This window comes from Cupressus sempervirens, chromosome 4 (assembly GCF_028749045.1).
Source record: "Cupressus sempervirens isolate cs-2001-9-10 chromosome 4, ASM2874904v1, whole genome shotgun sequence".
Classification (NCBI taxonomy): domain Eukaryota; kingdom Viridiplantae; phylum Streptophyta; class Pinopsida; order Cupressales; family Cupressaceae; genus Cupressus; species Cupressus sempervirens.
Window position 1 is genome coordinate 242,411,300 of NC_143121.1, and position 72,089 is coordinate 242,483,388.

The window sequence follows — 72,089 nt, forward strand, 5'->3', positions numbered from 1 at the left end:
ATAGTGTCGACCAAGTTCAAGCTACTTGGAAGTGATTACACTTGTAAATTTGGACCCAAATTTTGACCAATGTTGGTTGAAATTTTGACCCAAATTTCTTTCTATTTTTCTCATCAAAATTTTGACCAAATTGCAAGTTGGTCAACATTTTGACGAATACATTCATCAAAATGTTTTTGTTTTGTCTGAAAAAAAACATTTTGATGAATGTATTCATCAAAATTTTGACCAACCTACAATTTAGTTAAAATTTCAATGAGAAAAATAGTGACAAACCTAGGTCAAAATTTTGACCAACATTGATAAAAAAAATTGGGTCCAAATTTCCTAGTGTTAGTATAGACCTAGCTTCAAGTTCAACCAAGTAGCAAAGATTTCTCAGCATTGATAGTGTTCCCCATGTATTAGAACATCACTGAGTTTTTCTTCAAAACCCAAGTTATAGTAGTTGGGCCAACATTGTGGATTATAATGTAACTGTTATTATAGTCGAGTCTAGTAAGTTGTAATTTGGATTGGTATATATGTAATATATCATATCATATCTAAATATGTATGTGAAGAATATATGATAATCAAAAGTCTCGAATTGAATAAGGCTACAAGTATTATAAGGGAAAAAATAATATTATCTATCATAGTCAAGTGATCATTGTAATAAAAAGAATCTCAACCAACAAATCAAAGTTGCAAATCAAATATCAACCACTTGTTCATCCTAATAGGTGCATCAGTCAAATCCTTTGACAAGGTAGACTTAGCAATCTTTGCTAAATCTCTTAACCAAGTGTATACTTCATTGTATGTTTGCAAATCCTTTTACAAGGTGGAACTCACAATCCTTATTGCTCCTAATAGGGAAGATCACTAGAAGTGGTGAATTGTAAGTCTTAATAGGTTAACTTTATACTACAGTACTAAATCTTGTGGGTATCATCTTAACAAAGGGCCACACAACCCTTACATATTTATAACCAAAAACATAGAAACATGGAGACAAAGAGATGACAAAATTCTTCACAAAGAATGCTTTTATTATGCTTGAAAACTCTTACAACATCAAAAAGATCATATCATAGATATGAATTCTTCCAAAATAAGTTTAGAAATGCTTCAACATAAGAGAACTCCTAAATAAGAGCTTCCACAAAAAGACTCTTCACACCAAGAGCTTCACCAAAAGCTTCTACCAAGAGAACTTTCACAAAGAAGAACTTCACCAAGAAGAAACTTCCTCTCAAGATCATACACAATAAGATATTTCACCTCCAAGCTTTCTCTACAAGAGATTACACCATGACAACTTCACTACAAGAGCTTACACTTGAAGAGCTTATACTTGAAGACCTTGATTACAAATGGTCATAAGCCTTTCTTAAATAGGCACTTACCATCAAAGATGTTAAAAACACAACAAATGTAGGATAAAAGGTAAATACAACTACCTTAAAACAAATATTAAGTTCCCACCCAAATACAACTAAGCACCACAATGTGGTTCGAGTAGAAAATTACATTTCTTTTGTGGATCACAACAAATATTAAATGCACGATTTAAGGAACTTTCCACAATCTTCTAAGATGCCAGTTACACACCTCGATAAATGGAATGACAACTATTTTCCTTATTTTTCTATTTATACCTCCTATGCACCTTGAAAATTGAAATTCCTCTTTTTCTCCCTTTTTCCTATTTTTTATTTTAAATATTTTTCCTCTAATTTTCATCACTTTCTAACTCCTTTTTTTTTTTTTTTTTTTTTGTAATAAATTTTGATCAAAACCCCCTTTTTCGTGATGCAAGATTCTCCTGCATCAAACACCTATGGTAGGAAACATTTTGTGGATCTAAATTCACAAAATGAAGTAGCCACTGCTAACATTTTTTTTTTCTCTTCTAAGACCTAGCTAGAACAAGTATCTGCTGCTAAAAATATTCCTCCATAATGAACTTTGTCCAAGTATAACTTGTTGGAAATATATATGATAGTTTAAGTTAATGAGAGAGGAGGGGTGAATCAGTAACCTATAACACTTAATATTTATTCTCCAATTAATCCTTTATGTGTATTCTGATCTAATTGTATACTGGAGAAACTAAAAGCATTAAAATATTCATAACACTTTGACACACAATATGGTGACACAGAAACCTTCCAAATAGAAAGTAGAAATGTAAAGTTTGACTGTTAAGGATTACAATGATCACTTCTAATTATCTTTCCTATTAGGAGCAATAAGGACTACTAGGTCCACCTTATAAATGGATTTACAAACATACAATAAAGTAAACATGCTTGGTAAAGAGATTTACATAAGACTGTTAAGTCTACCTTACTAAATGATTTAACTAATCCAACTGTTAAGATGAAATAGTGGTTGATCTCTTATCTACAACTTCATTTGTTGAATAAGATACCTTCATGTATAATAATCACCTTGTTTTGATAGATAAATTTGTGTTGCTTCTTATACTGTTGTAGCCTTTTACTTCACACTTCTGCTCTTTTCTACTTGAAACATATATCATTGGATGTAGTACAATGCATTACATATATATATATCAATCCAATTTACAAACCATAAAAATTTGGCTATAATCCAAGTTTGCAAAAAATACACAAAGTTAGCCCAAGTGTAGGACCTTGGGTTCTAAAGACAAACTTAGTGATGTTCTAATACTCTACATCCACTGTCAATGTTTGGTATCATCATGCACTTGATAGACATAGATGCTTAGTCCATATTGATCACTTCCAAGTAGTCTAAACTCAATCTACATTGGTGACTTGGTGAATATTGCAAAACTTGGCATATAAACTAAATCACTTGATTCGCATTGCATAGCTCGATTAATGCTATCACTATGAGCTTGTTATAAACTAAATCACTTGGTTGCCACTATGTGGCTTAGTCAAAACTAGATTGACATCACTAAAATTGAAAACTTGGTAACCACTATAGAACTATGTTTGCACTAAAAAACATGGTGAACACTAAGAGGCTCAGTTTACATTGATAATCAACAACCTGGGAGAAACTAATCCTCACAAACTAAATACTTTTCAATGAACTCAGTAGAAATTGTAAAACTTGATAGAGTCTGAATTACTTGGTTAACATTGTTAACTATGTAATACACTCGATAGCTACTAGCTTCTTGAATAAGTGTGTGTCACTAATAATCAAACTTGACTATAATGTCAAAATAGCTCTCATCCTCCTCTAATCTTGTCAAAATAATCGCATCTATCATAAACTCAAAAACACCATACCAATCTTCCTTTGCATACAAAACATCACTAGCAAGATCCTCATGCAAACCATCATCATCATCTTTCTAATTCATCTCAAAGACAACATCCCATGATTCATAAGAATTTACCTCTTTGACATATTGATCTTTAGTTTCTTCTTCCATGTCTTCAACAAGGCAAGTAACTGCTTCAATAGTTTGACTTCCAACCAAGGAATCGTATGCATCATCTACTATTGTAGTCTTCAAATAATCTTCATTTTCTTCTGGCTCACAAATCTTTTCATCTTCATGCTCTTCATCTTCTTCAACTCAGGTTCACAAATATATATAACTATATCATCTTTCTCTTATTTTGTACCATGTGTGAGATACTCCACTGGATCTTCTTTCTTTTCCACATCCAAACAATTGTCAATATCTCTTTTATGGCAACATGCACTTCTCTTTCACAAATTAGCATCTAAATCATTCACTTTCTTTTGTAAATCAAAGAATGCAACTCACAATGCCTCTAGGAATCTTGATAATCCATCCAATCTCAAAGGTCATTTTCTTCTTTCTCTTCTCCATGCTCAAGTCTTCTTGCAACAAAAGAACCTTGTGCAAACTATCTCATAATTGGTGATTTATCTACAGACTTAGCTTGAATCATGATACTCGTGCAAACTACCTCACAATTGGCAATTTGTCAACACATTCAAGAATTTCTTCTTGAAAAACTTCACCTAACACAACGTTGTAGTGCAAACTACCTCATGTTTGGTGATTTGTCCACACCCATAGGAACTCCCACTCTGATACCATTTGACAAAGGTCCACACCACCATTACACATTCTTAATTAAAAACATAGAAACATGGAGACAAAGAGATGATAAAATGCTTCACAAAGCATTATTTTATTATACTTTAAAAGGCTTACAACATCAACCAAATGATATCATAGATATGACTTCTTCCAAAAGAATTTTAAAAATGCTTCAACATAAGAGAACTCCCAAATAAGAGCTTCCAAAAGAAGAGTCTTTACACCAAGAGCATCACCAAGAGCTTCCACCCAAAAGAAAATTCCTCTCAATTTCTTACACACTAAGATTTTTCACCTCCAAGCTTGCTTTACAACAGACTACAGCATGAGAGCTTTACTACAAGAGTTTACACTTGAAGAGCTTGATTACAAATGGTCATAAGCTTTTCTTAAATAGGCACTTACCAAGAAAGATGTTACAAGCACGACAAATGTAGGATAAAAGGTAAATACAACTACATTAAAACAAATATTAAATTCCCATGCAAATACAACTAAGCACCACCATGTGGTCCAATTAGAAAATTAAATTTCTTTTGTGGATCACAACAAATATTAAATACATGATTTATGAAACATTGAACAAACTTCTAAGATGCCACTTATACACCTCAATAAATTGAATGGAAACTATTTTTCTTATTTTTCTATTTACACCACCTATGCACCTTCAAAATAGAAATTCTTGTTTTTCTCCTTTTTTCCTATTTTTTTATTTTAAATATTTTACCTCTAATTTTAGTCACTTTCTCTCTCCTACATTTTTTTAAATTTTTATTTTGTAATAAATTTTGATCACACCCCTTTTTTGTGATGCAAGATTCTCCTGCATCAGACACCTATGGTAGGAATCATTTGTGGATATGAATTCACAAAATGAAGTAGCCATTGTTGACATTTTTTTTCTTCTCTTCTAAGATCTACCTAGAACTAGTATTTGTTGCTGAAAATATTCCTTCGCAATGAACTTTGTCCAAGTATAACTTATTGGAAATATATATGATAGGCTATGTTAATGAGAGGGAAGGGGTGAGTCAGTAACCTATAAAACTCAATCTTTATTCTCCAATTAATCCTTTGTGTGTATTGTGATCTAATTGTATACATCAAAAACTAAAAGCATTAAAACATTAATACCACTTTGACACACAATAGGGTGACCCAGAAACATTCCAATTAGAAAGTAGAATTGATGTGGGGATGATACACACAAGATTTGGTACTGCAATATAAAGTTAGATTGTTAAGGATTACAATGATCACTTTTGATGATCTACATGATTTACAAACATACAATGAATTATACATGGTCAATAAAGAGATTTACAAAAGACTATTAAGTCTACCTTGTGAAATGATTTAACTGATGCACCTATTAGGATGAAATAGTGGTTGATATTTGATCTACAACTTGGTTTGTTGAATGAGATACTTTTGTGTGTAATAATCACCTTGTTGTGATAGATAAATTTGTATTGCTCCTTAGATAAATTTTTATTGCTCCTCCGCAATGACCTTTGTCCAAGTATAACTTGTTGGAAATATATATGATAGGTAAGTTAATGAGAGGGGAAAGGTGAATCAATAACCTATAACACTTAATATTTATTCTCCAATTAATCCTTTATGTGTATTATGATCTAATTGTATAAAGGAGAAACTAAAAGCATTAAAATATTCATAACACTTTGACACACAATATGGTGACACAGAAACCTTCCAAATAGAAAGTAGAAATGTAAAGTTGGATTTTTAAGGATTACAATGATCACTTCTAATGATCTACCCTATTAAGAGCAATAAGGACTCCTAGGTCCACCTTGCAAATGGATTTACAAACATACAATGAAGTAAACATGCTTGGTAAAGAGATTTACAATAGACTGTTAAGTCTACCTTGCCAAATGATTTAAATAATCCAACCATTAGGATGAAACAGTGGTTGATCTCTTATCTACAACTTGGTTTGTTGAATAAGATACCTTCATGTGTAATAATCACCTTGTTGTGATAGATAAATTTGTGTTGCTCCTTATACTATCGTAGCCGTTTACTTCACACTTCTTCTCTTTTCTACTTGATACATATATCATTGGATGTAGTATAATGCATTACGTATATATCAGTCCAATTTATAAATCATTAAAATTTGGCTATAATCCAAGTTTATAGAGAATACACAAATTCAGCCCAAGTGCAAGAACTTGGGTTCTGAAGACAAACTCAGTGAGGTTCTAATACTCAGTATCCACTATTAATGCTTGGCATCATCATGCACTTGGTAGACATAGATGCTCGGTCCATACTAATCACTTCCAAGTAGTCTAAACACAATCTACACTAGTGACTTGGTGAATATTGCAAAACTTGGCATATAAACTGAATCACTTGATTCACATTGCATAGCTCAGTTAATGCTATCACTATGAGCTTGGTATAAATTGAATCACTTGGTTGAAACTGTATGGCTCGGTCAACATTGGATTCACATCACTAAAATTGAAAACTTGGTAACCACTATAGAACTATATTTTCACTAAAAAAGACTCAATAAACACTAAGAGGCTTAGTTTACATTGATAATCACCAACCTAGGAGAAATGAATCCTCACAAACTAAATATTGTTGCTTTAACTTAGTAGAAACTATAGAACTTGGTAGAGTATGAATTACTTTCTTAACGTTGTTAACTGTGCAATATGCTTGGTAGCTACTAACTATCTTAATAAGTGTGTGTGTGTCACTAATAATTAGACATGACTGTAATGTCAACATAGCTCTCATTCTCCTCCAATCTTGTTGAATTAATCATACCTATCATAAACTCAGAAACACCATACCAATCTTCCTTTACATACCAAACATCACTAACAAGATCCTCAAGAAAACCATCAATATCATCTTTCTAATTCATCTCAAAGACAACATGCCATGATTCATAAAAATTTACCTCTTTGACATATTCATCTTTAATTTATTCTTCTATGTCGTCAACAAGCCAAGTAACTACTTCACTTGTTTGACTTCCAACAAAGGAATTTTATGCATCATCTACTATTGTAGTCTTCAAATCATCTTCATCTACTTCTAGCTCACAAATCTTTTCATCTTCATGCTCTTCATCTTCTTCAATTTTAGGTTCACAAATATATGTAACTATATCATCTTTCTCCTCTTTTGTACCATGTGTATGATACTCCACTTGATCTTCTTTCTTTTCCACATCCAAAGAATTGTCAATATCTCTTTTCTGGCAACACGCTCTTCTCTTTCACAACTAAGCTTCTAAATCATTCACTTTCTTCTATAAATCAAAGAATGCAACTCACAAACTTGCCTCTTGATTTCCTGCTCTAATTTTATAAAGTCTAGGAATCCTCATAATGCATCCAATCTTAAAGGTCATTTTCTTCATTCTCTTCTCCATGCTCAAGTCTTCATGCAAGACTTGAACCTTGTGAAAACTACCCCATAGTTGGTTATCTATCTACACACTTAGCTAAAATCACAATCCTCATCCAAAATACCTCACAGTTAGTGATCTATCTACACATTCAAGAATTTCTCCTTGAAAAACTTCACCTAACACAAGGTCATAGTGAAAACTGCCTCATGTTAGGTGATTTTTCCACACCCTTAGGAACTCCCACTTTGATACCATTTGACAAAGGGCCACACCACCCTTACACATTCATAATTAAAAACATAGTGACATGGAGACAATGAGATGACAAAATGCTTCAGAAAGCATGCTTTTATTATACTTTAAAATGCTTAAAACATCAATTAGATGATATCATAGATATGACTTCTTCCAAAAAAATTTTACAAATGCTTCAACATAAGAGATCTCCCAAACAAGAGCTTCCAAAAGAAGAGTCTTCACACCAAGAGCTTCACCAAGAGCTTCCACCAAGAGAAATTTCATAAAGAAGAGCTTAACCAAGAAGAAAATTCCTCTCAATTTCTCACACACTAAGATCTTTCACCTCCAAGCTTGCTTTACAAGAGATTACACCATGAGAGCTTCACTAAAAGAGCTTACACTTGAAGAGGTTGATTACAAATGGTCATAAGCCTTTCTTAAATAGGCACTTACCATCAAAAATGTTACAAACACAACAAATGTAGGATAAAAGGTAAATACTGTTGGAAATATTCAAGATATAACAGGTTACTGAGAGGGGAGGGGTGAATTAGTAACAATACACCTTTTAATCAATTCAAAACCAGTAAAGTATTCATTCACCTAATCTGCAACATGTAAGAGATAAATAAACATCCAAAACATATATACACAAAGATTTTGGTGACCCAGAAACCTTCCAAAATAGAAAGTAAAACTGGGGTGGGGATGAAACCCACAAATCTTCTTTACTGTAGTAGGAAGTTAGCCGATTAAGGCATACACTGATCACTTCTGGTGATCTGCCCTGTTAAGAGCATGAAGGATTGCTAGATCCACCTTGTTAAAGGATTTGAAACACACTTTATAAGTATGCACTCTGTTAGGAGATTTTATACAAAGACTGTTAAGTCTTCCTAGTTAGAGGATTTACAAGGTGATTCACCTGTTAGGATGAACCAATCAGATCTATATATGACTTGATTAGATCTTTTACAATTGATCACCTCTTGTGATTGATGAAGTCTTTGCTACACCTTGTAGACCTTGCTAATATACTATTCTGCTGCTATATTCGCATCACACATCCTTTCATTGTTATTATTATTATTGTTGTCTCTTTTTTTTACAAAATGTAAAGCATTATTTATACCATTCCAGTAATAATAGATGCAAGGTCAGTTGAACACAAGTAAAAAAAATACAACTGAGTCGGCCAAATTGTAAAATAAACTCAGGTTCTTCAGATAGACATGATGACCTTCTGATACACGGTGACCACTACGTTACACAACATCTTCATGCACTAGGTAGAGGTAGGGGCGCGGTTCATACTAGTCATACAATGTTGCCTGGAACTCGGTAACCATTGGTGACTCGGTAGATATAGTGTCACTTGGCAGAAACTAACTTCTTTGCTTATCGACTAAGCTCGGTTAACGTTGAGTCCTTCTTTACTCAGTTAATACTTCTTTCGTCTTCACTCGGTTAATACTACACTAGGTTAACACTGCTTTCATCTTCACTCGGTTAATACAAATTTCTATGTTAACCAATTGAACTCGGTTAATACTGAGTCCATCTGCTCAGTTTGAACTATTGTCACTGACACTCAGTTTGAATTGAGTCTTCAACACTCAGTTTGAACTGTGTCTTCGATGCTCGATTTGGACTGTGAGAAAAGTGTTGTTACTAATGGCAAATAAGTTTATGCCAACAATCTCCCCCTTTGGCATTAGTGATAAAAACAATTATGAATCAAAGTTTATGTACAGAAATTGCCATATAGTTCAAAAGTTTTCAAAAATGCAAATCTTATTAGATGTGTCTACATATATGTCTCCCCCATACAATATGCACAATATTTACAAGTCAATACATATGTCTTTGCACAGTTAGCTCTTGAAGTTCTATCTCCCCCTTTTTGACAATAATGCCAAAAAATTTACACAGAGATTCCAAAATGAGAGATGAATCCTGAATGTACCTTGAGAATAAGAGCCAAAGTCTTATCCCAATTTTCTTGCAAAATTTTGTTGGTGGAGAGTGCTATTTGAATTTCTACAGAAAGTTCAATCATATGATTTGCAATTGAGAAGTTGTTGTCATGGATCAATGTTTTGGAATGGGCAATATGCTTCTGCATTGTATCCATGATAGGAAGAATCATATTCTGGATATCAATCAGAGTAGACCTAATTCTTGCTTCGTCTCTCAGCAATTCTGCTTGTTTCTCTGACAAAAATCTTATTTTATGATGATGGGATGAACTTGCAATGTGATCAGATTGCAGCATTTGGGCACTGACCTTCATGTCCTCATCAATTTTATTCAACTTTTCTTTGATTTCTTTGGTATACTCGGTAACATCACAAAGTTTGCCAAAAAGTGAAGTTACATTATTAAAAGAATTCTCAAAATTACTCAGAATTGTAGACAATTCTACTTGTTTTAATGCAATATGCTGAGCAATGTGCTCAAGCACCTTATTGTCAAATTTCTTCTCTGCCTTTTCAATCAATTTTTCTTGGCCGGAGGTATCCTCATTGAATTTATATACAGCCTCTTCCAACTGAATCAAAATGTGTTGAGTAGAATCTACTTCAACACCTATAGCCTCTGTTATTATATTTTTAGCACTTTCAATAATGCTATATTCCTGGTCTCTTTCATGCCTGAGCTATTTTTGCCTAGCCTTCTGCTCTAATAGCTGACTGAGCATTCTCATTTCATCAATAGATGTTGTATCTAGATCTATTTTAGGAATGACAATGTCCTTATCCAAGTCAATTTCCTCATCCATTGTCTTGCTGGAAAACATGTATCTTTTTTCTTTTCCTGCAAAGACTTCACCTTGACCCTTGGAAACTAAGATTATAGTTGATGAGGCAGGGCTGGCTGAAAAAAATAGAATAGGACTAAGTAGAGGAAGACTGAGAGATGTGCTAATAGTATCAAAAATTGATGTTACTCCCAAAATTGTTGTACAGGATGGAGTGGGAGAACTAACAGTTGCCAAAATTGGAGCAGGAGAAGTCAAAATTGTAGTACCTATAGGTACACTTACTATACACTCTGTAGTAGAAGTTGGTGTGCTTGATGATCTTACTGTTGTGACTGAGGAAGACTCAGTTAATGAAGGTGGCTGCAACTCGGTTGATGAAGTGGTTGACACTTGCATAGATGGTACCCAGAGCTGAGAGGAGACAGGAGAAGATTGATCAATTGATGAGGTCAATGAGCTCACAATCTCACTAGTAGAAGCTGTAACTGTTTTAGGTGGAGAGTGTGGAAGAGATTCAATGACTTTAGCTGCAATTTTTACTAGATCTTCTTCCTCTTTGTCTTGTTCATCTTCTTCTTCCTCCATTTCTTTTTCAGCTTCTTCTTCCTCAATTTCTTTTCTAGCTTCTTCTTCAACTTCTAACATTATTGAATGGAGATCCCCTGGAATATCTTCAATATCATCATCATCATCATCATCAATATTGTCAATGTCCTTGATTTCAACAGTATCATCACTGGATTTTTCTAGATGATAGATGTTTTTCCACATGTTTGTTGCATCATTTACCACATGCTCAATATCTTTGACAAGTATCAAACAGGTGTGGAATCTAATCATCATGTTACCTTCGTGGTCTTTCAGTGATGTCTGCACTTCAGCATCAGTGAGACTTGGCAGGAGATTCCTCAGGGTCTGCTCATAGATGTCTTTGACAGTCTTGGTTGCAGCTTCCCATCTTGATTGCAACCTCTCCAATAGTTCTTTGGAGATCTGAGAGGCTATCTGATCTAGTGAGTATTTCCATTTACCCATCTTGTTTAGTACCAATTCCTCAATCTGCATCTTTTCCTGTTCTATTCTAGTTTCAAACTTCAATGGTTTGAAGTTTGTGAAGCTAGCACCTGCTTCTAATTGCTTCAATCTTGCCTCAAATGTGAGTTGAGGCTTAACGAGTATAGGTTCCTTCTTCCCCTATCTTGTTCTCCTGAAGAAAACTATAGAAGTTTCCCTTTTAGGTTTGGTGATGATCACCTTACCTTTCTTTCGTTAAGGCTCTTTTTCTTTTTCTGACTTGGTTTCCTCTTTTTCTTCATCATCTTCTCCTTTGCCTTCTGTTATCATAAGAGAACCAACTTTTTTTTTTAGTTGGGCTACCCTTCTCTTTCCTTTGCTAATGGCTTGAGGGATTTTAATTTGAAGCTCAATTCTGGCCTTAGCTTGATCATATGTTCCGAAAATTGGTTGCCTTGGGTCTACTGGTTCATTCACTAGTGCTTCTATAATGTTCCTGGTTTCATCAATATTTACCTCATAGGGAAGAGGTTTCAGCCATGCTACCCAAGGCCTGACTGCCTGTATGTATACCTTGTCACAGTCTTCCATGAAGCATACTTCTTCCTTGTATTCTTCAACAAGTCTGCGTGGAATTCAGAACCTATGGTTCATTCTTTCCTTAAAATCTTCAAAATAGTTATCCAAAACACTATCAAATTTTTTGCCTAATTCTTCAATAAACTCATTTATTTGATAAAGAATTGGAATATCTTTACTCCATACTACTGACCCCTTTGATGGAAAAGACTTTTGAATATAGAAAAATAAACAAATCAAAAGCAAACCAAATTTGTAGGGATTGTTTTTGGAGGTTCTTATGCTTTCCATATTCTTATTGAATTGGTACAAAAGCAATTTCGATAAATCAAATTCTACATTCTTCTTTACTATTTTGTATGCCAAATCCACAGTTTCACAGGATACACTATTTGGATGGCTTGAACTATAGATTTTGTTAGCAACGACATGAATACCAAATCTCAATTCAACGTCAGCTACTGTACTGAGGTTAAGTCCCCTACCATCCCATTCTGCTTGGGTTAGTCTCTGCAATTCTTCCCGAGGTAGGGTGTTGGTAGTCTTGGCTTTGCTCAACATAGGGAGTCCAGTAATTTTGCTAATCATTTTCTTTATGATGGGCACTAGTTGCTCTAACCACAATTGGCCATTGTGAACCCGACTGAGTACATACCTAACCCATTTTACATGAAATTTCCTTGGCAAGTGTGAAATGTGGGTTAACCCTTTTGTTTCAAGATGTTTATGTTCGGGTTTCAGGTTTCCATTTATGCTCATTTCACCTAGGGCATTATCAATTTCTAGGTTTCCAAGTTCTTGAATGGAGCATTTTAAATGAGAGCGGATATCATTAATAATAAGTACCTTTGTAGGGATTTGAGATTGAGCACCGTTAGGATCCAGTGATTCTACAATAGTTGGTGCCAATTTGAAGTTCGATGCCTTCCATTCTTCTCCTTTAACCAGCATTTTTGAACCTTTCTTGGTCTTGGAGCTGCCACTTCCGGATGCCATTCCTACTCGGTAGGTGTAGAAGAATTCTGAACTGATTCTTTCTCCCTTTTGAAAAATTTGCTCAAGAATGTTTTAAGCTCGCTCTAAAATTGCAAAAGATAACTTAGCTCTTTGTTCGCATTAAAAATTAAGATCAAATTTTGCCCCTTTTGATAACAAATTTTCCATAAATGTTTTGGTACGATGCTAGATGAAATGACAGGTTGTCATCCACTAGCTCGGTAGATATTATCAACTCGGTGATCGAATGAAAATATTGAAGTACCAACCTAACTCGGTTAGGTCACGAACCGACCTCGCTCGGTTGACACAACTTGGTTAATGAAAATATTTTGCGTCCGACTGAACTCGGTAAAGTCTCTTACCGACTTAACTCGGTAACTGCTACTCGGTTAATGAAGCTTTGTTACAACCGACTGAACTCGGTAAAGTGTTGAATAGACCTGGAATCAAAGTGTATCTGAAATACTGATTTGATCATTCTTCTTCTTTTGGAGCTGCTTGGGATAAATCTTGAAGGATGCAGTTCCAATATTTCTTATATGAATATTAATTGGAAATGGTGGAGTCACCCATTTCTTGAGTGACATTTCTATCTGACTTATCTTGCTCAGTAGATTTTGGAATCCATTGCTATTTCATTTGCTTTTGAATGTTGTCTGATTTGATTTTCTTCTCATCTTCAATTCTTTTGATGATCATGCAATTTTTAGCTATATGACAAATTTCTGTACATGTATAGCACCTTACAGTAGTGTCCTTCTTCCTTAGGTGATGTCTAGCACAATTTATGCCAGTATGTCCATATTCTCCACAATAGTGACATCTGCACTAGGTGTTGTAGTCCCATCCAAATATAGCTTTGACAAGTTGTTCAGCTGGATTGAATGATTTGGATTTACACCAGAATGCCTTATGACCATGCTTTTTGCATTTGTGACAATTGCCCTCAAATTTTGGTTTTTCTTTACACTCATTTGCCTTGTGACCATGCTGATTGCAGTTGAAACATTTACCATTGAATTTTGCTTTCCCATTGCTCCAGAATTTGTTTGATGTATGACCTAACTTGCCACAGTGATTACAAGTGAGTCTTTTATTCCTTTGTTCACCTTGTTTGGAGGATTCACCAGCTTCCTTGTATCCAAGACCAGCTTTGCCTATTTGTCTGTGAAGATTCTGCTCATTTAATTGATTCACATCTGCCTGAGATTTGATCATCCTTTCATTGACTTGCCTTTTAGAGATTAGGTCATTTTCCAAGCTTTCATTGATTTGTCTCTCAGATCTTAAGTCACTCTATAGACTTTCATTGATTTGCTTTTCAGTGTTTAAATCATTCCTTATTCTTTCATTTTGTGCTCTGAGAATCCTAATTTCTTCATTTGCATTGGCAAGTTGGTCTATAAGATCATCATGCTGATGAGATTGATTGTAGATTTCATGACTTCTATCTTCCAGTTCTTCTTGTGCTTTTTTTCTTTGATCCAAAACTTCACATGGCCTGATTGACTGTATTTCTTGTTCTCTCTTAAGCTTTCTTACCTCTTCTTGCAGAGATCCATTCTTTCCTAGAAGTTCTTTGATTGCTTTTTCAGCTTCTTCTGAATTGCTTGATGGTAATAGATCTTCAATTCTTTCTTCAACATAAAGATGGTCATTCATTTGTTTTGCAAGTTCCCTTCTTATTTTTAGGGATTGAGAAAGATGTTCCTTTGCTTCTTTGAGTTGAACCATGGCCATTTCTAGATCTAACTTTTCATTTTCTATAACTTTCTCCAGTCTGAATATCTCCATTGACTTTGATCTTTGCTCAAGCTGTCAAGCTTTGTCTTGAGAACCAAAAAAGCTCTAATACCAATTGTTGGAAACATTCAAGATATAACAGGTTACTGAGAGGGGAGGGGTGAGTCAGTAAAAATACACTTTTTAATCAATTCAAAACCAGTAAAGTATTCATTCACCTAATTTGCAACATGTAAGAGATAAATAAACATCCAAAACATATATACACAAAGATTTTGGTGACCCAGAAACCTTCCAAAATAGAAAGTAAAACTGGGGTGGGGATGAAACCCACAAATCTTCTTTACTACAGTAGGAAGTTAGTAGGTTAAGGCATACAATGCTCACTTCTGGTGATCTGCCTTGTTAAGAGCATGCATGATTGCTAGATCCACCTTGTTAAAAGATTTGAAACACACTTTATAAGTATGCACTCTGTTAGGAGATTTTATACAAAGACTGTTAAGTCTACCTGGTTAGAGGATTTACAAGATGATTCACCTGTTAGGATGAACTAATCAAATCTATATATGACTTGATTAGATCTTTTACAATTGATCACCTCTTGTGATTGATGAAGTCTTTGCTGCACCTTGTAGACCTTGCTAATATACTGTTCTGCTGCTATACTCGCATCACACATCCTTTCATTGTTATTATTATTATTGTTGTCTCTTTTTTTTACAAACTGTATAGCATTATTTATACCATTCCATTAATAATAGATGCAAGGTCAGTTGAACACAAGTAAACAAAATACAACTGAGTTGGCCAAATGGTAAAATAAACTCGGGTTCTTTAGACAGACATGATGACCTTCTGATACATGGCGACCACTACGTTACACAGCATCATCATGCACTAGGTAGAGGTAGGGGCATAGTTCATACTAGTCATACAACGTTACTTGGAACTCTGTAACCATTGGTGACTCAGTAGATATAGTGTCACTCGGCAGAAACTAACTTCTTTGCTTACCGACTGAGCTCGGTTAACGTTGAGTCCTTCTTTACTCGGTTAATACTGCTTTCATCTTCACTTGGTTAATACTACACTAGGTTAACATTGCTTCCATCTTCACTCAGTTAATACTAAGTTCTATGTTAGCCGACTGAACTCAGTTAATACTGAGTCCATCTGCTTGGTTTGAACTGAGTCTTCAACACTCAGTTTGAACTATGTCTTCGATGCTCGGTTTGGACTGTGAGAAAAGTGTTGTCACTAATAGCAAATAACTTTATGCCAACAAATATAACTACCTTAAAAAAAATATTAAATTCCCACCCAAATACAACTAAGCACCACCATGTGGTCCAATTAGAAAATTACATTTCTTTTGTGGATCATAACAAATATCAAATCCATGATTTAAGGAACATTCAACAAACTTCTAAGATGCCACGTACACACCTCGATAAATAGAATGGCAACTATTTTTCTTATTTTTCTATTTATGACACCTATGCACCTTGAAAATAGAAATTCTTCTTTTTCTCCTTCTTCCCTATTTTTTTATTTTTAATATTTTACCTCTAATTCTAGTCACTTTCTCTCTCTACTTTAAAAAAAAAAAAAAAAAAAAAAAATTCTTTTGCATTTTATCCCCACCTAGTTTTACTTTCTCATTGGAAGGTTTCTAGGTCACCATATCTTGTGTCAAATTATTATTAGTATTTATTTTCTTTCATTCTTTTATGCATGTAATTAGATTAGAATATTATATGATGGATTAATTATTGAAGAAAGATAAAAATTTATCGGCTCTTTATTCACCCCTCCCCTCTCAGTGACCTTGCCTACCTCATATAAATCTAACATTTCAATCTTGTGCATGCAGTGTAGCTAGTTGACCTTGAGTAGATAATAACCTTTGAAATTTAATTTGACTATGACTAGGAGACAACTTAAGAATATTGCCTATCATCTTTAAGCCTCCCTATAGCTTATCAATAGCCCTTTGTCCTTGTTTTGTGGACAAGTTCAAAACATAAAGCTTTGTGAATTGAGAAAATATGTTCTCTAACAGCTTTTTCATATCTTCCATTTTGGTTACTAAGTCAACTTGTCTGAGTGCAATGGCACTAGAATTATTTTCATCAACTTTTGTTAAAAAACTCTTCTCAAACCATTCTAAGAGTTTAGTGTTTGTATCTAGGTCTCCATTACTAATTTTGTCAACCATATTCACTAGTTGCTCAAGAATATGTTTATCTATATTAGGCTCTGGGAGGCTAAATGCATCAAGAAATATGTCTTTGATGTCATTTAGAAATTTTCCTTTCTTTTTCTCCCTTCTGAGTAACTCTCGATTCCTTTTCCTTGTTAAAGAAAGTCTTACAATATGCTCATTTGTTCTATGGTGATTGTTCCTAAATCAAACTTTGGAAGTTCAATCGCCTCATTTAAGTTGACATCTTCATAAGATGCATGTTCTCCAAGCTTAGATGTATCAGGACTAGGCTTTGATGACTACAATGGTATATCATCTACACTTGGCATTTGAAGAGTTTCAATAAGAATAGGGGATGCAGAGCTTCATAGAGTAACCAATGTATGCATTGCAATATGTTGATCTGGCTTCATACTCAATACTAACTCTTTAGTCCTATCCTTCTACTTCTTTGTGGTTTCTTCACCTTAAATCTTTGACTTAGGTGCAAGACTACCTTCTTAACCTATTTGGACGTGTCTTCCAATCTTCTCAATTACTAATAATGCTTTTACTGAAGCATTTGACACCAATGTGCTAAAATTTGATGTTAGTGGGTCCTTCCTTTGATATACCACAATGGGCATTGGAACATGAGTTTCAAAGGTGACACTAAGTTTTTCTTTTGGACCTCTTGTCTCTATTGATTCAAGGGGCACACTATATGTATTAATTTATATTTCTCCCCTACTGATGCCTTGTCAATTTCATATGTACTTACTAATACAAGATTAGTGCAAAGTTTGGTAGCTAAATTTGAATCCTATAGAATCCTCTTCAAATCATCCTTTGTCAAAGGATTGATTTTCTACATGGTATTATCAGAAAAATCCTTTATCATTATAGTTTCTTGTTGACTTGTTAGGTCCATATGAGGGGGATTGGCACTTAGCATATGTACCTCAGATATATTCTAATCTTGTTGTTGCTCTTCTTCAATTGTTACCTTTGCTTCTATTTATTTTTCTATGCCTCCCTCATGACCATCCTTGACGGATCCATCCTTTGCAACCTCAACTACTTCTTGCTCATCTTTGTCCTCACCTACCTCCTCAGGTGCCCTCTCTATATTTTTTTTTTCTCTATAGCCGATAAATAACTTTCCATATTTGGATGCTTTGTTTGAAAACTTCCTCAATATTATTTGGCAAGATGTTGAAGACTCTATATTTGAGATAAAATTTCCACTTGTATTTATTAATGCCCTTAGTTATAGATGACTTATCCAATTCTAGCATTACTCTTACGAGAGTAGTCTCCCTAATATTCCTTCCAGTAGTTAAATTGAATTGCCACCTTTGCTCAACTCTGTCATATAGAATTTTGGGTAAAGAGTTGGCAATCTCAACAGGAGTGGTCTTGAATGTGGCCATCATCTTATATATAGATTCCTCAACCTTATTCATTTCTACCTTTCCTAGTTTTTCAAAATCAACATGTGTGAAAATTATCAAATCTACATTTTTCTTAATCTTATCACACAAGTTGTACACATTAGAAGAGGAATTGTGGCTTACCACTTGGAATTAATTCTTGTCATCTAACTCGGTCCTCTCCTCATCTGATTAATCAAGAGCTATGTACTCTCTCCACTTTGGTTGTTCTTATTGACACTGCTTTGCAGTAGCAGTTGATCTTTTACCTTTAGGTTTGTCAACTTGTGTTTTCTTTGCAGTAGCCCTTGTGCTGGCCCTAGTGACAAGTACTACTAGCTTTTTTTGTTTTGGCTTCACAACCTTCTTTAGTTTCTTTTATGTTGGCTCCTTGGCTTTTTTCATCTTTGTCTCTATATGCTTAGGTACTTCACTTGCTTCTTCTCCCTTGGTACCTTCATCATGTTCCACTTCCTCTTCTTCTTGCTCCTCTCCTTGACCTTGTGATAGTGCAGGAGTGGATTGAGAAGGTTTCTCATCTTCTTCTTCCTCCTCCACTTCACCAAATCTTTTTTTAAGCTTCTTTACAATTTTATTCTTCTTTCTCACCATAGAAAAAATCTTCAAATCTATTGTGATACTAGATTTAGCTTCCTCATAGTTACCAAATGAGGTTACACCTTTATCTACTTCCTCTTCTAATAAATTTTTGATGGCTATTGATGCCTCATCAACATTGATTTCATAGGGAAATGTCCTAAACCATCTAACCTTAGGAACAACTTCTTGAACATAATTATGATCAACATCAACTAGAGAAAAAACAACATCATAATATGTCTCTACTAGTGACACTGGTATTCTCAATCTTTGTTTCATAGTCTTCTTAAAATATTCAAAGTAAGTTGTCATTACTGAATCAAAATTGTCTCCAAGTTGCTCTATGAGCTCTCCAATTTGAACTAAAATTTACCTATTGGTCATCCAAGAAACATTTCTAAATGAAGGAAATGTGTTCTACACATAAAAATATATACAAACTAGTAATAAACCAAATTTTCATCATGCACACTTTGTCTTTCTTATGGATCCCAATTTTTTTTGATAACTATTGGAGTTCTAACTTGGCAAGGTCATAAGATTGATCCTACTTGACTATGCTATAGCCCAAGTCCATAGCCATACAAGACACATTTTTCAACCTAGTATATTGAAAGAATTTATGTTCAATAATTCCCATTTCAAATGCAATTAGGGGATCTAAAATTGTGTCAATTGTCATCCCTATTTTGTTCCATACAACCCCCATATTCTTCTCAATTAATTCCTCTGCTTCACTTTGCATGGTCTTGTGTCTATCTAAGGTAGGCTGCACTATTACACATTGAAAAATCCTCTTAGTGATTTTGGTAGGGTCATTTTCAAACCATACTAAGTCATCATGTATTCTACTCAACACTATCTTAATCCATTCTGTTTTGAATACATTTGGAAAGTTTAGGGCACTAGTTAAGCCTTTTCTCTATACAATATTTTTTCCTCCTTTAGCACTCCATCAACACATAGTTTTCCATATAAATCTTTGATTTCCATGTCTCCAATAATTCCAACCTTAAAAGTGTGGCAACATCTTACATCTTGTATCATCAAAACTTATCCTGGTATCATCGATAATGCACCAGTTAGATCTCCCTTGTATCTAATCTCAAGAATAGCTTAGAAGGGTAGTTGTTTAATCTCATTGCTTATCAATTGAATATTTAAAACTTATTTTCCTTTCTTCCTAACTATAGTAGAAGAACTAGACACTATAAAAAATAACTAGGGTTTGTGATAATTCAAACAATGTAACTTGACACATGAAAAATACCTTATGAATATGATGATTGGTAATGAGTAGTAGCTGAATTAGTTCAAAAATGCTTGAATCCTTCACCTAGATTTGTCTTTTTCTATTCATGCTCTCTTCAATCTTGAATGAATGGAAATGAGTCAAAAATTGACCATATAGTCCTTAAAACATGGCAATAAATGCTCAATGCTTACACAACTATAAGCTCAACTATCATAGCAATTTCAACTCACTTGGCTTACACATGATTTATTTTACACTCGACAACCACCACAAACTTAGCCAATACTATTACCTTTAATATCTTGGCACCAGTTGAAATTTCTCATGCTTGACAATAACATGAAAACTAAAAAAGCTTATAGATTTCTTCTAGGTTCTAACCAATACATTATATCTTAATTCATGTATATATAATATGTTCAAAACTTAGATTCTTGGAACTAATTTAGAATATATCAATGCAATATAGTCCCACAAAACTTTTGATTGCCTAGTTGGGGGTGATATGATCACCTAATCCATTGGATGAAGTGACCTCATCTAAACTTGATGTGTTGAAATCTTCCTTTTTCTTCCATGTCTTGTTCATTTTCACTTTGGCATTCTAAACATCAATCTTCCCTTTGCCTTTGTTGAATTCACTGCTAGGTTCTTTTGACCTTATTAGACAATTTGCACTTATGTGACCAGTCTTCAAACAATTAAAACATGTGATTTGACTCAACCATCTATTGTAGTCACTTCTAAAATTTTTTCTAATGCAATTCTTAGCAACATGTCCATACTCTTGACAATAGTGAAAAATATACCTTGTATTGTAATCCCGATTATAGGGTTTTCCATTGTGTTGCTACTTATTCTACTTGTTTTATGTCCACCTGGCATTAGATCTACATTAATATGCTCTGTATCCATACTTTTGATGGTTATATAAGTAACCTTCAAATCATTATGTACTTGTAGTCTTGGTCCTGCACTCATGTGTTTGATGTCTTTAATTGTTGCAATTATGAATTTCTTCTTAGGGTTCTAATTTTCATTACTTCTCCTACAAAAATTTGAATTATGACCTAAATTTCCACAATTATGACAAGTGGGTTTGGAGTTCTTACCTTTGTTTCTTCTTTGTTCACCACTTTTAGATGATTCTCCTTCCTAAGTAGTAGTTTAGCTTAATCTAGTAGTATCATTTTTAGATCTAGGAGATCTCATCAATTTCTCAAAGTACTTGATGACTTCATAAGGTCTATTGAAACTTTTAGAAAATCATTTTTCTCTTTTCAAATAATTTCTTTGTTGTTCATTTTGTAACTTCAGAGTTGTGATCTCAATGTTCTTACTATTCAACTCATGATTGCCAATCATTACTTGATTCATTATTTCCAATTTCATGCCAGCAATCCTATGTACCTTTGATATGTTATTTACTAGTCTTTTGGTTAGTATCTTTTTGTCATCTTCAATCATGAATTTGTCTTCCTCAACTTTCTTTTTCAACTTGGTCACTTCACATGGCAATACTGATTGTACTTCTTGTTCTATCTTAAGATTTCTGACCTCATCAGTTAGGGCACCATTCTTTTCCATTAGATCTACAACTACTACATCAAATTCACTTGAGTTTCTATCTACACATGGTTTAGTAGTATCTTACTCTTGGTAATGTGTGTCATTATCCTAAATATCTTTCTTTTTCCTTCTCTTTAATGAGCACTTCAAATCTTCTCTTACTTCATACAATTGATGTAGGGAAAGTTGGATTTCAATTTTTTGGTTCTCAATGACTTTTCCCGAATTGTAGACTTCCATCTTCAAGATCTTTTCTCAAAGATGTAAAGCTTTACTTTTTAGTGAAAAAGGTTTTGATACCAATTTTTAAAAATAGAATAGAGAAAGTAAACTTTAGGAGAGGGGTGAATCAGTCCTTCAAAACTTTATCCACTAAAACATTGACCACACATCTGTATCATCTTAAAATGGAAGCACTTCCATGTCAAGAGTGTGTAGCCCTATGAGTAGGTGTTCTAAAGTCATATCTCACTCCTTGAATGGTTCTTTGCATGGATCTAACTATTTTTCCCATGTTCTCCTTTTCTCTGTCTATTTCCATCATACTTTTAATAAACTGATCTATGAAATTGAGGACTTTGGCCTCTAGGTCAAGGATGACCTTTTGGGTCAAGGTTTACCTTGACCCTAACTTAGGTCATAGAGGACCTAAACCTTGACCTAGGATAGGGTCAACCTCATCCCTAACCCCAGGTCCTATTTTCAATTTCTAAGAGTTTTGGGATATTGGGCTTCGAAAAGTTTCTTTTCCTGCATCTGCATGGATTATTTTAGTTTTTGGAATGGTAGACTCTTAAATTACATCTAACCTAGGTCTATTCCTAGGGGTTAAGGTTGAATGGGATTTAATTCTCCTATGTTGGCCTTCTCAAGGACTTATTTCCCTAGATCTCTATATAAGGAAACCTTCTTTCCTCATTCTGACATCCATAATTGATGAGCACATCCATTGTCTATAAACTACTTTTGATCCACCTATTATGAAAAAAAGTTCTATCAATCATTCAAGTGTTAAAGATCCAATTCATCATGAAGATCCATTGTTAGCTATTTAAGGATTCAATCTCTATGGAGCCCTCTTGTTGAAGATTTCATCCACATTCATCTAAGCCTTCTTCTATGCAAAGATACATTCAAGATTGGCATTGAAGATCTAATGACATTAATTTCAGACATCCTACAAACATTTTACACACATTTTGAGCATTTGTACTTGTGGATTCAAGGATTCGAATCCCTCGCAAGGATTTCCACATAAGCAAGGTGAATATTTCCATTTACTTTTTTTATGCATATATATTGTTTCAATTGTATTTCAAGGTTAATTCTAAACTGGGGTTTGACTAAGGAAAACACCCCATCAAACAAACAAACCATTTTTCTTAGAGATACAAGTGTGGAACAATGAAGTAGAGAGCAAATTCAGATACCTTTTTCATTAAACTTGTGAGATCCATGAACATAAATATGAATTTTTTGGGTATAATTATACCCCACCAATAAGGTCAAGGTTGACCTCCCTTCAAAAAGACAAAATATTTTTGGGTTTTCTCTGTCTCAATATTTACAATCTAGAACAGGTTGCAGATATTCAAGAAATTTCATATAAAAATTAGAAAACAATATTTTCTAGATTCAAGGCGAGTATTTATTCTTTATCCATTTTAGGTTTTTGGTACATACTCTACCATAATAGAAACATCTCACACATAACCCTCCTTTTTCACCCTATTTTTCATCACTTGATCCATTTCTGCATTGAACATCTTCTTGTGTTTAATCAATCTGGATCATTCCTTTTGAAAATTTGGGTGAGGAAGAGGGTTTCCATTTCTTTCTATTCACTTTCATGAACTTGACATGCTTACCCTCTTTTCTCTTATGGAATTAGATTCCCTATTGTTCTTTATGGTGTTATATTTCCTCTCATTTCATTAGGCCTTTTCTTACATTAAGATTAGATTTAGTATATGCTCTTGCATTTTAAATTCCAAAATATAAACCAATTGCAAAATCTCTTTCAAAATACAAAAATAATGCTTTTTTATAGTTTAGTTCATTTTATTTACATTGGTTTATGAACTTTATTACTTCTAGTCCTACTTCTAATCTTATGCTTAGATGCAGTCATAGACTTTTGGCTACCTTTTAGCTTGAGTCTTCTTCTCCTTTCCTAAGGATTTTGAATGAGACTTTGATTTCCTAATTCTAATCCTCTTATGGAGTAAAAGCCTTCTCACTCATCTCATGATGAGGATGGTTCTTTAAGAGTTCCTCCTAAACAAGTCCAAAAAATTTCAAATGATATTTGATAAAATGGGTAATTGGCTTCTTCAAGAAAACCATAATCAAAATTTTATCCAATCTATAGAAGCTCTTAAGAAAGTTCTTTGTGATAGTGACCAAGGTGTTAATCTCTTGCATGATATTAATCACCTTGTGCATTCTAGTGTTAAACATTTACCTCAAGAAACTTAAGATTTAGGGTTGTTTTCTCCTATCACTACTATCAAACCTTCTTCTATTCCTCTTCCTAGTGTTCCTACTTACACACCTTCCTTGGTGACTATGGAAATTCCCTCTATTCCTATTAGTGTTCCTCCTATGTCCTTTCTTATCATAATGTTCCTTTTACTTATTCTACTCCTATGCCAACCATAGTTCCTAGTATTTCTCTAGTTGTGTCTTTTATTCCTATAGCTTCCTACACTTTACCTAGTGTATCTAATGGGTTCTATTCCTCCTATTTCTTCTCATGATTCTTCAATTATTATTTTGGCTCAAACTATGTCATCTTTATAACCACAACTTGCATCCTAGACTCAAAACAAGTTTAGTATCCCTACCTATGACATGGAAAGTCCTTTGTCTCAAGATATTTTTCATATTTTCATTCCTCTATAAGTTGATATGCCTCATCTTGAGAATTATAATGGTAAGGGAGACCTTGTTCATCATGTTAAAGCCTTTCAAATCCTTTGTAGTGATTATCCTCATGATCATAGGATTTTAGCAAAGTTGTTTTCTCGAACATTTTGTGACAAGGCCTTAAAATGGTTTTGTTCTTTGACTCTTTATTCTATTCATTCATTTCCTAAACTTGATAATATTTTTATTCAATAATATTAAAACAAAATTGGCTTGAAATTGTCTTTGACTGATTTGATGCATTGTAAACAAAACTCGAAAGAAAATTTGGCTGAATTTATTAGTAAATTTAAGCATTTTCATGCTCAAATTTCCTATCATGTTCTTCATATTGATATTCAATGTATGTATATTTCAAATTTGTAAAGGGATATTAGAGATAAGATTTTGTTTACTGAATTTACTTCTTTTCAACAACTTCATACAATGCTTCATCATTATCAATTATAAGTGAGTCAATTTGAGAGCACCACTCCAATGGCTCCTATTACTATTGATAAAAGTGATGCTAATCCAAATCCAAATAAAGTTCAAAAATTTAACAAATATTTCAAGACAAATAAACAAGAAAATGCAGTTGTTGATCAAGTTAATGTTGCATCTCAGAATGCCACTTTTTCATCCACTACTTTTTTATTCAATCATACATTTGCTCCTCTCTATGAATCTTTACATTCTGTTATGAATAGGTTGTTAAATGCTAATATGATTACTTCACCTCTTATTCATCCTCTTTTACTTGCTACAATGGTAGCTAAATCTTTTGATCCTAAATCTTTTTGTCAATATCATCGCCAAAATGGTCATGATATAGAGAAATGTTATTTTTTAAAACATAAGGTTCAAGACTTAATTGATTCTAATGCTTTTTCCATTGATAATTTTGATGGTAGTGGGAATAATTTTGTTTCTCCTCGTAATATAAAATTGCAAATCTATGCAAATCCTTTACCTACACATTATACTAATACTATTGCTCAACCATCTTCTATGGATATTAAGTATAATTCGAGGATGGATGATCTTAATCATGTGGTTAATCAAGTGGAACATGTGGATCAATTTATATCTCCACCTCAATCTCAACCTCCACTTCAATCTCAAGTTTCAGTTCTACCTCAACTAAAACCTAATCCTAAATTGAAGCCTCAACCTAAGATTTGACAAGAACCTAAGAAAAAATAACATTGGGAACTTTTGATTGCCTTTGATGATTCTGAGACTATTAAAGGTCTTGATGGTCCCCTTTATATTTATGCTAAGATTTTTGAGATACCCACTTGTGGTTCTCTTGTTTATCCTACCTCATTCATCAATGTTATTACAAAAGATAATTTTTTATAAAAAGTTTGTAACATGATTTTTATGATACATCAAATATATGGATTCAAACTTGTAATGGTTTTCTCTATCCATCATTTGGTTCTATTCATAAATTTCTTAAGTTTGTTTCTAACAATGAAGTGAAAATGGTTAATCATAGGTTATATCATACTTCTAGGCCCAGGGATGCTACTATCATTGACTTCTTTTGGCCTTCTTTAGCTAATTCATGTCCTATTTGACTTGATCATCTTTTTCGTTCATATCATGTCTATAAGGAGTGGAAAATTTTTGACTTAAGCTTTCCTCCTAAGGTTCTTAACCATGGTCTTTTTCCTACACCTTCTATCCCTCCGTTATCTATGGCTTCTACAACTGTTAATCAACCTTCTCCTATTACTTGTCTATCTGCTAGTAATCATGTTAATCCTCCTATAAAACCTAAGAAGGATCTTGTAGTTATTCATCCTCGTTCTCAAAAAATTTCAAGTAAATAAAAATATAATTGCTCTGCTAATGAACATCATAAAATGTGTCATGCTCAAGATAAATATTGTAATTATACTATTGAAAAATCTTTACCTTTTTTGTATACAACTATGCATGATGTGTTAGAAGAATATGTTGTTAATAATGATGTTAAGGTACATAGTTCTTATGATTCTATTTGTATCGTATATCCTATTTTGATTAATCTAGATGATGAAGATACTCTTGATGATATTGATGATGTTAATAATGAATAAGAAACTATTGACATTGATGTTAATTTACCTAATATGTTTTCCTCAAAATAAACACTTACACCTAGTATTGAACATTGTGATTCTCATCAGGATCTTTGTTTGGAATTGGCTATCATTCCTAGTGTGTTGGATATACTCCCTCTAGTGAGTTACACACCTTCCCTAAATGGTAAAACATGATATGGGGAGGGTAGGCTGCATGTTTGATTGGCTAGTTTTTCATGGTAGCCTTTGTTGTGTGTTTGTCTATTGTACTATGTTTCTCCTGTGATGTGTTTAAATGTTGTTAGATTCTTTTATATGATGTTTTTTGCTTCATTGGTGCAAGGTGATAAAATAATTTCACATTTTGTATTATTCCTTTATATGTATATCTATTCTTCTATATGGTGTTTCTTTTACATTGTACTTGTGCTATTGTTTATACATTTTTCCTTGTGTAATCTGCTTGGATTTGCAACTTGGTAGCACTAATTATTTTTTGTCTCTAGGTCATGGTCCGAAAAGATTCTTCTTAGTATCTCTTATGTGATCTTTCCTCCTTTGTGATCGTAAATATACTTTCTTTGGGGAATGATGTTGATTCATTTGCAACAATATGATATATATATACACACACACACACACACACACACACACACACACACACACACATATATATACATACATACATATATATATATATATATATATATATATATATATATATATAATCTTATGATCGTACTAACCCCACAATACGTATATCGCTTTTGTATTTTTTGTTTGTTTATGTGATATTAGCCTTGATTTGCCTTCATCTAGGGGAATCTTGTAGTGGAAATGTAATCAGTGGAATTGTTTATGTTTTATGTCAAAGTCATTGCTCCTATTAAAGTGTTAGCAATGACTTTAACATGGCAGCATACACTTTTCTTACTTACTACAAACACACACTTTTCAATACATATATATTATTTTTCAAGATACTTTTTATCCCTTTTTCAATTAGTGATTAATCTTTAAAGCATGGATTTATATTTTAGGATCTCTTGATCTCTCTAGTTTTAAATATTGTTGATCCCTTAAGGTCGAAGGCATCCTTAAGATTGAATCTCTTTTGGTTTTACTATTATGGAGTAGAAAATTCTTGAGGGTGAATCCTTCATGGGTTGACTAGTGAGTAGCCACATTCAGTAGGTGGTTCAATTCCATCTTTTTAGTTGCACAATTTCCTTGTGTGATTCATAGTTGGAAATAAGTTCTCATTGGGCAAGATAATCACACTCTTTTTCTTTTTCTCTTTTACTAGAGATGTCTATCTTATTGTGATCTTTGAGTTGAAAAATAATTGTTTGTGGGAGCTTGAGGATCTCTTTGTCTCTTTCATTTTAATAAGTTTATCTTTTCAATGTGATCTACTTTACCAAGAGTTTCAATCAATTCCGTACTCTTTCTAAAGTGGGGCCTTAATGTATAGCCCTCTAAGAAAGAGGTATGGGTTCATGTCAAGCACCTTGAATGGGTCTTTGCATGGATCTGACTATTTCCCCCCTATTCTTCTTTTCAATCTATATTTCTAGCCTATTTTTGATAAACTAATTTGTGAAACTAAGGACTTTGGCCATTCGGTCAAGGAATACCATCTAAGTCAACATCAATCTTGACCCTAACCTAGGTCAAGCATGACCTTGACCTTAACCTAGCACAAGGTCAACCTCATCCTTGACCCTAGGTCCTATTTTCAATTTTTGGGAGTTTTAATATCTCAGTCTTCGAAAAGTTTCTTTTCCTACTACCAAGTCTGTTGTTTTGGGTTTCTGAATGGTAGACTCTTAAATTACATAAATTGGGTAAAAGTACAAAGTTGTGTCACCTTTTATGCTGGCTTATCAAAATGACTAAATTTGAGTATTTCTATCAAAACATCAATTTTGTTCAAACATATGATCTTGATAAATTTATTCTACCTAAGTCATCTATGGTCTCACACTTTTCCAATTAGAAATGTCTATTAAATGCATACATTTTATACCAGTTAGTATCCAATTACTAAATAAATATAATTATTTCAAAAAAATGACATTTCAATAACTCTTACTATTTTTATGATATTCTTTTAATAAAATATAAACACCATTTTATAGAGCTCAAAGTCATGAATATTTTCATATAGAGTTGATAGTGTTTTATTTAGATATAGTATATCGTAATTTTAAAAAAATTACAAGCACATATTTTACACTCGAGAAGATGTCAATTTTGAGAAAGAAAAAAATATTAAATCATACCAAAAAAAATAAAATAATATGATGTTCTAGAGGAGAGAGTCCTCTTCCAAAATCTATAATTTTTATTTTGGTTGGAATAAATTTATTTTGAAAAATGTGGTTTGAGATGAAAACCATTGATTTGAATAAGTTGAAATTTGAATCATTACAAAAGAGAAAATATAGGTCCAAAACCAATTTTTATTTTTCATTTTTCTAGCTACATATTTCATCTATAACATAATATAAGATCATAGGCAAATAAGTTTATTTCAATGTCATTTTGTGGTGGGAACTAGATCCCTAATTTCTAGCTTTTTTAGCAACTAAAATGTTGTCTTTAAAAAGTAGAAAATATATCATTTTTTATTCCAAATAATTATTAAAAATTATAATCCTAAACTTCATCCATTTCTACACATTTCATTGGTTTACTTCATCTTATAATTCTAAATAATAATACCAATTTTATGTCATTGAATGTGAACAACTATACTTTTGTTAGCCTTTTCCTTTTTAAAAGGGTGACACATGTTTGTGGTTTTACCAAGTTAATCTAGGTTTATCCCTAAGGGTTAAGGTTAAATGGGATTTAATGCTCCGATTTCAACCTTCTCTAGGAGTTAGTGCCCTAGATCTCTATGTAAGGAATCTTTCTTCCCTCATTTTGACATCCATAATTGATGAGTGCATCCATTATCTACAAATTACTTTCAATCCACCTATTATGAAGTGAATTTCTATCAAGAATTCAAGTGTTGAAGCATCTAATTCATCAAAGAGATCCATTGTTACCCATTGAAGGATTCAATCTCTATGGAGACATCTTGTTGAAGATTTCATCCACATTCATCTAAGCCATCTTCTATGCAAAGATACATTTAAGGTTAGTGTTGAAGATCTAATGACATTGATTTGAGACATCCTACATACATTTTACATACATTTGGAGCATCTGTACTTGTGGATTCAAGGATCTAAATCCTCCACAAGGATTTTGACATAAGCAAGGTGAATGGTTCCATTTACTTGGTTTATGCATCTATATTATTTCAATTGTATATCAAGGTTAATACCAAACTAGACTTTGACTAAGGAAAACCCTCCATCCAACAAAAAAATCATTTTTCTTATAGATAAAAGTGTGGAACAACAAATCAAAGAGTAGATTTAGATACCCTATTTGTCAAACTTGTGAGATCCATGAACATAAATTTTGTCAAAGTAGTGAAGGTCAAGGTCAACTTTTCAAGGTACAATTGTGTCCTAGGGTAAGATTGTGCCCCACCAATAGGGTCAAGGTCAACCTCCCATCAGAAAGACAAAATATTTATGGGTTTTCTCAGTCATGACATTTCCAGTCTAAAATGGACTATAGATTTTCCAAAAATTTCATATAGACATAAGAAAACAACATTTTCTAGATTCAAGGTGAGTATTTATTCTTTATCTATTTTAGGATTTGGGCACATACTCTCCGATAATAGAAAGATCACACATAACCCCCCTCTTTCCCCCTATTTTTCATCACTTGATCCATTTTTGCATTGAACACCTTGTGTTTAATCAATTTGGATCATTTCTTTTGAAAATTAGTGTTAGGAAGAGGGTTTCCATTCTCTTTCTATTCAACATCCTTCTAAAAATTTGCATATAGACTAAAATACCCAACTAAGAATCTTCATCCCTAGTATGAAAACAATAAACATTGAACACATATATGAAACAAGATATTTGGTTACTCAAAAACCATCCAATTAGAAGGTAAAACTTGGGTGGGGATGACACCCACAAATCTTCACTACTACAGTTGTAAAGTGTATCCAATGAAGGTTACAATGTTTGATCATAAACTATGATCTACCCTGTGAAAGGTCTTCCCAATTAAAGGCTTACAAATATTGTTAGACATTACCCTATAAAAGGATTTCAACACCTTATTAGAAGTGATCCTAGTTAAACAACTTCATCTTACAATGAAGTAAGAACTTGATTAAGAGACTTACAAAAAGGTCTTCTAGAATTTGAAACCTATAAAGTCTACCATGTTAAGAGATTTTACTTATTTACTTGTTAGAATGTTTCATCCTTGATCCTTTGCTTAGAACTCCTTTGCTAGAAATAAAATCACCTCTTTCCTAGTGTATACTTGATCCTCACTGATTAGATGTATCACTTTTGTCCTCTTTGTTTTCCTTTGTTCTCTCTAACTGATTCTGCAATGCATATCTCAATTCACAACTCCTTAATCACCATGAATTCTTTGTATGCACATGCAAACTTCTCTCTTCCCTCCATAGCATCTCGAGGGTTTTCCTTAAGAAGACCTAGGTGACTCAGGGTTAGGTAAGAATCAGTGATTGTGATTCACCCAATTTTTTTTTGAGAACATCCCTTAATGTGATTAGTTGCAAGTACTACATAGTGATTCTCAATATAGATTTATTCTCATATTCTATAATTGCACAAAAATCCTTAAGTTGGCCCGAAAATAGTTTACATAGAATTTTGTGCCATTACAAACAACTATGTCCAAAAAAATTTACTCAACATTTGAAGCCTCTAATGCTCAACATGCATTATATCTTCAATGCTAAAACTCATCTTCTAAATGAGTTGTCATCTACTATTCACTTGGCATGTGAATCACTTAGCATAAACTGACTTTCTCACCATTAGAGTGACTTGAAACTAACCATCTACTTGGCACATACTGGTGCTCAACACATACTATATATTTCACTTGGCATGCACTGTCTGACAACTTATGGTGGGCATACACTACTCATTCAGCATGAAATTTATGAATATGACTAAGTATGTAGTCACTCATATGTCAAAACCAGTTTGAGATTAATACAAACTTCTAAGAAATAAAGTGAAATAGTTGATTGGGAATGGAAATACCATTACATTTTGGGAGGATAATTGGATGAGTGGTAATCCTCTATGCTAAAGATAGTATAATGTTGTGAGGAATGAGTGTATAAATCATTGTGGAATATGGCTAGGTAACTATGTTGATAACAATGACAATGGAAAAAACATGACTAGAATATCTAGAACCATATTTTAATCAAAGAGATTCAAGCTATTATAGAAGGATCCTAGGGTCTAGCCTTCCAAACTAAGGACTCAATAGTTTGGGGATTAAATTCCTCTGGCATGTTCAACATAAAATATTCATACAATTCTATTATTTACCATATGGAGTTTATGGATTGGAGACAAATGTGGAGTCTAGGAATATTCCCTAAGACTAATTTCTTTTGGTGGGTGGAACTTGATGGGATCATCCTAAAGATGGAAAATCTCAAAAGGAGAAGATTCCAATTAGTTAAGTAGTATGTTTTGTGTGATAAATAGGAGAAATCTATTTCTTATCTCCTAATATACTATACCTATTCTAGAAAAGATATGGTAGGGGATCTTGAATAGATTTGGGACTCAATGGTTGTTCAATGATGATCTCCAACAATATATCTTGGACTGGAAGGCTATGTCTTCTCATCCCTTTATTAAGAAGTTATGGAAGGTTTTACCCCCATATTTGTGTTGGCATTCAAGGAAGAAAATGAATAACTAGGTCTTTAGAGATAGGTCCTTTGATCCCTCATTTATGTTCTAAATCACTATTAATCTATTAATGGAATTCATCTCATTCTGGATATGGAAGACTAAACTCCATCCTCCTACTATTAGTGATCATAATATTGCTAACAATTGGGGACAACTTGATTTGATTTCAAAATTTAAAAACTCAAAAGTTATGGAAAGCAAGAAAGTAAAATTGAAGTTGCCCCACACCTCCTAGTTTAAACTCAATATTGATGGACCATCTTAGAATGCTTCTACTACTATGGGAGGAATAATTAGGGATGATAAATGTAATATGGTGATAGCTCACACTAGCAGTTACAATTATAATACTAGAACCTTAGTGGAAGTTATGAGGCTGATGCTAAGGGATTTTAAAAGGTCCTTTGGAAAATAAATAAACAACTTTATGCTATGCATGTATACATGAAGGTTTCATAAATTTTGCCAAACAAAGGGTCAACACATGAGCATGTTTTTCATTCAATCAACATTATAGTTGGGTTTTCCTGGAACATGATATGAGACAAAAAGACAAAAAAAATAAATCAATGAAACTAAAGAGCATCCTACAATGGCTGATAGAGACCATTGGAGGAACTTTAGAAAACCTCCATGCAAAGGCCACTCTAAAGTTAACAAAGAGTTACAACTAATAGGAAATGAAAAAATAAGAAAATGCTAAACTATTGAGATTTGATTTTCAGATTTCTTCCAAAAGAAAGATCTAAATATAAATATAAATATGCATGTAGAATACTACATGTTGGATTTAATTAAGTAATTGTGTATTGTCTTTGATGTTACACAAATGCCACATCAGTTATCAGACAGAGTCTACAGAGTTCTGTCGATCAGGAAAACAGTTTACAGAGTCTACCGAGCTCAGTCGGTCAGTAAAGCCTTTTGCAGTGTATACCGAGCGTTCCTGTATGTCACACAGTGAGTTAACCGAGTTTGCATGGTAAGCTAAGGAAAGTTTAGTTCTTACCGAGATCACTCGGGTATCAAAGGATTTTGTAGCAGACGGTTAGTGTTAACCGAGTTCGCACGGTAAGCTAAGGAAAGCTTAGTTTTCACCGAACTCACTTGGTAGTCGAAGACAGCTTTTACCGAGTCTAGTCGGTTTTAAAAGGAAGTGGCAGGTTTACTGAATTCCCCAGTAACTGTAGTTTTTATCGAGTTCTACCGATTAACACAGGAAGCAATTTTTTAGAGCAGCGTCGGCCAGTGAAGAATTTTGTTTTGATTGTTAGTTCAAGCCGACTTTGGAATATGTTTTGTCAAGTTGGTTGGACCGACCTGGTATCATGTATAGTATATAAAGAGGTGTTCAAGATGCGGAAAAGTGTGGAATTGAGAGTGTATATGGATAGTGCAAGGAAATGCAAGGAAGAGACTTGTGTGTGCCTAAGCAGAGTTGAGCAGAGGAAAATCTTGGAGCTGCAAAGATATATTTAATCAGTAAGGATCTTGTGAAGCTAAACTGATATCTGTATTCAGCAAGATAAGTTGCATGTATTTTTAGATCATTCATTGTTGCTTTCTAACCATTGTAACAATGATTCCAAAATCTCCTAACAGAGTTGGTTTAACAGCCATTCCATAAATCCTTTAGCAGGGTGGCAATTCAGTTGAATTTTTCTAAAGACCTCTTACAAGGCCACTCCTAATAGGGTGATTAAATCCTCTAACAGGGTCACACCTAACAGTGTGTTTTGTAACCTTTAACAGGGTTGGCTCCTAACAGGGCTCACTTCAGAAGAGTGAAAATTGGTGACTAGTTGCTGGTGGTTTTTCCCATATTGGGTTTCTACGTAAATCTGGTGTCTACTGTGTTCATGATTACTTTCTTTTGCATGGTCGCTTATTTTAGTAAATGCTTAATAAATTAACTAAACATCTATCAAGTTTTAAGCAGTAATTTATGTGTTTACCGAGTAGCAGCAGCAACTAAGTTTAAGGCATCTTTGGGACTGTTGAATTTGTTTTTGTGGTAACTGATTCACCCCTCCCCTCTCAGTTACCCCATCTTCATTTTCCAACAATTGGTATCAGAGCTTTTGGTGCTTGCAGGAGGAGATTTCAAAGATCTAAGCCAATGATCAAGATGTCTTACAAGAGGGAAATCCCAAGGCTTAACCGAAACAACTTCTCAGCATGGCAAGGATTAATGAGACTTCATCTAGCTTCCATTGGTGACACTAGTCTGAAATATCTTGATGAAAAATATGTAGAACCATCAGGTACATTATCAGTCAATGACATTGCTATAAAGAAGACTCATAACATTATGATGATTGATATTGCATCTGCCTTGAGTTATGAAGAGTTTGATGATGTCAAGGACTACACTACTACCTATGAAATGTGGGAAATACTGAAAGAGATCTATGGTGGAGATGACAATGTCAGAAGAGCCAAAGTTGAAAGTCTGAGAGGACAGTTCGATCAGATGAAAATGAAAGAAGATGAAAACATTGCCAAATATGTTGAAAGAATTAAAGCATGTGTCAGTGCTATCAAAGCTTCTGGAGGAAGTATCAGTGAAGAGACAATCATAAGTAAAGTTCTTAGAACTCTACTTCCAGTTTATGCCATTAGGCTATCAGCCATTCAAGAAATAAGGTGTGAGGCCAATCACAAGATAAACCTAGAGGCCATAGTTAGAAGATTGACAACATTTGAACTAGATAATTTTGATAATTATGTTCCAGCTGCAAAGAACATTGAGTCTGCATTTGAAGCCAAGCTTTCACTCAAGGACAAAGGCAAGAAGAAGAAGGAATCTCAGTCAGAGAGTGAAGATCAATCAGATCAGAGTTCTGACAGCGACCTTGAAGTAATTGAAGCTCTACTTGCAAGGAAATATTCAAGAGGAAGAGGTAAGTACAAAGGTAAAGTACCCCTAATCTGCTTTTCATGTGAAGAAGTCGTTCATATTGCTGTAAGGTGTCCAAACAAGAAAGATAAAGATGAAAAGAAAGATAATAAATGGAACAGTAAGAAAGATCTCAAATCATTTAAGGATAAAAGTAAGAAATCATGTTTTATGGCTAAAGATTCTAATGATTCTAATGATGAAGAAGAGGATGAGATTGTTTATATTGCTGTAAAAGATGAATCTGACAATGAAGAAATGGCACTCATCTCTCACATAAGTAAGAATGATACATGGATCATTGATAGTGGCTGCTCACATCATATGACTGGAGATAAAACAAAGGTTGATCAATTTGAAGAGTATGATGGTGGCAGTGTAAGATTTGGAAACAATGAACCTTGTTGCATCAAAGGAAAAGGAAGAATCACTCTAACCCAGGAACTTGTATGTGATAATGCTTATTGGGTAGAAGGCCTAAAGCAAAATTTGTTGAGTGTGGCACAGTTACTCAACAATGGACTCAAAGTAGAATTCATCCAAAGAAAAGCAAGACTGCTGAATGGTAAAGGAAAGCTGATTGGATCTGGTACTCAAACTAAAGGTAACTTGTTCTATCTTGAACTTGATGAACATTCATGTTTTATTGCTCAAGTAGAAGAGAGTTGGTTATGGCATAAAAGGTTATGTCATGTGAATTTTGACAATTTGGTAAAGATAAGAAAATTCAAGAAAGTGAGAGGCATTCCTGATTTAAAGAAACCAGAGGTCGGTTTATGCAAGAATTGTCAAATTGGAAAGATGGGTAAGTCTAGTTTCAAAAGCAAAAATTATCAGTCTGAAGATTTATTAGAAATTGTGCATACTGACTTATGTGGACCTATTGGAACTGAAAGCTATACTGGTAAAAAATATTTTATTCTTTTTGTTGATGATTATTCAAGAATGATGACCGTCATGTACCTAAGGAACAAATCAGAAGCATTTGAAAAGTTCAAATGGTATTTGGCAAGAGTAGAAAAAGAAACAGGGAAAAGATTGAAATGCTTAAGGTCAAACAGAGGTGGTGAATTTATTTCACATAAATTCAATAACTTTTGTATTGAAAGAGGAATCAAAAGACAAGTTTCAGCACCAGGTACTCCTGAACAAAATGGCATAGCTGAAAGAAGGAACAGATCCATCATGGATTGTGCAAGAACCTTGATGATAGAAAAGAATTTTGCTATCAAATACTGGAAGGAGGCTATCAGTACAGCAGTTCATACCTTAAACCGAGTACAGTTAAAAAAGGACTCATTCAAAACTCCCTATGAATTATGGTATGGCTATAAACCCAATGTAAGTTATCTGAAAGTATTTGGAAGCAAATTTTATATCTTGAAAGAATGTAGAAAAGGTAAATTTGATGTAAAAGGTGATGAAGGTATATTTCTTGGATACTCATGCAAGAGTAAAGCATATAGATGCTTGAACTTATCTACTCACAAAGTCATAGAAAGTATACATGTGAAAGTTGATGAGTTTGTAGAAAAGATTGAAGAAGAAAGCAGAAGAGAACCAGAAGATTACAAAAGATTCGTCTTCAGTGAACTAGATATAATATCAACTGCATATGAGAATCAGAAACCTTCTTCTACCAAGTCATCACTAACCGAGTTGCAGGAAACATCTACCAAGCCAAAATCTACCGAGCCAACGTCTACCGAGTCAGAGAATACCGAGTTAGAGATTACCGAGCCAGAGGTAACCGAACATGTGCATACCGAGCCAGTTGATACCGAGCCAGACCAAACCAAGCATGAAGGAGAAATGCAAGAAGATAACGACAAGATTCATCCAAAAGGAAAAAGAACCTGTTCTAGCCAAGTATGTCAGGAGACATCATTCAGCAAATCAAATCATTGGAAATAAATTTGAAGGAACCATCACAAGAAGTAAGTTGAAAGGTACTTGTTTACTTGCTAATTTTGAACCTAGAACTATCAAAGATGCATTAGAAAATGATAATTGGATTGAAGCAATGAATGAAGAAATAGAGCAGATAGAGAAAAACAAGACATGGACTCTTGTACCCAGGCCTAAAGACAAAAATGTAATCGGTACAAAGTGGGTTTTCAGAAATAAGTTGGATGAAAATGGTAAAGTATCAAGAAACAAAGCTAGATTAGTGTGCAAAGGATATTCTCAAGAGGAAGGCATATATTATGGAGAAAATTTTGCTCCCATTGCTAGATTGGAAGGTGTTAGAACCTTATTAGCATATGCTGCTTACAAAGGATTTAAAGTTTATCAGATGGATGTCAAGTCAGCATTTCTAAATGGTATACTGGATGAAGAGGTCTACATTGAACAACCTGAAGGTTTTATAGATCCAGATAAAAAGAACATGGTTTGCAAATTGCATAAGGCACTGTATGGTCTAAAACAAGCCCCTAGAGCATGGTATGAAAGATTGCATAGCTATCTTATTCAAATTGGATTTCAAAGAAATAATGATAACAATTGTTTGTATATCAAGGAAGGACCAGAAAATAAGATTGTCTTGGCAGAAATATTTGTAGATGATACTGTTTTCATAGGGAATGATGATCTTTGCAAAGAATTTTCAGAACAAATGAGCAAGGAATTTGAAATGTCAATGTTTAGTGAAATCAAATTCAGTAGAACAAGAATGGCATCTACATCACTCAAGCAAAATACATCAAAGAGTTATTGAAAAAGTTTGGTATGGAAGACTGTAAACCAGTTGGAACTCCCATGTGTACTGGACTAAAACTTACCAAAGAAGATGATTCAAAGGAAATAGATCAAACATTGTACATATCTATGATTGGAAAGTTGCAATATGTAGTTCATACTAGGCCAGATATTGCTCTTGCAGTTGGAATTGTGGCAAGATTTTCAGCCAAACCAAGAGAAAATCACATGATGGCAATCAAGAGGATAATGAGATATCTAAAAGGAACTGAAGATTATGGATTATGGTATAAATTTGGAGGAAACCTAGACTTAAAAGTGTTTACTGATGCTGATTGGGCAGGAAACCTTGACAACAGAAAAAGCACAAGTGGAGGTGCATTCTTTCTTGGAAAGAGGTTGGCTTCTTGGACAAGCAAAAAGCAAAATTGTACATCTCAATCAACAGCAGAGACAGAGTATGTTGTTGCAGTAGTAAACTGTTCTAATATTGTTTGGTTCAAACAATTGCTACAAGGCATGAAGATGGAAATCAAGGAACCAGTTGTCATGTTTTGTGATAATACAAGTGCAATCAACATATCTAAGAATCCAGTAATGCATTCTAAGACTAAGCACATTGCAATCAAGTATCACTTTGTCAAAGAATTGGTGCAGGACAAGGAAATCAGATTGGAATATGTCCATACAAAGGAACAGATTGCTGACATATTCACAAAGCCTTTACCTAAGGATGCATTTTTGTATCTCAGAGGTAAGTTAGAGGTCATTCCCCTATCTAAAGTTCACTAAAAATAAGTTTTAGTGATGCATCAGCTCTTACAAAATTGAACAATCATCAGTTGATGCAGAAAATCAAGGAAATATTGCATATCAGTACTAAAGGTACAATGAAATTCATTGAAATTGGATTGTCTTTGGCATGTGTTGTCAAAGAGGGAGAGTTTTACTGTCATATCTTTCCGAAATTTGATTATGTAATTCCTTCACAGAGGGAGATTACTGTAAGAGGGAGAGTTCTCTATCTTAGAGGGAGAATTGTTAATTGTGTTGTGTTGATGTAGACTTGCTTTCAAATTTCATTTCTTCTATGACATGTTGTGTTGCCATCAATGTCAAAGAGGGAGATTGTTGGATACAATTAAGTAATTGTGTATTGTCTTTGATGTTACACAAATGCCATATCAGTTATCAGACAGAGTCTATAGAGTTCTGTCGGTCAGGAAAACAGTTTACAGAGTCTACCGAGCTCAGTCGGTCAGTAAAGCCTTTTGCAGTGTATACCGAGCGTTCCTGTATGTCACACGGTGAGTTAATCAAGTTCGCACGGTAAGCTAAGGAAATTTTAGTTCTTACCGAGATCACTCGGGTATCAAAGGATTTTGTAGCAGACGGGTAGTGTTAACCGAGTTCGCACGGTAAGCTAAGGAAAGCTTAGTTTTCACCGAACTCACTCAGTAGTCAAAGACAGCTTTTACCGAGTCTAGTTAGTTTCCAAAGGAAGTGGCAGGTTTACCGAATTCCTTGGTAACTGTAATTTTTACCGAGTTCTGCCGGTTAACATAGGAAGCAGTTTTTTAGAGCAGCGTCGGCCAGTGAAGAATTTTGTTTTGATTGTTAGTTCAAGCCGACTTTGGAATATGTTTTGTCAAGTTGGTTGGGCCGACCTGGTATCATGTATAGTATATAAAGAGGTGTTCAAGATGCAAAAAAGTGTGGAATTGAGAGTGTATAGGGATAGTGCAAGGAAATGCAAGGAAGAGACTTGTGTGTGCCTAAGCAGAGTTGAGCAAAGGGAAATCTTGGAGCTGCAAAGATATATTTAATCAGTAAGGATCTTGTGGAGCTAAACTGAGATCTATATTCAACAAGATAAGTTGCATGTATTTTTAGATCATTCATTGTTGCTTTCTAACCATTGTAACAGTGATTCCAAAATCTCCTAACAGATTTGGTTTAATAGCCATTCCATAAATCCTTTAACAAGGTGGCAATTCAGTTGAATTGTTCTAAAGACCTCTTACAAGGCCACTCCTAATAGGGTGATTAAATCCTCTAACAGGGTCACACCTAACAGTGTGTTTTGTAACCTTTAACAGGGTTGGCTCCTAACAGGGCTCACTTAAGAAGAGTGAAAATTGGTGACTAGTTGCTGGTGGTTTTTCCCATATTGGGTTTCCACGTAAATCTGGTGTCTACTGTGTTCATGATTACTTTCTTTTGCATGGTTGCTTATTTCAGTAAATGCTTAATAAATTAACTAAACATCTATCAAGTTTTAAGCAGTAATTTATGTGTTTACCGAGTAGCAACAGCAACTAAGTTTAAGGCATCTTTGGGACTGTTGAATTTGTTTTTGTGGTAACTGATTCACCCCTCCCCTCTCAGTTACCCCATCTTCATTTTCCAATACTACACAATTACAACCATATAATGCTATAAACTCAAGAAAATTACACTAAACTCAAGGACTTCATTCTATTCACTTTCTTCTAAAAATCTCTCAAAAAAAAATTTCTCCTTACAGTATGATCTGCTTTCTCCTTTTGAAAAATCCTTTTAATGTAACTCCCAAGAAGCCATAAAACCTTTCTTGTGGTAGATATATTTTGAATTCCAACATATGATGCTTAAGGAATATTCATCATTTTCTTCATTTTGATTTTTCCCATAAAACCTTTTCGAAAACTAGTGCGGGGCATCACGACCATCTCCTATGGAATATTGAGTCTTATTTAGTATGTTTCGAGTCTTGATAGATTACGGAATTAATTGTTTTAAATCATGTTTTTTGGTGTTCAAATTAAGGTCATGTTGACCAAATTCTTGTTTTATGCAATATAGGTCAAAGTGAGTAGAAAAAGTGGAAAATTCCATGCAAGGACATAAATTGAATATAATGTAGTGTTAAGATGTCATGACATAGTGTTAAGACCTATTTAGTGTACCTAGAAAAGTTATTAAATCATAAAATGCAAAATATGCAAAATAATGTAAAATTGGCAACAACTTGCAATCAACAATTTTTGCATAATGACAAATTTGTGGAAGGTGAATAGTCCTCCACCTTGGTCAAGCCATTAGTGAAGGTAAAAGGTCATGTAATTATATAAACATGAAATTCTCATGAAAATAGATAGAGAGGGATATATGAAGAAGATAAATGAAAGGTTTTGTGTATGGATTTTGAAGAAGAAATCAATGTTTTATGAAATATTGCTGAAATATTGGTGTTTGAATGACATTCATCGTTTCTTCTTTTATATCTCATGGATGTGGTATTCATTAAAATTCCTATATAAATGACAATGAAGGTTGCTATTAAATTTTTTTTCTAGTATCTCTGGGTTATCACCAAGATCTTCTGAATTCATTATTTAGACAATGAATGATGTATGGTTATAGAGTGCAATGCCACATATGTCAATAAGTTTCATTGTATGGAATTAGGAAGGATGAAAGGGTTTCCTATGATATTTTAGCCTACCATTTTAATGGTCCCTAACATACCGTAATCCATACCATAGGGTTGACCTCAAATGAACAGTTTATCTGTTGTTACATGCAATAATAGTGGATCAACATTTGGCAAAACCATGATAGAGGATTTGGTTAGGATTACGACTGAGTTGGAAGGTTAATAGATGTTCTTGGGATGTTGAGAAACCTTTGGAAAGAGTAGATAAATTGAATATTGGAGTTTGAAGGCCAGTTACATATTCAGCACTAAAATCGTTATTGAAGGCAAGGGTTTGAAAATTTGGTTATCTACTCAATAGCTAGGAGCCTAAAACTCAGCAATTGGGAATATTTTGGTAAGGTAATGATGTCTTAAAGTTTATTTGTTATTGTAATTTGGAGAGTTAATGAGTTGGGAGTTAATAGGTGTGTCTTAGGCCTATTTAGCTAGACTCGAGCTGATAGGTTATATGCATTATGAAATAGTTGGGAATCTACAACTTTGAATATATTTGTTAAGTCCAATAATGGGTGTCTAAATTACTCTTTAGTTTTGATAATTTTTTGTAAGGATTGTTAGTTTCTACTATAAAACCCCAAGGGGGGCTACAAGGAAGAGTTTTAGTTTATAAGTATTGATGTTTGAAGCCCACCAAGGAGTAAAAGCTTGTGAATGTTTGAAATCATTTAGTTGGAAATGAGTTAATTCTTTTTGAAGCTTATTGGGAATGTTGTTGATAAAGGTCCTGGAGGGTGTAAGGCAGTGGAGTTGTTGGGTATTGTGAGAGTTATTTTTTGGGTATTGTGAAGGGTAAGGTAGAGAAATGGAATAAGTGATAGTGGCACAAGGAATAGGTCATTCACCTTGTCTCTAACCTTGGAGAATTCAAACGGATAGCATATGATATGCTTGATTGTCTTGGAAGAAGCCTAGTTAAAGAATTAGTAAGTGAGGAACATTGTTATCACCTCCATACTTGCATAAAAAAATAAAGATTTTTAACACACCTGAAAGAAATTAAAATAATCTCATACTAAGTCTTAAGTGGATAAGCCTGGATAGGCTTATAAGAATGAATGCCACCTAAACATTTCCACCATGTGTAAAAAGAATTTTATTTTAAAACATAAAACTCTAAACTCTCTCTCTCTCTCTCTCTCTCTCTCTCTCTCTCTCTCTCTCTCTCTCTCTCTCTCTCACACACACACACACACACACACACACACACACACACACACACACACACACACACAAATATTTCAAATTTATGATTTTAAACTCAAATATGCTTGTTAATTGATTTCTACCTATGTACCATACTCCAAAATTTCAAAATTTTCCAAGTCCCTTTGAAACACCTATAAAAAATGGATTAAAAAAAATATGGATCCCTTCAACTTGACTTTGGTTTTTACTTGTCCTCCTTAAAAAAATTTGGCCTCCCTTAAACTTGTATCTTTTGAATTTTCTCTTTTTCCTTTATCTTTAACTTGTTTTTGTCTCCTATTGGTAAATAAAAATAATTTTCTGCTCACTATGCATCCACTTCATCATATTCTAAATTTGTATGGCTACAACATACACTTGTAACTTCATCAGATTCTGAATTTTTATTATTGCTGCATACACTTGAATTTGTATTTTGAATTTTATATCCCAAAAAAAATTGGTACCTTGTCATAAGCATATTCAACCTCCTCTTCTTTGTCCATAACATCATCTAGTATCTCTTCTTTAGAAACTTCTTCATGACGAGTCACCATACTACCACCATGCCTTTTCCATTCGCCCATGATGGCTTCAAACTCTTCCCATCGATTACATTCTTCTTCTTGGATTGCTGCTACACATTCATTTTCTTCATCCTCATACCATTCCTCTTGGCATTTCACTACACCAAGCAATTTTAAGGCTTCATTATTTGTCTCTAAATTCTCTTTCGTAGGAGTAACTTTCAAAATTGTACTCATCTTTATTTTCAAAGGATGCATTATTGGTCCAACCACAACTTTATCACACTCAAATCTCATAGGAATTTCCTCTTTACTCTTCCTGTTAGCATTTACTTGTTTCACTTCTTCTTGCTGCAATTTATGTTCGTTCTGCAATTTTTGTTCTTGCCCTTCCAAAGGATAGCTTACATCTATCATTGTTCATATTGGTGTCCCAAATTCACATACATATTTATGGTTTATGGCTGCATTCTCAATAGTTTCATTAGCTTCCAACATAACTTCTTTCACTTCCTCTTTAACTTCATAATGTATCAGAAATGATATCCTATTAATTAGGCCTATACTTCTTGATTCCTTCCATGTTGTGTCATCCTTGAATGGAAACAAAACCATCTTATTTTTATCCTTTTTGGTGTTATATGTGTTCTCTCTACAATCATACATGGTTGACCTATCATATTGCCATGCTCTTCCCAAAATCAAGTGAGAATCATCTAAAGGAATAATATCACATTCAATGGTATCAAAATATGGTCCAATATTAAAAGAAACATATGACTTTTCAAAGACATCAATCCACTATTCTTATCCTAGCACATATGCTTTGTAAGGTAAATCATGAGGTACTCTTGCAAGATTCATTTTCTCAACCATTTCTACTGAGATTATATTTTTAGAGGAACCACTGTCAATTATAAGTTTGCATACCCTGTTCTTGCAATTGCACTTTATCTAGAATATAGAATGTCTTTGGCTGTAGCTTTTTCTTTCTTCTTCTTCCACTGTAATGATGTAGAGCTACACTCTGGAAATCTTTCATGGATATACTCAACTTGAAGGGTTGATTCAAAGGCTCACACTCATCAATATAAAAAACTTCACAATCTACACATCGTATTATATTATAGGAACATAATGTGCTATAGGAATATATGACATAAACATACTCTATTATAAATTTCACTCCAAACTTTTCTACAGGAGGATAAAATGCTTCAGGAACATAAAAACAATCTTCTTCTCACAAACTGCAATCTTCTCAATCTTTCATTTTCTATCAACAATCAAACCAATGTTCATTTACTTCCCATTCTACTGCTGAAATATGACACACCGTAAACAAAGAAAAATCTATTCTCTTATTTATGTAGTCAAAATACTATAAACTTATGTCTTCTTTTTGCTACAAGACCATAGAATGCTTCAGGAATGTAGCACATTAAAAATAGGATAAATTTTTTTCCACAAAAATCTGCAATTTTGTTCTTTCACTTATTTCCTTCAAGTAGTAGAAATTTTGTCATATTTTATTAGTATGCATGCAAGTCATTTTAGTATCTTTTCCATTACTTCTACATTTCTTTCAAAATGGTAAACTTGAATGTCTTTCAACCACATTCCTTCCTAGTTCCATGTGTCTCAAGGATGAAAAGGCTTTCAAAATTGATATTAAAAAGAAAATTGATGTTAAAAAAGGAAATGTCTTTCCTCCATGCTAAAATCCAAATAAGTTTGTTGATAATGAAAATGTTTACATAAAACTTGAAACCAAGCTAATGCCAAATAGGCATACTTCCCCACAACCTACAAAATATGAAACCTTGAGGAAATTTTTTAAAGACAAATGAGACATTCCCAAACCATGAATGGTCACAAAAGCTCACAAATACACATATGACAATGTTCTAGTACCTTCATGTAGAAACAATGATAGGAAATCATGTAAACATGGTAGTTTTTGGAAATGGGCTTGTTTGACCCATCAAATCACAAGATAACTTTTTATAGAAAGAATAAAAGTTGTTAAAAACATAACAAACTATCCACCCACTAGTTTCTAGGTCCTTATGCAACCATATGTGATAGTCACAATTTTTTCTTTGGACTGTAAATCTGGGAATCTAAAATCTGAGTAGATCAGTTTTACAAAACTATGCATAAATTGCTCATTTCTAAATGAAAATGACTCAAACTTGACCAAAATGAAAGTATATTCTATAATCTTTCCAAAATTATTTCATATATAATAAGGAAAGACTTCATGCAAAAACAAGGAAATACTTTCCAATACACTACTCAAAATCAGGAAGCTTCAAATTTAAGGAATGTTGGGATGCACAGAATGCTTTCAACTTTAGATATTTCTCTTTCAAACAATGGTGATTCACTTCATTTGAATCATCCAAGTTATTTAGTAAAATATCAATCCAAAACTCATTTTCAGCCCTTCTCCTTAATAATTCACAAACAAATACTTGACTTGATTCTTTAATGCATGGAATCCCATACAACTTCAAAATCAAATAGTAAATCACCTTTCTCTACCCAGATCTTCTTCAGGGCTCTGATACCAAAAATTATGCAGTGGGTTTTAAAACCTTCAGAAAATCAATACAAAAATTCAATTTGGACATTCATGCACACAAATTTCATAAATTTTGATGAACAAAGGGTCAAAACATAAGGGTGTTTCCCATTCCAAAAAAAATTACAACTGGGTTTTCCTGTAACATGATATGAGACAACAATACAAAAATAGAGAAATGCAAGAAACTAAAGAGGATCCTCTAATAGATGATAGAGACCATTGTAGGATCTTTAGGAAAGTTCCATGAAAAGGCCACTCTTAAATAAATAGAGAGTACTGACTGATAGGAAATGAAAGAAGAGAACAAAAAATGCCTAGCTATTGAGATCTAATTTTCAGATTTCTTCCAAAAGAAAGATCTAAATTTACAAACAAAAAAATGCATGTAGAATACTATACATTCACACCCATATAACTCTAGAAACTCAAGAAAATTATAGTAAAATTCAAGGACTTCATTATATCCACTTTCTCCCAAAAATCTCTACAAGAAATTCTCTCCTTAAAATATGATCTGCTTTCTCCTTTTGAAAAATCTTGATAACGTAACTCTCAAGAAGTCATCCAAGATTTCTTGTAGAAGTTATATTTTGAATTCCAACACAAGATTCTTTAGGAATATTCATCATTTTCTATTTATTGTTTTCCCATAAAACATTTTTAAAAACTAAGGACTTTTAACACACCCAAAAGAAACTAAAATAATCTCATACTAAGTCCTAAGTGCATAATGTTGGGTAGGATTATAAGAATGCCACATGAGCATTTCAACCACATGGAAAAGGACTATTATTTTAAAACATAAAACTTTAAACTCACACACATTGTAACATTTCAAATTTTAGATTTTAAACTCAAATTTGCTTAATATTTTCTTTGTGCCCTTGCACCATGGGCTATCCTGGGGAGTCAGGTATACTAGCTCAAATTTTATTCAAAACTTGATTCTAGGGGGTGACTCTTAGCTAATTATTGAGGTAGTTATGAAACAAAATAAAAAATAATTTGAAATTTTCCTCAATAATCAATGTTAACCATGCCTTCGTATCAAGATTTTTGAAAGTGTCCATTTAACATATTTACTATGAAACCAACTGAGTGGTTGATTTTCTGGTGATGATTGGTCATGAGATTATTTCGATGTATAACTAGGTTAATATAATTGATATCCTTCAAACTAACATGCATTATTTGGTGACAAAAGAAGTAAATTAAATTTTATGAGGTCGATCATTTATTACAATTGTGATCCCTTCCAAGTAATCATTAATTTGGTTTCCTTTTTAAAAGGTGATATGGGCTCAAACTACTATCATAAATTTAGAAAGATCGCAATTGATCCTATAAATGTTTATCCACTTTTAATAGGATTTTTGTTAAAATGGGGCACTGTTGTAGGTAAGATTTGGTTGGATTTTGTCAATGAAGAAATTTAGGAGTTTTAAATTGCAATGGTACAATAAATACTAGTAGGAGCATATATGGCTAGTATCGAAGGGAATGCACTTGGACGCATCATGATACTTGGAAGTCTATTCCCATTGGTTAAAATAATCAAAGATATTACTTGGGAATTTACCATTTTGTCTTACATAATTTTAGTCACTTCATTCTCTCTACTAAATTTCATTGCATTTGTAGACTACACTATGAAGAAGGTGGGGTAATGTCAATTTCTTCTTAGGATTTCACTTCATATTAGGGATAGAGAAAAGTTATGAGCATGCATCTTGTTCACATTCAGTCAAATACCATTGAGCAAGATAACAATGCTTCTTGGACTTACCTTAGGGAGGGTGGGTTTCTACCATACATATAGTGCATTGAAGGCTATACTGACGTTGTTTCAATACAATTCATCAATTCATGAAATAGCAATATGGTGATAGTTAATGGGATAACTTTCAAGATCAACAAGGAGGTCATTGCAAAGGGAGCTAATTGGAGAAAGAAGAGAAGGGTCTTAGAAGCATCTAGTTTCAAGTGTTTCTTTTGTCTTGACAAGAGTCCAAGCCATGACCATTGGGGGTCTGTAAGAGAACCCATATTGAATCCCTAGAATGAGGTAGGTTACACCATTATGTGTTATACGACTATTGTGGGTATGTTTCAGATTTTTTACTATTACTACTTTACCATAGTGAACTACTTTATAATGTGTAACCTCATTTCATTCCCCTACATCAATATGCATTATATGGAAGATACCATCCTTGGGAATAGCAAGAATATGAAGGAAGGAAAACCCTATACCATCCTTCACTAGGAATTTATGTTTAAATTATATAATTTCCAAAAATCCATTTGTCCTCCCCTAGCTATCAATGTCCACATTGTTTTACCCAACCCTTCTATCTCCACCTCAATCTCTCAAGTCTCTACTAAGGTTGTGTCTGCTATTTAAACCAAATTCTCTAAGCCCTGCTCACCACAAATGCTCAAACAAATTAAAATAGAGATGGGCAATCTTATTGTGAATTCTAATGTGGATATATAAGATGGGAGCTAAAGGTCCCTTAGGAATAAGAAAAGTGATCACAAAAGAAGCCCAATACTAAGCATGATCTCCTGACTTATTTGGATTCTAGTGATAGTGGGAAGAATAAACCCCCTTAAAAAATACATAAAAAGATGACTAATAGGAAGAGATACATTGAGGATGATGAAGAAGGTATGGCTATTGATGATCATCAAAAATAATGAGAGATTAGTCCTACTAATAACCACTTAAGCCCTATGTTGTCCCATGTTTCATATGCATTCAAGAATGGTACACAAGAAAAATAAAAAAGGGTGGGGGACAAGGTAGAAAAGTTCATGTCTCATCCCTACCAACATGGGAAAGATAAATAGAGCTTGGATAATGACACCTAGGTGACCACTTAAGATGAAACCCAAATGCAGAAGTAAGACTATACCACCTCGAAGAAGAACATTAAGAACTTGGAGTAGAGACAAGATGTTGTGTAATAGAGATTTGATGATGTGCCCAAGTTATCAGTTTGGGTTATGAATTATGTGGCTTTGACCCTTCACCTACTTCATGCTATAAACAAGGGTCTTACTATTGGGGTTGGGGTGGACACCATTTGTTCCTTATACAAGTTTTTGGTAGATGACTAGTTGCAGGTACTACTAGATGAACTAGAGGGAAAGGAGTTGAACAAAGAGAGCTAGATCTTTGTTATTTTGTAGTTATTTTGTTTTTTTTTTTTATTCAACACATGATCTAGGTGAGTTATTCTTTATGGTTCTTTATTGGACTCTATGTTAAATCTGATTTTGTATATCTTAATATAAGAGTTATTGCTAGTTTAAAATTTAGGCTTTTTGATACTTTTGTTAGCGCATTTTTAAAATTAAGAAGGGGGGTAGGATAAATATTTATTATATCTAACTTTATAATATTTTCAGCATTTTGTTTATGGGTTAGCCCTTGTCTTTAACAGTTTTTGAATTTGAAAAACAATAAAAAGCATTACCTTTTACCATGATTCAAATATATTGCTAACAAAAAATCTAACCTTTTCTTTAACCATGATTTAATTCCTAAGCTAGATTCCTTAAATTATTTGATTTTCATCTCCAAGTTAACCTTAAAATATGGCTCAACTATAATATAAAACTGTACTATATCTAATCTAAACATTAATATTAATCCAAACTCTGATTTAAAAATTCAAACCTTGAAGCTAACAATAACAACATTACCTTTTATCATGATTCTAAACCTAACTATAATAATAACCTTATCCATAAATTACTTCTCACTAAGCTCAGTCTAATATCTTTATTTTACTCTTATATTACTTACTTTATTACACTAAATCTAATATCTCATTGTTTATGCTTTTGCCTTTAGTTTATTTACATTTATTCACTAGATCTAGTACCTTGTTATTTATTATTGGATGAGTGTTTACTTTGTGTCAGCTTAATTGCATATGTACATCACACTTTAATGCTTCATCCCTACATTCCTCAAAATCTATATATAGTTGGAAAAAACCCTAGAATAATATATTTTCTTCAAGGAATAAATTATGCATTAGCACCCCTACATCTACATGAGTTTTTCCTTGTCATATTTTTATATAAAGGAGCTACATTCAAGGGTCCCCTTTCTAATGCACGTATGTGGTAAGCATTGGCCTATTATTAATCACCCTACGCATAACTCAAACCCTAATATTAAAGCTATTGTTGTAGCTATATCTTAAATTAAAAATAACCCTAAACTCAAATATATCACTAACCAATAACCTAACCCTTTATCTAACCATGATTTAAATCCTAACCTAGATTCCTTAAAGTCTATTATTTGAATCTCCATGTTATCCTTTAAATCTGACCAAACTATAATATAAATAAATACTATATCTTAATCTAAAAACTAATATAAATCCTAATTTAAAAAAAAAAAAAAATCAAACCTCTAAGTTAAGGATGGCAACATTATTAGTTTTAAAGAGCTCACCTAGGTCCTTGGTTCCTATTTTTGGTTTAAGAATGTAGCTAGTAAGGAGACAACTATCCCATGATGCTTCTTAGCAATGTGGACGATGGTTGGTGGGTTTTCCACATTCATAACTTTCCTTTTGATAGAGGTAGACTTCAATTGATGTGTGTATTGGATGGTTGGCAGTAGGTGTTGTTAATATGTTGTGTTATATTTCCTAGTGTCTATTGTTTGTACCTTTTTTCAACACCCTCTTTCTATTATCTATAATCTAAAATTTAATTAGGTAAGATCCTACAACATAACTATAAATTGTGAGCCTCTTATCTCAGATTTCTTATGTTCGAGCCTAATCGAGGTTAATAACTAACAATAACTAATCACAACACATAATAATAATGAATATTGGCTTTGGCATCTCATGAATAATTTATTTTTACCTTTTATCATGATTCTAAGCTTAGTTATAATAATAATCTTAGCCATAGTTTTACTTCTCTCTTTAAGGTAACAATTTTTCCTCTCATTAGAGACAAACCCCAACCTTGACATAAATTATATTCCCAACCATAATGAAAAACCTAACCATCAATCTTTTAATAATCCAAACCTTATTACTAATGCAAATACTATGTCTATGCTAACCCAATAACCATAATAGTAACTATCAACCTCAATCTTGATCATACTCATTATTCAAACACTAAAATCATAACCTTATTCATGATGTAAATTGAACCTTAATCATTACCTTAACCATAATTGTAACCTTAAATATAATAGTAAGACTAAGCATGATTTCAACATTAAGCCTAATTAAAATATTGACCATGACAATCAACCTTATCGCTAACTAGTTAATAGGAATCATAAAATTGGTATTACTTCTTAGGATAACACAAATGATAATTCCATAGATGGAGATAGTTTAATGACCCTTAGTATTTATTTATTATATCCTAATCAATAAATTTTCATGGATCAAATGGTTATAAGATTTTTTTCCAATTAGAATAAGTTTATTTATTATGTGTGCGTGTGCGTGTGTGTGTGTGTGTGTATATATGTATGTATATGTGTATATATATATGTATGTATATGTATATATATATATGTATATGTATATATATAAGTATATGCATATGTATACATATATATATATGTATATATATGTATATGTATATACATATATATATATATATATATGTATATATATTTATATGTATATACATATACATATATATATATATGTATATATGTATATGTATATACATATACATATAAATATATATACATATATATATATATATATGTATATACATATACATATATATACATATATATATATATATATGTATATACATATACATATCTATATATACATACATATATATGTATATGTATATATATATACATATACATATACATATATATATACATATGTATATATATAAATGTATATGTATATATATATACACATATGTATATGTATATATTATGTATATGTATATACATATACATATACATGTATATGAAAAATGTTAGTATGCTAATAGAAACCAAATTTAAATAAAGCTTCTACAAACTAAACAAAATTCATAAACTTCAAGATAGACTAAGATGAGCTCTTAATTGAGAATATGAGCCATTAGTGGGCTCTCTCAATAAGAAGCTCTCTTGTTGAGTAGCTTTGTCTAAATAGATAGGATGTATGCTCAAGCTTTATGCTTCAAAAAGGGCTTCAATGGATGATTGTGGATTTTTGGTGTGGATAGATGGCTTTAGTATGGATTTGGCTCTCAAAATAGCATTATAACTTTACTTCATGGATTGTGTTATTTTGCAAAGGGGAAGGATCCAATTTATAGGCAAGAGGCTTGAGGGTTTGAGGGCTAAGATGCAAGGATGGGAAAAAGCTTATGTAAGGCTCAGATTGCATGAGAGGAGAGCACATGGATTGTGCTTCCTTATAGCCAATCAAGGAGTGACACATGTCACATGGTGAGAGGATGGAGGAAAGGGCAAGGATGAGTCAACAAAGGAGGCTCAAGAGATAAAATCTTCATAAAGACCCTCATAATGACTTGTAAGAGCAATAAAAGGGCTTGTAAGAGTCATTTATGACCTAGTGGACTTCATAAAGTTTTATGGTTGAGATATTTTGAGGGTGATGAGAGCAAATTCGACTTGGACTTGATTAGGAAGGTTTTAAGCTTGCTTAGGCTTGTGCAAATGATTAGAGGATGGATTAGGATGGTTTAGGATTAGCTTAAGGATAGGCAAGTGGATGGCATTTAATGAGGGTGGGTGAAGGAAGAGATATTTGTTAACTTTGGCTTGGGTTAGTAAGTCTTAACCCATGTTTAGGGAATGTGACAAGGTTAGGAGGGGATTAGGATTAGGTTTAAAGACATCTTCTAGAAGAGTCTAGATTTTGGAGGAGGATAAAGACTTTCTAGAATAGTCTAGAATTTCCTAGGATAAGGATAAATTAGATTTTTAGGAAATAAATAAAGTTTTATTTATTTCAAGGGTTTGGGTTGAGGAGATATTTATTAAAACTTTTTTAATAAACATGAGGATTAATATTTAATCTTAATTAAATATTTTGAGTTGGGATTAGGGGTAGGAAATGATGGGATTAGCCTTTAATCGAAATTAAAGAAGGATTAGAAGATTTTGGAAGAGGTTATTGGTCATAAGGAAATTGGCCAAGTTTTGGGCAAAAAATAATTTTTTTATTTATTTTAGGATTTTTGGTCAATTTATTAATTAAATAATTAATAAATAAAGAAATAATGTTTAAATAAGATTTAAACATTTTTGGGAGGGATTCCTTAATTAAATATTTTTAATTAAGATAAAGGGATTTAATGGCATAAAAATTAATTAATTAATTAAATAATTAATTAATTAATAAATGATGATGTCATCAAGACTTTTTCAGAAAATAAAAATACTTTATTTTCTAAAGGTTTTTAGTTGTCTACATTTTGCCCCTCTTTGATGTGATGCCGCAAGTGGCATGGCATCAAAGATAAGAAAATAAGATGCCCAAGGCTAGAGCAGAAGAGGAGAGAATGGACTGTGAGATGCCCCCCTCAAGAAGGCAGCGGGGAGAGAAAGCGAGGCTCGGTGGCTTCTGGAAAAACACAAGAATCTGGGATGAGCAAGGAGACTCAGATTGGCAAAGAGAAGGGGCTGAATTAGCTCAAACTCTCACTATGGGAGAATGATAAAGGAGAATCAGATGCACAAGAGGAAGCAAGCTTAAGACCTTAGGGAAGGTAGAGGATGAAGGAGCGGAGCGCTATAAAAAAGAATCCAGGATAGGGAGATGGATGAGGGGATTATAAGGATGATGCAACAGGATTTCAAAGAGTTAGATTGGTGGAAGATGGGTTTCGGAGATCCCTAGGACTAGGATTGTGGATCTCAAAAGATGAGGCTTGGTGGATTGATTTGGATTGGTGGATCCCTAAGACTAGGATTGTGGATCCCTAAAGCTAAGAGTGATGAGTGATTCAAAGAGATACTGATGCATAAGCTGGGGTAGGAGAGACGAATGCTGGATATGGATGGGGGATAATGGAGATGAAGGAAAACCATTGAAGCTTTTTGAGCGGGGGGAATACTTCAAAGAGAAGTACCACCATGTAGTTGAGCACTAGATTTGCTATAGGACTATTGGTTAATTGCCAAGGTTACCAAGAACATCAAGGCCTTTTCACCAACCATCCAAAGGACTGACAAACTAACTCAAAACAAACACACAAGGATTGCCCCAACATCACACATGAATCATAGAGGAAGCAGCGTGGAAACGACATTGGAGAACCCACAAGCAGAAAAGAAAAACAAACGAAAGACTTGATCAAGACCTTACACTCTAATTGCCCCATTCACAGCATACCATGATATGGAAGATCGTGGCAACCTTGAGGAGGGAACAAGGAGATTGCTTGGAAAAGATACTTCAAGACCCAAAAGGGAAGATTCCAAATCAAAAGAAAGTGAAAATCCAAAAGAGAACCGTTTGCCAATGAGATGGGTAGGACGAGGTACTAACGGACCAAGATCAGACATGAGGAAAGCTATATCCTGCAAGGACCTATCGGAGAGCACCTAAGCTGGTGGATTTGGATGAGTGATGCGTCTGGCAAGATGAACTAAGAAAGATAACACTTTGGTGACAGGAAATCTAGCTAAAGGATGCATTGGAATAGCTAACCAAGATGTGCGATGGGTGCAAGATGCTGATCAAAGACGAACTGACACGAACGTTGGATAGATACAATGGTACTAAGCTAAAGAGGATGTACAAGCTGACAGACCAAGATATTTGCAAGTGAGCTAATCAAGATATGGTACAAGCTAACAAACCAAGATAGTTACAAGCAGGCAAAAGCTCAGGATGATAGGATAGCGGGATGGTTCGATGTTATGCAAGATGCGAAAGCTAAGGGTGGGGTGATAGCGAAAGATATGGATTTGGTAGGATGCATCCAATGATAATGAGAGATTTTGTGACCAAGGATAGCTAGAGGAGCAGGATGAGATGGCTGGATAGGATGGTAGATAGCTAGGATTATGATGGATATAAAGAGATGACATTGGGTTTGCATGAGGATAGCCTAGAGCTAGATACCAATGACAAGGGAGGATGGACAAGACAAGATCTCCAAGGAATATAGTGCCCCCAATCAGAAGATAACATGCGGAAGGAGGTCTTATGATGGATGTGATAGGATTGAAGCTAGGATGGAAAAAGCTGAAGGGGCTAGGGAGATGGATGATAGCTGAGATGATTGGCTAAAGCTACATAAGATTAGTGGATGGTGTGAGATGGAATTTGGAGGATGGAGGATAGGTGGATAGATTGGAAGATGGAGTTGGATGTCAAGAGATGACCAAAAGCATGAGGGTGATAGGCTAAGCTGGGGATGGCGGGATTACGCATGATGCTTGTTTGCCAAGTTTTCATCATGGTACTTGTCCAAGGCGCTTGAATTGCCAAGTTTTCACCAATGGACGATTTATTTTTCTTTTCTTTTTTGACTTTTTGACTTTGGACTTAGCTGGAATGATTTTGGCTTTCTTCAGCTATTTTGGTTTTTTTGGGATTTTTCACTGGCTGTTGGAATGTTCAATTTTGTTGCTAGCTGTTGGTACACCGGATGTGTGATTTATGCAATAGATTGGATTAGATGGGATTGATGGTAGGAGATGGAGGGATGAAAATGTTGGAAAGGAGCATGAGATGGGGATGCTTGCAAGAGCAACATTGGCACATGTTGGAACGGGTGTGAAAAGAGCATATGGGGGATAGATGGTAGATGCGGGCATGATGGAGGATTTGTGGAAGCATGCTTGGGGATATAGGCACCCAAGATGGAGTTAGGAGATGGGGGACATGAGTCACTAGATGGGGGATTAGCAATGGTGGATGCCATTATGCATTGGGTTTCAACTTTTTTCTTGGGGATCCACATGGTTTTGGATTTTCTTTTCATAGGCTTTTGCATTGTTTTGCATTCTTTGATTGGATTTTGCCTTTTTGGAGTATGTCTTTTAGAATAGACATATGATTGCCTAGGATGTGGATATTTAGCTTTATGCATTTTGAAGTTGGCATTCACATTGCTGTGGTAAGCTTTGGGAAGATGGTTAGGAGAAGCTTTGTGAGATGGAGAGGATATGAAAGAGCATGTAGGGGGATGATGATGGATGATGTGCCCTAATATGTGCCTTTGTTGATCTTGCATAGGAATGGATGGAATAGGATTTTTATGATGGCTAATAGGAGGATGGAGGATGGTATATTTTGGGACATAGGGACCCAAAATGGATTTAGCGGATGAAGGGGGGATATGGTAGGTTGTTTTGGGTTGCAAAGATGGTGGAGGGGGGATGACATAAGATTTCTTGAAGGAGTGACAGGAGGCTGGCATGGTGGGCTTGGAGATAGGCTTGGTTTGGGGGTGTGGTGTACCAACACCTTTAGATGGTGAGCCTTTGGATACATATCCAAGACCATGAAATCCTAGATTTTTTTGTGCAATAATAGGCTCTCTGATTCCTTGCTCTTGTGGTCCTAAACCTTGACCTTGATAATGCCATCGATTGAGCATTTGAACAAGCTGAGGAAACTTTTTGCTTGCAGAAAATGGTAGAAGTGATTTATTAGGCGTATTGCAATGGGGAGATACTATTCTTAATTCTTCTGCTGAGAGAGGGCCACCGTGGATGAATGTAAGTGAACCAAGAGGGTAGATTATAGATGGTGGAATAGCTTGGATAGGTGGTAAGATGGAAGCATGGAGTGGGGGAGATGGAAGGATAGGATCTTGATGTAGCTGGTGGGATGACAAGATATCTTGTAGTGGAGGAGATATGGCTCGAGGTTTTGGAGATGGAGGAGATGGTGACTGCACTATGGATGGAAGACATGGTACGATGATATCTTCATTTATGCTTTGGGGGATGTCAACATGCTTTTGGGCAGGATCTTGATAGGATTGGTTTGGAGTGGATGGTGCGATAGGAGCTGAAGGGATGGATTCTTCAAAGGCAGTGGATGGATAGATGGGAGATTCAGTAGTGGAGATGGGTGAGTAGAAGATGGATGCATAAGGGTCATTACGACAGATTTGGGAAATGCTTGGAGGCGATGTGGATAGGATTTGGAGGGATTTGATAGGTGGTGGGATTTTGATGCTTACGGGAAGTGGAAGGATTTTAAGCAATTTGATGGATGGTATGGGGATGATAGCTATGGGAGATGGAGGTGATATTATAGATGGGGAAGCTTCATCACTGACTACTTCACATGGTTGGATTAGATGACATGGCTTATCGACTGTTGGAGGCAACTTTTCTTGTATTTCCTCTAGGAGATTCCTTGGAGACTCGTGTGTCGAAGGCGGAGGTGGATTGACAGGAATAGCTAGTGTGATGGGGGTGGAAGATTGGAAGCTTGGTTGATGGGGTGATGGAGGGGAAGCTGGGATATCAGATGGCATGACTAGATAGTTTGGAATAACTCTTGGATTTTGGGGGATGCTTGGGGGAATGTTTCTAAGGCTTTCAATACACCCGTCATAGTCAACAAGATTTTCATCATCATTGGAATAGGAGGTGGCAGGAGCAAGGACAATGCGACCAAACACGTCATGATAGGATTGGTGCTTCATACTTTGATGATGAGTTTGATGGGGATGGGGTCTTGCATATGGATGAACACGGAAGTTCATGGTTGGATTTGGATTAAGCCTAGATTTTGGATTGGCTGATGAAAGATTTCCTAGGGAGAGTCAAAGCTGCATGACAGACCTAAGGAGGATTGGCTGGAGATTTTTGGCTTTCTTGTGGATGGAAGACTTCAAGGGCATGTTGTCAAAAGGTGAGAGTTTTGCTTTCCTATGCACTAGATTGGTGGAGATTGTGTCAACCTAAGAATAGACTAATGATCCTATGGGCATGACACGAGATTGACCACTTGTGGATCCCAACCTTTAGCTCAAGGTGATGAGGGATGCAAGTGACAAAGCTAGATTACCCTAGACAATGCTCTGTCAAAGGGATAACCTTGGTGAGATTGGTTGATTGGTAGGATTGATTGGATAGCAAACTCTGGCAGAGTAACAACAACTCTTTAAAGGCTTGGATGATTTTGGATTGGGTTGCAAGCTGGCTGGGGGAGATGATTTGGAGAGACTTTGGATTTGGGATTGTTCTAAAGCAAGGAACTAGATAGATTCGGTTGCAGTAGGGGAGCTTGGATGATTTTTTGATGAGGCAGTGACTACGCTAAGTATGCCTTGAGCTAGGAGATTTTTGCTTTTTTGGAATTTTGACCAAAGTTGGCAAACATTCATTCAAAAGCTATGAACAAATAAGTAGACAAAAGTTTTGAGCAAGCACGTCAAACACGCCAACATCCTAGGAAGCTTTCTACAAGGATGAAATTTGTTATAGCTAGGGAGTCCTCGATATACGCAAGGTACGTGAGGCCCAATTCCGTAGATGAAACCAAAAAGATGTCACACAGCCGAGAGGAGTGGTAACCCACTTCTCCTCTTTCACTTCTCAAGGGTATAAAGTTCCTTGAGGCTTAGCCTGAGTGACAAAATTTTGATCCCAAGAGAGGTGTCTTTGGATTCACCTCCCGATCTTTATACTCCGCCGGAACGCTGGAGTTGAGGTCGTCCCAAGGGGTGATGAAATCCCCAAGCAGGACTCCTAAAAAGCTAAGACAAGATTTTGGATCCTAATCTTATGCACCCAAGATGGCCTCGAAAGACGACAAGGGGAGAGAAGACTTGGATGATCTTGGGCTAAAAAGCATGCTTGTTCTTTTACCAACTGATGCTTAAGTTTTCTGATCTAGACTTTGCAAGCACTCATGTTTAAGATACAATGTTTATTCCAACTTTGAAGCGTCGACAAAAATAAAATTGATCGAAGAATGAAAACAATAAGAAGAGTTAGGGTCAACAAAAGCAAACTCGCGCGCCCAGAGGCCCTCCACGTCAAGTATCGATTAATTTTCTTTAAGGAATTCAAGATTGAGTGTGAGTTTGTTTTAAGCCCAAAACAAAAGTGTGTGAGATTCGATTTCAAGCGCGCGCCCGGAGGCTCTCCACGTCAGTTGTTGTTCAATTTTAGTGCCCAAACTTGAAGTGTGAGCGAGATTAAGGTGCATTCAAGGAAAATTTGATTTTAATCCATGGCATTCAAGAGTGATTTTAGCAACATGCATTCAAAGACAAGTGATTAAACATTCAAGTTTTTTTCTTTGAGCATTCAAGATTGAGATTTTGTGTGTTGTTTTAAGAACTTTGAAGTGCTTTGTTTTAACCTTAGATCATTCAAGATTGTTTTAGGACTCAAAAGTGAAAATGACTCTTTGGACTTTGCTTTTCATTCAAGATTTTGTGTTCTAGTTTGCATGTTTTAAGCCCAAAAATGATATTCCTAGATTATTTTGATGCATGAAAAACCTAAGAAACATTCAAGATTTTGCAGCAAGACATTTGTTTGGAACAAATAACAAAGCTTTTTAGGACAATTTTGGCAACCATTTAGGACTCTTAGTTTTCATGAGATTTTTAAAAGAACTTTAACGTATTTGCAAATGAGGTTCATTTTATCCTTGATTGATGCTTTGAGTTTGATTTAGATTTTAGTGTGCACTTAGTGTTGATTTTGAACCTTTTGAAATGGAAACTTGAAGTTGTTTTTAAATTCTCAAAAATGAAGTGTTCCTAATTTTGCATGAATGCATCTAAAACCTTGATGTTGCAAGGATGAAAATGATTAGATTGGTTTAGTTTAACTTGTTAAAAGATTTTTTCTTTTTGGAAAATTTTTAATTTTTCAATGGATTTAAGTATGATTTGGGGGTTCATTTTAAGCACTAAAAAGAAGTGTGTATGATTTTGCTTCCTTAAAAAAAAATGGCCAAGATCTTCCACAAGAAGAAGAAGAAGAAGTAGATGGAATAAGAAGAATATAGACAAGAAGAGGAAGAAGAATTTCAAGTTCTTTGTCCACCTATAAGCTTGAAAAATCTGCAAACACTATGAGATAGATTATGAGTTCCTTTGTCTTCTTCATGCTCATGTGGACCTACAAAACCAATTTATACAATCCTACCAATCACAAAAATAAGTAAAATTAGCCAAAATCAGCAAATGACATACAAAACTTGACTAAAAAAGCTAATGAAGATGACCCATGCGGGGTCCCACCGGGCGTGCCAAAATGTATATGAAAAATGTTAGTATGCTAATAGAAACCAAATTTAAATAAAGCTTCTACAAACTAAACAAAATTCATAAACTTCAAGATAGACTAAGATGAGCTCTTAATTGAGAATATGAGCCATTAGTGGGCTCTCTCAATAAGAAGCTCTCTTGTTGAGTAGCTTTGTCTAAATAGATAGGATGTATGCTCAAGCTTTATGCTTCAAAAAGGGCTTCAATGGATGATTGTGGATTTTTGGTGTGGATAGATGGCTTTAGTATGGATTTGGCTCTCAAAATAGCATTATAACTTTACTTCATGGATTGTGTTATTTTGCAAAGGGGAAGGATCCAATTTATAGGCAAGAGGCTTGAGGGTTTGAGGGCTAAGATGCAAGGATGGGAAAAAGCTTATGTAAGGCTCAGATTGCATGAGAGGAGAGCACATGGATTGTGCTTCCTTATAGCCAATCAAGGAGTGACACATGTCACATGGTGAGAGGATGGAGGAAAGGGCAAGGATGAGTCAACAAAGGAGGCTCAAGAGATAAAATCTTCATAAAGACCCTCATAATGACTTGTAAGAGCAATAAAAGGGCTTGTAAGAGTCATTTATGACCTAGTGGACTTCATAAAGTTTTATGGTTGAGATATTTTGAGGGTGATGAGAGCAAATTCGACTTGGACTTGATTAGGAAGGTTTTAAGCTTGCTTAGGCTTGTGCAAATGATTAGAGGATGGATTAGGATGGTTTAGGATTAGCTTAAGGATAGGCAAGTGGATGGCATTTAATGAGGGTGGGTGAAGGAAGAGATATTTGTTAACTTTGGCTTGGGTTAGTAAGTCTTAACCCATGTTTAGGGAATGTGACAAGGTTAGGAGGGGATTAGGATTAGGTTTAAAGACATCTTCTAGAAGAGTCTAGATTTTGGAGGAGGATAAAGACTTTCTAGAATAGTCTAGAATTTCCTAGGATAAGGATAAATTAGATTTTTAGGAAATAAATAAAGTTTTATTTATTTCAAGGGTTTGGGTTGAGGAGATATTTATTAAAACTTTTTTAATAAACATGAGGATTAATATTTAATCTTAATTAAATATTTTGAGTTGGGATTAGGGGTAGGAAATGATGGGATTAGCCTTTAATCGAAATTAAAGAAGGATTAGAAGATTTTGGAAGAGGTTATTGGTCATAAGGAAATTGGCCAAGTTTTGGGCAAAAAATAATTTTTTTATTTATTTTAGGATTTTTGGTCAATTTATTAATTAAATAATTAATAAATAAAGAAATAATGTTTAAATAAGATTTAAACATTTTTGGGAGGGATTCCTTAATTAAATATTTTTAATTAAGATAAAGGGATTTAATGGCATAAAAATTAATTAATTAATTAATTAATAAATGATGATGTCATCAAGACTTTTTCAGAAAATAAAAATACTTTATTTTCTAAAGGTTTTTAGGTGTCTACAATACATACATATACATACATATATATGTATATATACATACATATGTCTACATATATATATATATATACATATGTATATATACATACATACAAACATACATATATATATATATATATATAATATGTATATATATACATATATATAATTTATTTTATATGTACATACAGATACACATATATATAGATATAAACATACATACATACATACATACATACATACATCTACACACACGTGCGCTCGTGCGTGCGCACATATAGATATACACTGTGTGTGTGTGTGTGTATCTAACAGTTTTCTTTTCACAAATCCTACGAGGTGATCCTTATCCCTAAATTTTAATTTCTCAATTTTTGGTTTTATGAAATTAATTAATAGGGAATACCTTATTTAAAAAAGTGAAACAAATTATAATTTAAAAATATGCCCTAACTTCATTTTGATTTTCCAATCTAATAAGAGCTTCTCATCATTTAAACATCACACAATTTGTCCATGGTCATCTACAAAAGATTTCCAAGCACAATAGATATGAGAAAAATACTACCCATAAACAACTTCATTCAATTAAAAATAAAACATTTCTTAATTTCATTTATAATGAAAAATAATTATTTCAAGTTAGTTATGAATTGTACTAGAATACAAATTAATTAGTAGTAGGATTTTACGTCGGCGAGATCCCAACATAATTTTTTCATGCTGCTACTTCTAAACAAGAAATTTTTGCCAATAAATTTGTCCCTACAATTTTTTGTTTACCACCAATAGGATATTCTAATGCATGACCATCATAAGGTAGTTGGTAATCTTGCATGTTCGATGAATTTGGGCTTCGAGTTATGGACTCGATCACTGTATGAGTGATGCTTCAGTCATTATTGGCTGCAGTGTTGGCAAATATTCTTGGTCACCTAAGGGGCTCGGTCACTAAAGGTGCTTGTCTAATAAATATAACACCTTTTTAGTTGTAGGATTGGACATCCCATACTACTAAAGTACTATGCTGATTTTCATTAAATGTCAATCTAGGAGCACCAACTTGAGATGATGTCTGCAAAGTATATGCTCTAGTTCTCAGTAAAAGTCACTACTACCTTGAATGCAATAACCATTAAGAAAATCTAGTTTATCCAAAGGAAATACAACTATCAAATACTTGGAAGGAAATTCTAATTATTTAACCATACATCTATGCACCTACTGCTATAGGAATAGTGACTGGTTCTATTTCCAGTGGCTGCAGGAACAACAGTTCTAATCTTAACTTAGAAAATTGAGTCTAACTCCTACTTACTAAAGTAAACTCCACCATCCACATGGGCCCCCATGAAATAATGAAGGAAAGATAAGCTCAAATAAAAGTGTAGAAACTCAGCTAAGTCATGTATTCATTCAAATATGTAGTATTAAAAATAACTTGGGAAATGCAACAAGATGTTTATCGACTCTATCTGTCTACTCACTACTTAACCTCATAGATACAGATGAGGTCTTATTTAAAAGGATGAAAAAAAAAACTCTGATAACTACGACTTCCTCATGAAGGAAAGTTAGTTACAACTTAGGACTGGAAGCATGCAATTGTAAAGACATTAATTATCCCTTAAATTCCACACAAATATGGATAATAGAAAATGCTAGATCTGCTCTTTTATCTAATTTAAATAGCTTCCAAGAATCTAGGTATCGTGCGTTGCATGTTTAACCGATCACTTTGATTCTTGCTTCCTTACTTAGCCACTTTATTAGGTCTCGCTTTTTTATTCATTAAAATAGGTCCCTTCTGACCTTGCCACCAAGTCTTCTAGCTGCAATGGTGTCATAACGCCTCTCTTTAATATCATCAATACCTTAGCACTATTCCTTCGCAGTTTTTTTTAATTAACTCCCGCTTAGCTTGTATTCCTACGATCAACATTTAATACACACAAGACTTCCCACAATGATGAGGACATGACCCAAGCACAGAATGGACACAGAAGGAAAGGAAAAATTGTATTAACTATGTAAATATGCTATTACATTCACTACAAATAAAATAGACTTCAAAACATGCCCTAAGGGCTTACAACAGTATAAGTCTGGAGATAATTTCTCCTTTTAGTACATCCTCTCAAACTCCACTCTGAACTACCTTTTACAATGCTAGAAATGTTCTTAAATAGACCCCGAAGGGTTAAAGATTAGGAATGCATTCTAGAAAGTGCTAGTTGGCATCCACTGACCAAATAGAAGGCTCTAGAAGTCACATTAGAAGTCGGCACAAAATTAGAAGAATCCAAAAATGGTAACCAAACTTCTGGGAGGCATAACTTTTGAACCATAGCTCCGACTGACAAATTGTTTACATTTTTGGAAAGCTCTTGAAGGACTCTATAGCCCTATGGACAAGCTGCACTCATCCCCCATTTTTTGGCCCTGTTCGAGGTCATTTAATGCCCTAACCTAACTTTTAAGCATTCTTAGGAGGTCTCCAAAAATTGAAAAATTGTAATAACTTTCAAACCGTGGGGCCTTTCGACCTAATTCTTTTTTTGGAATGCTCTAAATTACAATTACAATATTCTAACCAATTTACACCTTCTAGTTCACCAAAATGATGGCTCAATTACATACTCCTATTTTTTTTGACATTTACACATATCCCAAGGTGTTCAAATACTCTATTTTAGAACACTAATAGTGGAACTGTGAGGGTTGGAACCTTTATTTGACCCAAATGGGTATCTAGAAATGAAAACACATGAAACAGAAACTAAGTCTAATTACATTTGTTTTGGTTGACACAGGATTGCCCTTATACCTCTGGATGCTCCTACATCACACAAAAATTAATTTAAATTTATTAGTTTATAAAGGAAAGGCATTAATTATTCAACTAACAATTTTTTCAATCTCTTTAGTTGTAGGAAGACCTACCCATATCAAACATTCATGAAAAAATATTTTTACCACAAAATGAACCCCTTTTTAGATATAATTCTGATTATCATTTTTATGTCGCATGTCCATACTTTATACATAAAAAGTTCAAAACATTTATACTAGAATATGATAAAGTTCAGTATGTTATAGACATATATCACAAAAAGGGCCAATAAGACTTCAATTTCTTCATGTCATCATTTTTCCCCCCAACCATCCTGAGGCTAGTCCCTTTAGCATCTATAGGTTTCTGATCCTCATCCGCTGCCTTAGATCATTGGTGATTTTCTCCCTTGATTCATGAGCTCTCTAATTAAAATATCCATGATTTTGTTTCAACCTTTCCCATTTCTGTTCTTTAGCAATCATGATATATTTAGAAAATGAATCATACTTTCCAAGCATAGGATGCAAGAGTATTGGCAGTTGGAAATGAAGAGGTACCCAATAATTTTTCTGACTTCTACCTAACATCTTATACCTAGGCATCCTGCTAAAGGCCAACTCCAAATTTTGGGGAGAGTGCAACTCCCTTATTTTCATATCCTCTAGCAATCAAATCCATCTTTGAAGGTAGGCTTGTATAGCATCAGGGGCATTTGCAGAACAATGTTGCTCCCAATCAAAAAATTCTTGTTCGTGGACAGAGTGAATTTTGGGAGCAACACTTTGATTATTGTTAATAGAAATCCAATCAAAGAATACTCTATGAGTGTTTTGTACCTCTAGCCGAATGTACAATGGTTCAAACATTTCCTTTTCCCTATAAGGAGCAACCTAGTTCTCTTGACTAATCTCATTCCGCATCCATGACATAATGGCCCTAAACTATACATCTCCCACATATAACAATGAATTCCAATCTTTATCATCTAGAACAAAAAGATTATGAACATATAACTCATAGAGGAGATTCTACAGAGTCATCAGAATTCCTAGGGAGTGTGCAAGGAAGGGTTCAACCCTGGAGTATTCCAAGACAATAGAAAATTAATCATTTGCTCCTTTAGGAACAGTGTGTAAACTGGAGATGGTGACTTGCAATTTACAAGCTCTAGAATGAGTTCTGTAATCTTCATGACACGTTGCTATAGGACCATAATTTTACTATCCTTCTCTTCAATTCTTTGTGCTTGTTCCCTAATAGTTCTGAACAATTGCTTCCTTTCTAGGTCCCAATTTTCTTTTTCTCATTAAAAGTATTGGTACAAACTAAAGCTGGTTGTTAATGAAGTAGAAATGTTCAATGGTGTATGATGACAAAAAATAGGTCTATAATCTTAAAGGCGGTGCTCAGGATGATGGTGGTCAGCAGTGATGTCCTCCTGAGAATGTTGACATTCAACAAAGCTATTATTTTGATAGGCAACACTGTTATCAACCTTTTCTAAAGGGGCAACGGCTATAGGATAGGGTGCAATAGTCATTTTAACTTGAAATGTTTCAACAATTTTTTGAACCATTTCTTGTGCAATAGATGGATATTTCTCTGGTGGTAGATTATTAATTTCCTACGCCAGTTGTTCAAACTCGGACATTATTTTCTCTGAAGAGTCTATGTCACTATCAACATTAATAGGGCTATTTGGCTTTGTGAGAATCTACTCAAGATCATTTTCATGTTCAGGAGTAGGTGTTGTGTGCTCTGGTGACTATGTAGGAATAGGTACTAGAGTTTCAACATCAATAGGTGGCACAGGAGGTTCAGTTCTCAAATTCACCACAAATGTTTTGGTGATTCATCATGGAGTAGAAATTGGTTTCTTTCCCTTATCGATGGATTTCCCTTTATTTGGGTTAAGTGCAGGTTCTTGTGATAGTAGAGATACTTCTTCTGAACCTTCCTCTATGACAACTATGCATCATTTTCTCTTTCTAGAAGTTGAGGCTTCTACGGCCGTAATTTTCCTTTTTGCAATTTTAGGTACAGAGGTAGAAGTCAAAGCTTCTTGAGCCATTCTATATACTAGTTTCCTAACTCCTACATCAATTTTCTATCTTGTCTCCATTCCTTGCCCTTTAGGTCCACCCCTTTTAGGTCCCTTTGTCCTTAGTTTTACAAAATCCTCTCATATTCCAAGGTGCTACCTAGTCAACTCCCTTTCAATTATAGCCCTAATCAAGTAATGGTGGGATATCGATTAAGTTTGGCCTTGTTGTACATAGGAGGATTGCCTTTTGATAATAATATAAAGGAAACTCGAGAGATTTATAGGACAATCATCATGCTGCAAACCACTCAAAATTTTGAAATGAACAGCATGCAAATAGGAATACCTTCCTTCACATGTAAAATATCTTATGATAAATTCAGCAAGGTGGATGAATTACAAAGGGAGAGATAATCATAATGTACCTTTCTTTTTTTCTTTCTCCATCTGAGGATCTCTAGGTACTAAGAATTTATCTTTTACTTGTCATGCATCCATGTCCTCTGTCCAACATTCTCCATTTGTGGGAAAACCAAAAACTTTTGCCACCACTTCTTCAGTGAATTCTATATGAATGCCCTTAACAGTTGCATATCCATCCCTCAATGAATTATGAAATTGGACTACAATTTTTTGATCAAACTACTTCAAACTGAGATAGTAAGCCAGCCAACCTCATTGTTGAAACAAACTACATGTTGTTGGGTCTGCCAGTAAGACTCTGTGGTCTGCTAGTTCATGCCACAAAGGTTCTCCACCCATATTTTTCGAAAAAAAATGCTATTATAGGAAAATTCACTCCAACTGATTTTGAGAGTATGGGCAGTGATAGCTACAGGGGTTTCAACAAAGGGAAATTGAAATACTTCAATACTTTCCAAACATCACATCCTTCAGTACTTCATGATGGCATTTTAATCACCAAACCATAATGAGGATAAAGATTATGCTAAAAAACATATGCCATATTATTGAGGGGTTACATGAAATCATGATTTAATGGTTAGCCTTCTTTACATTATTTCACACATTTTAGAAGTACAAAGGAGTGCCAGCTCATTACTGAAATGACCCTTCCATGTACATCCTACATGCCAACTTAAGATTTCCTAGATTTGCATTCATGATTTCAATTTTCTCATCCCCAACCTAGTAGAGACTAGGTCCCACTAGATCGTAAAGATTTCAAATTTTGAAAATTGAAATAACATGCTTTTCTAAATAAATAATAAATTAAATAAATGCAAAGGGGTCGAGTGTGACTGACTAAGGTGCGATGGGAAGGATGGTCCGAGTAGTGTCGTATGAGAGAAAGAAAGGGAGATGGCATGATGATGGAAAGACAATTTTTATTATGAAGAGATGTTTTTGTTGTGGTGAACTATTGAAGAAATTCTTCCCAGGTTGTTGGTTTATGGTATAACTTTAGGTGACGCCCATTAACTAGGAATTTGAATTTGATCGGATCAATTGTTGATAGTTGAATTGCTCCATTGTTAAAAATTGTAATGATTTCATAGGGAGCAACCCATCAAGTCTAAAGTTTGCCTTGGTGATGCTGATATCGTGAATCATACACGAGCACCCAATCACCAACAAAGAATTCTCTATCTTTAATGAATTTTTCATGCCATTGCTTTCTTAGACTCTGAATTAATTATGTGTTATGAAAAGCTGATTTTTTCCATTCATCCAACTCATTAAGATGCAAAATTCAATCCTATTGTGCTACAGGAGGGGTAATATCAAGTTCCAAAGCTGTCCGCAGAGTTTTATGCTCAAATTCAATAGGCATAATAGCTATCTTCCCATATAGGATTTGAAAATGTGTAAACCCAGTAGTGGATTTCCATGTTGTTTTGTACACTCATAAGGCTTCAGGAAGTTTAGTTTCCCAATCTTTCCAATGCAAAGAGATTGTTTTAGTGAGAATATTTTCCATCTCTCTATTTGTCACTTCTACCTATCCATTGGCCTATGGATGATACCGAGACGATTTTCCATGACAAATTTTATACTCCTCTATGAGTGCTGCTATATGATTAGATGTGAACTGAGGCCCTTGATCTGATTGTAATTCTCTTGGAACACCAAATCTGATAAAGATACATTCATACATAAAATTTGCAACATTATTGTCATGAGGATGCTTCATGGGTTTTTCTTTAACCCACTTAGTAACATAATCAGTGCAAATCAGTATGCAAATTTTCCCTTCTGATGGTGGTTCAATAGGGCCAAAAAGATCAATTCCCCATTATCAAATGGTTCTACTACTATCTATCGCTATAGGGGCATTAAGGCTTGTTGTTCAGGAGGTTGAGTCAAGGCTGGTTGATGCTGGTGCTGCTGCCAATTCTGGGTTTGCTGCCAACCCTACTGAGATTGGTGCCAACCTTGGTTAGGCTGCTACCACCCTTGGTTAAGCTACTAGAAACCTTGGTTAGGTTTTTGCCATCCTTGGTTAGGCTACTGCCACCCTTGGTTAGGCTACTGCCAACCTTGGTTAGGTTGTTGCCAATTATTATAATTACCATGTTCTTGTTGCCATTAACTATTACCACTGTAATTATGGAGTGGGTCTTGAGGAATACCTGATCTTGGAGCCCATGGCCTTCATTGAGAAACATAGAGGAGTTCCCCATCTTCATTAATTGTCTTGAACTCAGTAGGCACATGTTGTGGTTCCAAGCTAGCAATAGGCTTACACCGACAGTTGCATTTCTTTTCTCTGTAATGTGGACAATATTCTGCCAACATAATATAAACATCCTCCTTCCTTCATGCTTTCATGATATCCAATTGTGTAACAACATCGTTAATAATGTCTTTCTTGAAATCTGACAAGAGGTTTGACAGTTCTTTCTTAGATACTCCAGCCCCAAGAGTTTTTTGGAGTAAGTGCCTCGAACCTCATCCTTTTTTTGTTGTTGCTCTGGAATAGTTCAAGCAAATATTCCAAATTTCAGCCCACATCTTCTATGTAATGTCACCTCAAGCCATTATGTCTAAAGCTTCCATACTCTTGCCATGCACTCTTTTCAAAAAGAGATGCTTTTGGGACTCCTCATTCAACTGATTTTGTGTGTTGCACTATAGGTTAAACATGAACTGGGCAACATAGTCCTCCAAAGTCTCATCCTCCTTTTGTGACATTTTAAAAATGTCATCTCCTTTCAAATCATGGCCTTTGCAATATTCCTTATATTTATTAAGGAACAGGTTACTCATTGTTGGCCAATCTGTCACTACATTGACACCTAGACTCATGAACCATCTCAAAGAGGCTTCTTTGAGAGTTGATGGAAACAATTTTAGCTTATGGGCATCAGTTGTGTAGTCATAACTTCGACAAAGGATGTTGAACTCAAAGAGAAAATTTTCTAGATCTTCAGTAATAAGGCCATAGAATTTAGGCAGGGCATCTCAGGGTATATTTTCTACATTTTGATTACCCTACTGAGGAGGAATTGGAAAGGGAAAGGTAGGGTGACATGCTGCCATTTGTGGATGTCCTAGTGGTGGCTGATAAATGACTAGAGCTGATGTATTATCTTGATATTTTGGCTCAGCAAAAAGATTATTCAAATGGAAGGATTCTTCAGATGTGGTCAGTGATTGTACTTGTTTCGGTACTTCTGCAAATACATTCTCAAATAGTTCTTCTTCTATTTCTTCTCTCTCTTCTCTTTCTTCAGGCTCAGGATAAAAAGGATCTTCTTGATTGAATTTGGGAAGAAATCTTCCAAGGTCATCTCCTCTTATATGCATTCAAGAATGCTAAAAATGAAACTAAATGACTCATAGTGAATACTAGACTGACACAATCCCTGGCAACGGTGCCAAAAATATGTCTAATCAATGTAACACATTTTTAGTTGCAGGATTGGAGATCCCTTACTACCAAAGTACTATGCTGATTTTTATTAAATGTCAATCCGGGAGCATGAACTTGAGATAATGTCTGCAAAGTATATGCTCTAGTTTTTGCTAAAAGTCACTACTACCTTGAATCAAATAACCATTAAGGAAATCTAGTTTATCCAAAAGAAAGAAAACTATCAAATACTTGGAAGGAAATTCTAATTATTTAACCATACATCTATGCACCTACTGCTATAGGAATAGTGACTGGTTCTATTTTTGGTGGCTATAGGAACAACAATTCTAATCTTAACTTAGAAAATCGAGTCTAACTCCTACTTACTAAAGTAAACTCCAATTTTTGTGTGGACCCCCATGGAAGAATGAAGGAAAGATAAGCTCAAATAAAAGTGTAGAAACTTAGCAAAGTCATGTATTCATTCAAATATGCAATATTACAATAACTTGGGAAAAACAACAAGATGTCTCTTGACTCTGTCTATGTACTCACTACTTAACCTCATAGATATAGACAAGGTCTTATTTAAAAGGAAGGAAAAACAAAAAAATCCTATAACTATGACTTCCTCATGAAGGAAAGTTAGTTACAACTTAAGACTGCAAGCATGCAATTGTAAAGACATTAATTATCCCTTAAATTTCCCACAAATATAGAAAATGCTAGATTTGCTCTTTTATCTGACCTTAAACAGCTTCCACGAATCTAGATATCATGCGTTGCATATTTAACTGATCTCTTTGATCCTTGCTTCCTTGCTCAGCCACTTTATTAGGTCTCGCTTTATTATTCATTAAAATAGGTCCCTTCTGACTTTTCTTCCAAGTCTTCCAATTGCAACGGTGTCATAATGCCTCTCTTTAATATCATCAATGCCTTAATGTTATTCCTTCACAATTTCTTTTTAATTAACTCCCACTCAGCTTGTATTTCTGTGATCAACATTTAATACATGCAAGACTTCCCACAAACATTTATTTACATTTATTAGTTTATAAAGAAAAGGCATTAATTATTCAACTAATAGTTTTTGCAATCTCTTCAGCTGCAGGAAGATCTACCCATATCAAACATTCATGAAGAAAGATTTTTACCACAAAATGAACCCCTTTTTAGATATAATTTTGATTATTATTTTTATACCTATGTCCATACTTTATACATCAAAAGTTCAAAACATTTATACTAAAAGATGATAAAGTTTAGTATGTTATAGACAAATGTTCACAAAAAGGGCCAATAAGAATTCTATTTCTTTATGTCATCATTTTTCCCCCCAACCATCCTGAGGCGGGTCCCTTCAGCATCTATAGGTTTTTGATCCTTATCTACAGCCTGAGATCATTGGCAATTTTCTCTCTAATTAAAATATCCATGATTTAGTTTCAACCTTTCTCATTTCTATTCTTCAGCAATCATGTTATATTCAGCAAATGAATCATACTTTCCAAGCATAGGATGCAAGAGTATTGGTGGTTGGAAATGAAGAGGTAAGCAATAATTTTTATGACTTCTACCTACCATCATATACATAGGCATCCTATTGATGGCCAACTCCATATTTCTGGGAGAGTGCAACTCCCTTGTTTTCAGATCTTCTAGCAATCAG